This window comes from Salvelinus fontinalis, chromosome 17, assembly GCF_029448725.1.
Source record: "Salvelinus fontinalis isolate EN_2023a chromosome 17, ASM2944872v1, whole genome shotgun sequence".
Classification (NCBI taxonomy): Eukaryota; Metazoa; Chordata; class Actinopteri; order Salmoniformes; family Salmonidae; genus Salvelinus; species Salvelinus fontinalis.
In genome coordinates this window covers 35,568,205-35,620,936 of record NC_074681.1, presented here as the reverse complement: position 1 = coordinate 35,620,936, position 52,732 = coordinate 35,568,205, and the positions used below count along the sequence as shown (strand labels likewise).

At 42.4% G+C, this 52,732-nt stretch overlaps 2 protein-coding genes across 4 annotated transcripts; both read left to right on the top strand.

The window, feature by feature from the left end:
- The first annotated feature begins 9,910 nt into the window (after positions 1-9,910).
- LOC129814234 (xenotropic and polytropic retrovirus receptor 1 homolog) lies at positions 9,911-37,293 on the top strand. Of its 2 annotated transcripts, XM_055867221.1 has the most exons (14): positions 9,912-10,407; positions 17,754-17,805; positions 29,493-29,594; positions 29,952-30,172; positions 31,386-31,535; positions 31,700-31,865; positions 31,983-32,170; positions 32,557-32,736; positions 32,989-33,151; positions 33,794-33,988; positions 34,319-34,485; positions 36,386-36,522; positions 36,771-36,992; positions 37,148-37,293. In XM_055867221.1, the coding sequence occupies exons 1-14, from the start codon at positions 10,339-10,341 to the stop codon at positions 37,200-37,202; spliced, it is 2,067 nt and encodes a 688-aa protein (XP_055723196.1). In that variant the 5' UTR covers positions 9,912-10,338; the 3' UTR covers positions 37,203-37,293. The 2 variants fall into 2 exon arrangements, with proteins under 2 accessions (XP_055723197.1, XP_055723196.1); XM_055867222.1 differs by lacking the exons at positions 36,771-36,992; positions 37,148-37,293 and adding an exon at positions 36,629-36,754 and having other exon boundaries at positions 9,911-10,407.
- Positions 37,294-44,180: 6,887 nt separating this feature from the next.
- On the top strand, positions 44,181-49,764 carry LOC129814233 (alpha-tocopherol transfer protein-like). Of its 2 annotated transcripts, XM_055867218.1 has the most exons (5): positions 44,182-44,506; positions 45,917-46,070; positions 48,029-48,222; positions 48,624-48,734; positions 48,976-49,764. In XM_055867218.1, exons 1-5 carry the CDS (start codon positions 44,288-44,290, stop codon positions 49,216-49,218), a joined length of 921 nt encoding a protein of 306 aa, XP_055723193.1. In that variant the 5' UTR covers positions 44,182-44,287; the 3' UTR covers positions 49,219-49,764. The 2 variants fall into 2 exon arrangements, with proteins under 2 accessions (XP_055723195.1, XP_055723193.1); XM_055867220.1 differs by lacking the exon at positions 48,624-48,734 and having other exon boundaries at positions 44,181-44,506.
- The last annotated feature ends 2,968 nt before the right edge of the window (positions 49,765-52,732 follow it).

Below are 52,732 nucleotides of genomic sequence, written 5' to 3'. Positions count from 1 at the left end.
GTAGATCAATGGAGTTAAGCTCTTAGTAACCTTTCATGCGTGTTCTGCCTCCTTTCCGATCCGAGCGACTATTCCTCGACCTCAAACCTATGCCCCATACACATCGTGACGTATTTCATTACGCCGAAGATACCACTGTAGCTAGCAACCTCCACCTAATAATTATCATCAAAAACAAACATCATTACCATCACAATAAACTTAAATGGGAGGCAACAGTCATAATATAGTTGGCTTAACAGACAATGTGTATTATTTAACATTACTGTTAAAATAGTACTCAATTGTTTACAAGTTGCTAGCTATCCCATAATGCCATCACCGAAAACCACATATTTTTATCTTCACTTCCTGTTCTTCGATGGACCCTGGCTGGACTGAAAACGACGGAAAGTTTGAGAAAATTCAAAGTATGTAGCGTAAGTCTTGCAACGGAACCTTCAACCACAAGGGGGTGTTGCGATTTCACTCCATTGTGGGCTTCCCCATTGAAATGAATGACATCCGGCGCATACTTTTAAAATGTATTACCTATTATGTGTGGCATAAACACAACCAGTCACAATGTTTTCATCTGATTATGCTATTTCAAAAGTCTCCCGTAGGCTACCTGTGCATGTTCATCCACTCCGATATAATTCCAGCATCCAAACTGTGCACCGGTCATTCGATGAATGGGAAGAGACATCTGTTAGAAAACAAAACACCAAAAAGTTTAATGACAATCTGAGTTTGTCAAGCCAAGCCTTCGATACTGAGTAGGAAGGGATGTATTTTGTGTTTGTTCGAGAATGACATACTCTATTTAATTTTGGTGTTGAAAACGCAAACCATGATGAAGCACTCGAAGTCGGTAATCGGTATGCAGTTATACATTGCTTTTGGGTTGTATATGGTGCATTGACACAGAAACCTGTTGGTGGAAAATTTGTTACATATATTTTATATAATTATAAATATAGCCAGTGGCAACCCGTCATTCAGGACAGGTGGGTTTGAGCCCCACATGTTATTTTGGCATTAATACATGTCATATATCAGTTTGAAAACAATGTAAAAAAATAAATCATTGAGTTGATAAAGCCACATACAAACATGGTCTCTTTTTTAATTTCTTGAGGAAGGCAGCTCCAAAATGCAGGTTTTTCAGCCTAGCTCAGTGCTTTCTGTGGTGGTGGGGCAGCCAGCGGAAAATACAGAGCATAGGTGTTGGTAATGTTCTCCAGATGCGCCATGATTAGCTCAGTGTTCTGTCACTCATGGGGACACTACGTCACCGCCAAGTCTAAGGGTATACCTCCAAAGTTCAAGCCTCTTGGGTGGTGCCATAGAGTTACATTAGAAGTGCTCATCCACGAAGGCTCAAGGTCATTGGCCACAGATAAAATTATGTCAAATCACGTTATATCTACAGTAGCTTTATTTGGACTGATCAACATCATACTTTCAAAATCTTAGCTAGCAGTCATCATGAATCAAGTCAACAATCTACTGGCAAATCCTTTTTAATCCTTGTCATATGAAGAGAAATAATGAAGAGAAATTATAGACAAAATGTATCGGTGCTCATCAGCCATTGGACATAAACATTACACAACAAGTTGGAAATCGCAAATTCAACAATGAGTGGTTTAGAAGGAATCAGTGACAGTGGCTAACTGTAAGCACTGCAAAGAAATCACTAGCCTGCTATTCAGTGGAGTGGCTGTGTGGTGCCAAATCTGGGATTAAGTGTCTCTTTTTCAAGTTTAAAATTATAAACATTCAACATTGGCAATGCTGTCAATGAAGCATGATTTGTGCCGCGCTCAAAACAACTGTTAACTCTGAACTGTGAAACCTTGACTTCAGTGAGTTCAAGACAACTTGGAATTCTGGGAAAAAATAGTACCAACTGGGAAATACGCTTTGAACGGTCATCCAACTTGGAATTGTAAATTGGGAACTCTGGCCTCTTTCTAGAGTTACGACCTGAAGATCAATGACATCATCGTGATTCAACCTTGTTTTTTTCCGAGTTCCCAGTTGTCTTGAAAGGACCATAAATCCAGAGAATGCCAGACTTTGATGACAACATTTGCCCACGAAGGATCGCCGTGCCACCTTCCTGTTCAAGTGAGCACAGCACAACAAGGTGAGTCCAAAAATGTCTTGTATGCTGCTGCATAAATTATGTAATATGCCAGGGAGATATTATTACTTTCTTAGCTACAGTATAGATAAGTGTATGTTGTGTAGTAAGCTGTTAGTAGCCCATGTGCCTCAACCTAATAATTTGCTCTATTTACTCCTCTTAATGTTGCCTACTGTTCTGACTTGGTGGTGCACATGTAGCCTATAACCTGTTTTAGAGAAATGTAATCATCAAATTTTGTAAGAGCTTTCATTGTCTGCTTATACGCCCCCTTTATTTATCCTCCGGTTCTGACTTGGTATACAGGGAGAACACTGTAAGAACGGCCCATTGTCTGAATTCTGTCGCTGTACATTTCAAAAGTGCTAAACAAATAATTATATTGACTACATCCATCCTAGTTCACTCATTAATATCTTAATCTAAATTACGGATTGCCTCTTATCCACTTGTCGTCCCCTTATGCCATAGTTTGTGCATCTCAATTGTCATTAGAAACCACATTTGTTTAAGCAATTGATCCATATCAGCTATGTTTTTTTTAAAGGCAGTAAATGAGGATGAATTAACTGTTTCGCTGCCAGACAAGGCTCCGCTGATAGCCAGGTGTAGCAGTGGTAAAATGTTGGAACTGCTGTTGGGAAAGCTTTATGTAGGCCCTAACAGTTTGTGGGCACCGTTTGTCACCGTTACAGTGCAATTAATGTATTGTTTAGTGTTGTGTAGTGGCTTTGTGGGCATGCATCCCACTTTTTGTAATTCTTTTGCCACACCAAGATGCACATGCTAAAAATCGCCATTAGCATCAAAATGTTGATAATCTGATTTCCCCCTAGCTGATCATTGTCTGCATCCGGCTCTGATCATAGTGTAATGAGATGAAACCGGCAGGGAGAATGAGCTCCTCAGTGGTGGTCAGCGAACACTTAAACTTCTGGCCCATAGCCCTGCATTGCATCAACTGTGCCACAAAACAATGCTGAAGTGGTCAAATCGATATTCACGTGTATAAATATAGGTTTGCTACAGGCATTGTTTTTTGTATAAACCCTAATGTAGCTAGAACTAGCGGTGTCTCAAAGCAGCCTCATAAAAGTTCAGTCATACAGTCACGCTTGCTATTCAGAATTGAAATATCTAGCCAACATTTTAAGTTGAATAACTTTGCTTGGGAACTTTAGAGCTGTAACAATTTGACGCTTTGGTTTAAGGCAAGTACAAACGTATACTAGTAGTAGCCTAGTCATCGCTCCTGCTCGAGTCATTATGGGTGATGCGAAACAACGTCATCTCACTGGCTTCTTCTCTGGTGATCTAGCTCTCATTGGCTATTGCTGATCACCGTCCTCAAAACTTGTTGTTGCACATCTCACACTAGACAAGCATTGCATATTTTGTACCGAGAAAATCCAACATGTTTGAACAAATTGTAAGCAAGGCAGTTAGTTAGTGCCTCCTAAACACATGATTGACATCAGGAAAATATGGTGGGCTATCAGATGAACAGTGAAAATATCGGTACTTCTGGGACTGCTCAAAGGCACTTTCAGTAAAAGTAATTCGGTTTAGCTAACTAGCAGATTTTTCCTACATCAACATCAATGTTCATCTGATAGCCCACCATATTTTCCTGGTGTCAATCATGTGTTTAGGAGGCACTAACTAACTGCCTTGCTTACAATTTGTGATGAGAGAGGGTGTTGTTGCAGAAATAGGACTATGCAACAACATCAACAATAGTTAATTTTTTCAAGCAGGGTGCCTTTTTTTAAAATTTTGAGCACCTGATCCCTGAAAGGTATGTTCTGTACATGGCCCTGATCCAAGATGACTGTAATTTACACAGCGAGACTGAGATGATTTGCCCTACAGTCTTAATATGCTGAGGTCTAAATCTAAAAGTAGACTTGTGCAACATGCCCTGGAGTGTACTGGTTACCCTAAACTTCCCCTATATCATGCCTGACATGTAGACGGTTCCATCTATTCTTATCTCCGAACCATCTGTCCTAATTAACCAATTAGGCGAGAGCTTAGACAGGGTCATGGAAACATGGCCCAGCGCACACAGTCATGGATACTAATCCCATGGCCGGTGGGAACTAGGTGAGATGAGACACTACTCAGTAGGTAAAGCTAGGACCTTCAGGTATTGCACATCTCACTATCAGGAATTGGTTGCCTGGTTTCATCCCTGGACACCTCAGCACACTGACTGAGGCTTTATAATTTTCCTTCCATTTTATTCCATCCTTTCCTTCACTAACACTGATCTGAAAGCACTGATCACTTGAGAGCAATATGGTGGACACCTATCCAGTTATTGTATGTATCAGTGGTCATATAGGAGTAGGTAGTTGCCCCCAACCACCAGTGCAGAGTCAGATGTTAGAATTGCAGGTATGCAAAGAAATCTGATCCTAGATCTGTGTGTAAGGGCAACTTCTGCCTCAAGCAGTCATAAAGGACAAGACGGAGGCCCATTAACAGCACTGAGATCTGGATCTGTTTTAATCTCTTGAAAGGGATGAGCATACTGTTCTGCTACTGTTAAGAAAAAAGGGGCTAGGTCATAATGCTCATGTATTCGGGAAAACAAGATTACTGTAATGTTAAGTAGTAAACAAAAAAATAATGCCAGAAACTGTGTCTGTACAGTTAACAGCTGATAAAGCTATTCAAGATTTAACTAGTGTAAAAACTAAGGTGTGTGACTGCATGCAACCTGGGATTTCACCTTCATCCAATATCAGCCCTTCCCCAATATCAAGGGTTAAAGCAAGTGGAGTATGTTTTGTAAGCCAAAGCATTCATCCTTTGTTCATTTCCTTTTTCATTGGTAAAATCACAAGGCCACTGCCCAGCTAGATAAAGTGGATGTGGTATAGCCTGCTGCTCCACAAAGAGTCACATGGTTTGATGCCGGCTTAAAAGGCAGAACAGATGTGGTTCCATCATAGGGAACTAATGACTGAAAGTGCAAACTAGGAAGAGAGGAAAAGGTTAAGCAGAATGTCATGGGAATGTCTTTCTCTGTCCATAGCATTTCTGTTCAACTATGTTATATGGCGAGATGTTCTGATGAACAGAGTGCACAATGTGCCGAATATGGTGACAGGTTTATAATGGAATGACCTACTGAATCTGAAGAATAGAGCCATTGAATCATGTGTTTAGACTGGACACATGCACATCCATGGCTGGCCAGAGGCATCTGTAAACTGAGCTCCTCAGTCCTGACTAATCAATACAAATCTAACCTTCTTTTTCAGTGTGACTGAATTCATTTGAACTTTGCATCAAGGTGCTTGTGTGGCTTTACTGCTCTCTAGTGGCAAACTCAGACCGGTATGTCCATCGCTGAATTATGCAGTTATTTGGATGGCTCCTATATCTTGTAAATCTTGATATAGTTTGTTAATATTCTGATAGGCCTGTTGCTAAAAGACCCAAAGTGTGTGCTGCATGAGTATCTGACAAGAGTAGGCCAATTAGAATTAGGCTTATACATAATTGACTCATTAGTTTATTCACATGTCATCATGCACAGTTATGTGCAAGCCAAGCCTATACACAAATGTTCACACTCGGCATATGAAAATATTGCTGACTTGTGGAAAAAATATAGATGGACGTTTTTGCAAATAGCTATTTGAGAAAAGGAAGGTAAAATTGCAAGCGCAGCAACAGTCTCAAGGGCATTGGATGAGGATGAGAGGGATTTTGGAGCATCTGTCTGCATGGTGACGTCTCTGACCCTGCTCGTAATCCTCTCGCGCTGAAAGGATGCTAAATTGCTATCGTCTGGAACGACATATAATAGTACAATTCTCACCGAAGAAGAATGCCGAACGAGGATGTATGCTATTAGATTAGATTTGAAACGATTTTTTCCCGGCATCGAATCAAAATCCCTCGAATTCTGGAGACGAACTCAGACGTGATAAGAAGTGCTATGTGACTGGGGATCATTCCTGAGGAAAGAATGCGTCATGGACCAGAATAGCCTATATGCAGTTAAAACCTGTGTCGTTTTATTTATGTGGGTTGTATTTAAATAAGATTATGTTATTTCTCTTTAGATAATAGACAACCTGTGCGCACGGTTGGTATTTGGCAGCATTTTTATATGATTTTATTTACCCTAATCATTGTTGCCCTTCAACCAGACACGGGCTAAAAGTGTCATCCTTTAGGTGATTTCTGTATTTTGTATTTTTCTTCTTTGCGTTTTTCAGTGAATTAGGGCGTTGCAGAATTGTTAAATGTTTGCATTCGATGTCGGATTAGTGGTGTTGCAGGCTATGGTGTTTGTTGTTTGGCCTAGATTATCTCCCCTCCATCTCTGAATGAATGTTTGAGGAATAACGGCCTTTGTATTTTTATAGGATTATTCTAGTCATACTACTTTGGTAAATAACATGTTTGTTTATGCTGCATGACAGGCGCGTAAGAACATCAAATGTGCCACCGCTTTTCACCTTAAGGCGTTTTCATTGTGATAGCCTACCACCTCCAAACTCAGAGCAATGCATACCCTTTCCTGCAAGGACTAAAATGCACGGCCGTCCCTAACCAATTTGATTTTCTTATAATGGCTGCCGTGGATTATCTCGTAGGCGTATTGGTGATCTCCTTGTGAATAGCCGAGGTTGAGTCAACGAAATTTCAGGGGCCAAACATTATCCAAATTCGAGACGCAGGTTTTAGGGATAGACAATTGAGTTGTTGACCGCCTCAATTGGCTGCAACACCTTATATGGAAATTAGGCTACACTATATGGAATGCACCCCCATCCGAAGGGACAAGGACCGGTTTTATTTTTTGGTGAGAATATGGATAGGCTTGCCTAAAATGGAGACCGGTGACGCCTTTTTCTCTCCATCCATGATTTGGACTCCGGCTCTCCGTGTTCACAGCGGACCTTGATTTAAAGTCATTCAATTAAGGCACGCGGTGAATGCCAAGAGCCGAGCCCTCGGCCTACAGCACTAAATGGACGCGACATTATTTTGCGCGACGCTGTTTTTTATTTATTTAACTAGGTAAGTCAGTTAAGAACAAATTCATATTTATAATGACGGCCTACCCCGGCCAAACCTGGACGACGCTGGGCCAATTGTGCCCCGCCCTATGGGACTCCCAGTCACGACCGGTTGTGATACATCCTGGAATCGAACCAGGGTCTGTAGTGACGTCTCTAGCACTGAGATTCAGTGCCTTAGAACGCTGCGCCACTCGGGGGCTTACTTAAAAGCATTGCATCTGTAGCCTAATCAATAACGCTTAAATTAGTGATTCTACCACTAAATATAATTTCCTATACAGATGTCACTTCGTTATCGTTGCAGGGAGACATGCATGTTTGCCATTTCAAGCAAGCATTATGTGGTGTGGTGCGGCACAGAGGCGCTGTCCACGATACATGGTGCTGAATTTGACCAGAGGCCGATGGGGCCAGTGTCATCATGCTGTTAGTCTGCCGTCAAAACAAAGCAAACTCAACTCTTATGTAATTAAAAGGCAAGAGTAATCCATCTCAAATGCTGTCCTCCATTGTGCATGGTGTGTTAGGCCCACTGTTCTTTTTTGAAAATCACTGTTTTTTAACTTCATGCCTAATAAAGATTTATTGAGAAAAAAGAGTTGTGTTTAGGTATTTATGATCTCTCCCTCTCTCACACACACACACAAACTCACACACACGCGCACACACACTCAAGCACACACGCATGCACGCACACACTCAAGCACTAAATAGTTATATAACAGAACTAGTTTCACACTACAGAGGTGGAGCTGACTTTGCAGCATATTCACACAATCAAAAATCATCACACATGCACCGAAGCTCATTTCCTGAGTTAAATTCCAGTAATTCAACTTTCATTCATATTCATTGCCAAGAGGATTTAACTTTGTGGGGTCTTGTCACTCTTTAATATAGGGTTAACTTAGCATGTAAACAACCCTCTTTTGGGGTGAGTACTAGCTGTCCTTTTCACAACAGTATTTTGATTTCTTACTAGAAAAACTAAACATTTACACAAAAATTATGATTTGTGAGAATTACAGAGTAAAATCCCTGTCCGCAAAGAATATATATTTTTTTAATTTATTTGAGATATTCATCTTCTTTACAAGCAGCCAGAGGAATCCAGGGAGATCCCGATTGTGGCGATGCTTTACATTGCCTGAAAAGCATAGCCACGCACATTTACATTAAAAAAACGAAACGTCCTTTGTCTGTCACAAATGTTGAATGCAATAATGTTTGAACTTACTCTGCCAATTGCCCAATGGGGTAGGTCTCTCAGCTGGTCAACATTTGAGACAACATATCCACAGGAAATAAACCCACTTCAAAAGGCGGGTCTCTGTGTGTGGCAATCAATATCTGTTTGCTTATGACTTAAGGCATGTGCACAAGACGGAAGTACATGCACGAGATGAATGCATACTAACTGAAGTCTTGCAGACGTTTACATGGTTTTGCGCATGTGCCAATTAATATACATTTCAAAGGCAGTACTGGACCTCTAAAAAGTTGGGTAAACAATACTTTCCTCTGGATATTCAAAAAAAAGCCAAAAATGTTGATCAGATGAAGGACCAAACGCACAGACAATTAAACATTAAACATTTTCTGCTGTGTTTCGTTTCAGATTGTATACCAAGAATTGGTATCACAGTCTGATTTATTAGGCAATATGAGGGGTAGCTGTACCAGAGACTTTCATATAGGCCTACAGTCAATTAACTAATTAGACTAGCTGCTATCGCTTTGGTGCCTTTGGGAGAGCCACCCCTTAAGTAGACCAGAACTGTGAACATTTGTTCTATGGTAAACGGCCTTTAAGGGATATCTTCATTTACCTACCAATGTTGGCGGTACCTATGGGCACTGCTTGGTGACATTATGCTCTAGGCATATCTGATAGTGACACTTGAGGGCGCTGTTGTCAAAAGAAACTCACGTGCCGCGTTTTGAGAGAGCGGGAATAGTGGAGACTGTGAGCATAGCCAACTCTGTACCAAGAAGTCTGGACCTTATAGGTAGTTGTGCATTTGCCCTGGAAGTGCAGGATTGCTGGTTCAAGTCCTACTCTGACTCTTTCCCTCAATCTCTACATTTATCCTTATTATTGCATTGCCATCTAGTGACTACGTCATGATGTGTCTTATTCTGTTGGTTGCATACCAAGGAACAGTCTGAGCTCTGTTCATAACGCCTTGGTGCCAGACCTACTTGGGGCCAATCAATCTCCGACTCATAGTCTGTTGATAAATATAGCACTGCTCTGGGAGACACTGATGTTCACAACGCAAATGTATGATGCCTGACCATCTGGCAAGGGTTTGGACCTCACAGCAAAATCAGTGGTTTAGACTATAAATTGTGGGAAAGGCAAAGTGGCAATTTGCACATGTTCTTAACGTATTCCAAATGTAGGGAGCGGTGAGAGTTTGGAGAAAACAATCCACCTGTGGTGTATTCATTACGTCTCGCAAATGAAACCGTTGACCGTTATAGAACCAAACGGAAGCAAACAGAGCAGAACAGAAACGGGGACGGACCTACCTGAATTTAGCCAATATAAACTCTCGTTTTCGTTGCAAAACGTTTTCCGTTTGTAGTAGACGGTTTCTGTTGCAAAAAAAATATCTTTGGAGTAAATGGTTTCTGTTGCAATACGTTTTACAACAGACGAAACGTTTTGCAACAGAATCGGCGTAATGAATACACGCATGATTTTGTGCGTTCTATGAGCGGTGACGACACAAGTACGTCACTTTCTACCCAATGATGGCGACTGAACGATTTTACAGCACAAGAGGCTAGACCCGTGTTACCACAAAAACAATATTGTCAAAGTAACAACTAAAGGCGAAATAACAGTGTATTATAGTGACAACATAGTTAAGATAAAGGAGGAGAGGAGCATCATCTTGCAGTTATGTTTCGGGGTTGTCCCGCCAACGTTCTCCGACCATAATGTGAGACGGAGAAAAAGGGGATCTTGGACCGAGCAGCACAGTCATAATCTGGATGACAAACATTGCTCAGTGGTGATTCTGTCACATCATCCATGCTGGCTTTATTAAAAAAGCTAGCTGTATGATATCCATTCACCACAAAGAAAGTCATCTGACAGCTAGTATTTCATCGTCGAAACCCCGGGAGGGGAACCGCTGAGGAAGGATGAAATTCACGGAGCACCTTTCGGCGCACATCACTCCTGAATGGAGAAAACAATACATCCAGTATGAGGTAAATAGCTAGCTAGCTAACGTTAGCGGTCTTGCTTTTTGGCTTGCGCAGCTAGCTAAATTATGCTAGGTACGGTAGGTGCCAAAAAGGGGGTTTTCTTAAACGGAGCTTCGTTTTTTTTATAGCCAACCCAACTAGTAATATCGGGTTAGCTTGCTAAATTATCTCGCTAACCACCTCGCCAGTATCACAAATAGTTTCGGCTGAACCCTTGCCGACTAAACTCAACTCCACGATTTACGAAAAACGACCGATTTCAGCACCCAATGAATAGCCTGCAATTACACAGAACAATGTCAATTGTAATTGCAGGCTATTTGGGTGCTGAAATCAGCAGTTTTGGATAAAAACTTAATTTAATGAGACATCGAAGCTCCAGTCCGCCCACACTAAATTCGCCGCCGCTCAACTCCATCGTAAATCGTGGAGTTGAGTTTAATCGGCTAGGATTAGAGACTTCAGACGTTCAGGTTTCTGCACAGACGCTATGGATGCTTTAGTCTAGACTAGAGTGACCGGTTAAATTGTGTTTGAGAGCATTTTTAAACCCTCTAAATGGTTAAGAAATAGATGTCATTGTTGCAATAGTTAGTGAGTGGGCAACATGTACTATAATCTTAAAGCTGCAATATGTAATTTTTTGGGCAACCGACGAAATTCACAGAAATGTGAATTATAAATGGCATTCTTATTGAAAGCAAATCTAAGAAGCGGTAGATGTGCGCTATTTCTATGCTTCCCTTCTTAAATGTAGTTTTAGCATCTTTTACTTTCGGTTTTGTACACCAGCTTCAAACAGCGGAAATTACAACATATTTCACAGGGTTTAGATCAGGGATCATCAACTAGAATCAGCCGTGGGCCAATTTGTTATTCAGCGGATGGTAGGGGGGCCAGAAAATAATCATTATTTTTTGTTGTTGACTAAAACATAATTGTTTCAAACCTTGATTACATTTGGTGACATTGACCTGCATAGGGTGCAGTCTTTCGGATGGGATATTAAAACGGGTGTCCTGACTCTGTGGTCATTCAAAATCCCATGGTGCTTATTGTAAGAGTAGGGTGTTCACTGCTGTGTCATGGATAAATTCCCAACCTGGTCACATTCTGTCACGGCCACCTAATCATCCCCCTCATTCCTAATTGGCATATATCACTCCTCACCTCTCCACCTGGTAGCTGATGTGTGGTGGGAGTTCTGGTACAAAAATGCTCGCTGTGCATCACTGAGGTGGGTGCTACACATTGATGGTGGATGAGATGAGTACGTAAAGCGCTTTGAGGACCGTCAGTTAGTAGCAAAGTGCTATATAAATCCAATCTATTATTTGTATACAATCACCAATGTCTCTTATGCATGGGAATACTTGGGAACAGTTTTCTCAAATTAAAATAGCTGATTTCCTGATGTTTTTACAGTTCATGTCCAACAATAAAAAATTAAGAAGAAAAAAATGTTGGAAGGCCGAATCAAAATGTATTTGTCACACTGAACACATGTTTAGCAGATGTTATTGCGGGTGTAGCGAACTCGTGGCTTGGGGAACCCTGGTTTAGATTGCTTGTTTTGTCACATAAACTGAAATTAGGCGAACTATTAGAATTTTAACAACCAGGGAATGGCAGATTGATTTCTGCATATTGCACCTTTTAAATTGACAAGTTGAATTACTTTGCCATATTAAATTACTGTATGTTGCATTAACTTCCCTAATGTGGACAGTTTGTGTTACTACCTTACACAAGCTTGCGTTTTCACCCCATAAAATTGATTTGAATTACACATCCTTTTTTTTAACCTCCGATTGGTGTAAAAGTTAGTTATCACAATGACATGATTGATTGCTTAAAACAGATCAATATCTTTGGTTTTATATCATTGATTTTGTCACACGCTGGGATGCACAGAACTTAGATTGAGGAATTAACCTCTGAAATGTAACTATATGTAATTGAAAATATAATCTACGTAATCCCCCAAGTTATTATTTATCATGAGTGCAATAAACAATAACTAGTAATGCTGCATACTGCAAGAAAGGTTCAAATCTAACCTTTCTGGTTAAAACTGATAAATTGCTGAGGTGTAGTCACTTTTGAGGATACAAGCTTAAGTACACAGTACAAATATTTTATGTATTTCCTATTCAACAAAACTGTATGAATAAGGCTTAAAAATAATTATATTTTTTCTAAATAAGTATAATCAATTTATAAAACGATTTACTAAGATTTCGGAAAGTATTCAGACCCCTTGACTTTTTCCACATTTTGTTACGTTCTAGCTGAACCCTACATCACAGCTACTAACAAACTCAGTGCCTCTGTTCAATGGGGATGATTGAAAAGACCTGCAATCTATGGAACTGGTGTGGAATGCAGCAACATACTGTAGCTCTGCAATGAGCACCTGCATTTGGAGGTGACGACAGCTGCAGTCCTCAGTCAGACTGAGCCACAGCTGCTTCCAGTTCTAATCTATGCATTGCTGCTTCTTGCACTGATTTTTTTTAAAAAATAAAACATCTCTGTAAAGGGTCAGCTTGCTCTCCCTCTCCCACAGTCTGCTGGGCAGTGTGTGAACAAAATGGGGCCAGACCAGTGGTCCCTTAAGCATTTCTTTGTTATGAAATAAGCATACACACCAAATAGATTTATGGCATATTGATCAATGCGTGTCTGCAGGCCGTCATTCTTAAAAATGTATGAAATGTGGTGTAGTTATGTGTCCACCACACACAGCCCCCCCTTTTTTCTCCCTCAGAAAATGGCACTCTCCATCTTCAGTACATATAATTTAATCATCAAACATCAGTGCTGCGAGGTTTCCTTCGTGGGATTAGCCTACCGATTAGAGATTGGCAGGGCTGGAACAGACACTGAATGATGGCTCTTTGGCTCTTGTGGGGGTCAGTTCTTTACACAATGATGACACAATTTGTCTTTCCAGACTCCCGGCTGTTGGCTAGAGTTGCACAACACACAGGGACAAATTATCACGTGTGTAGTGGTTTTCAGAAGTGTATTCTGAGAATCTGCCTATTTATGAGAACCTGTTTGTTAGATTCTGCCTAGCTGTGTGGTTTGTTTGAGTGTGCATGTGTGTGAGTGCATGCATGTGCAGCTCTGAGAATATAGGTGTTGTATTTGTTCACTGATCTCTCTCTCTTAGGGCAAGAGGGAAGCTGGCCTCTGCTTCACCATTCTGTATGAGCAGAGCACTGTACTGCCTCTGAATTAGATTCAGCAGGGAAACGGGCTGAGGCTTAAAGCCGATTTATACCTGAAATGTGGTCGGAGGCCCTGTATGAAGAATGTGATGCAATTGCGGAGCCTCCGGTAGCACAGTCCAAATGGAGCTCTGTACCGCATCGCCGTGCGCCGCCCAAATTTTGTAACAACGCGGAGGGTTACATATAAAGCTCCGCATTGACATGATTGGTTGATGGTAGGTGAGGGCGGGAGGTCCAGTATAAACTAACTCACTTCCTTGACAACAGCTCTGCGCTGCTCGGCGAAGCGCAAGAAGTATGAACGCCCGGACTTCTGCAGAGGCCGTGTCACCATAGGATGCTGCACGGCCAATGCAGACGTCAGATTGACCCTGTGTGACTGTGTGCGCATTCATGTGTTTGCGTGCCATATTCATGTCTCTCTGTATTCATGTGTGTGTGACTGTGGTTACGATTGTCATTGAGAATAACAACAAGTGCCAGTCTTAGTACTGTCTGTGTGACCTCTGTTGTTGTCTACACTGCTGTTTCTTTCGCTCTTGTGGAACGCTGGTGTCAGCCGATTTTCTGGCTGCTGGCTGTCACCTGATGCGAGTTACACCGAACCATTAAAGTCACAGTTTATGATTATCGCTGTTGTCATTGCAGAAAGCAAGGGTGGGTCGTATTCATTAGGGCAAAACGGTTTGCAACGGAAAACAAAAACAAGTTTCTTATTGGACCCGTTCAGGTAGTCCCTTCCTTTTTCAGTCATTTTTTTTCTTCTGTTTGATGAATATGACCCTGATTATGGTTTACAAGCTCACATTGGAGATGCAGTGGCTAACTCACTAGTAGTTAATAGTTTATAGACAACCTACGCCTGTGTCTTGGCTTGTGCGTCATAGAATAGATGTAATCCTATTATAAGCGTGACACCCAAATATATATATATATCAGTTTTCTTTTAGCTTAGTAGCATATTAGGCAGACTAATGCAGTGAGATTGCAGACAGAGTGAGCGGTCAGTTGTAGTCAGAAGTCACTCAACTTGACTGTTCATTCTAACCAGGCTCTGTCTCCTAGACTCCTCCTGGTGTAGCCAAATACACACACACACTTCCACAGTCCACTCTGCTTTGATTTTTGCTGGCCTTGTGTTGTTGTTTGGCCTGTATTACGGTCTATGCTGTGTGAGTACAGCCATATGCAAAGATACCACAGACCTGTGAATGGCCAACAGGAGTACAGCGTCAGAGAAGAGGGAGGATGGAGGGAGGTTGGGCTAAAGGGATAATCGCCTGCCTGTAGTGTTCTGCTTTCTTTAGGAAACTTACGCTTTAGCACCCGCTGATACACTTACTGCACAGACACAGGCTCAAGCAGGGGCAGTTGCCCTCTTTGTCACGTACACACCCACACACCGTGGGTAGTGTGGGAAAGCGTGGGCTTTCGCTACACAAGTAGCACGGCGCCCTGTCTTGTAAGGCTATATGCTGAGTGTCGCATGACAGTTGGGGAGCTTTGTAAGCAGACCACGTCATGCCATCGCTGCCTCTGTTGCTGTTATCATCCCTACCATCTGTGCCACAAACAATTTGCTGCTCAGTCAAAATCTATCTGTTCCTCACAGTCACCATTTTAAAACCGAACAACCCTAGGGAAACACTGGACTGCTAGTTTGAAAGTAGTACAAAACAAGGGTAGAAAACGTCATGTGAAAAAGAGGAAGACACGTTTCTCACGGTTAAGCCTAGGAGCTAAATGTTCCCGTGGTTTTACTTACTAGCAATGATTTTACCACAAAGGGGTCTTCTTCAGGCCTTCCCGTGTGGTCAAAATGAATGTTTCTAATAAAACTACTGGAGCGTTCAACGGTGGACTGTTCCATTTTATATTAGCCCTCGCTCTCACAGGGAGAGTCCTATGACCGTCTTCGTGGGGTGCAGAGCAGGGACCAGGCTCACGGCGGGGTCATATCACTGTCCTCAACTGGCTCAGCTACAGGGCAAAGTAAGAAAGACACTGGTCGCGTTCCAGCCCGCCGCACTGTGCAAAATGATCAGATTTCACAATGCCTTGAAGTGTTTTACATCTTTGGAACCACATTAATATGATATAGGCTAGCAGTCTGATGATATGTACGGTCCGACTGTGTGGAGATGAGCTGGAACACAACCAACCCCTCACAGAAGACCACAGCTAAGATGGAAGAATACACAGATGGGCCCCTAGTATGTTGATTCTCACGCTGTCTCGCTATTGACTGTTTCTGAGATCCTATCTGATCTAGCCAAGTTCTAAGAGAATAGGTATAAACTAGTACAAGTCATTTTATCCTCCATCTAGGTAGGATAGACTTACCCCCCCCCCCCCCCCCCCCCCCCCGAATCTCTTGTCGAGGCTCTTAAGGAAAGTATTTCTAATAGTGTCTAAAGGCTTGGCTTAAGGCAGCGAAAGCTGACCCCAGGCTATTTGCCTAGGAGTAACATTTATCTGGACACTTTTTAAAAGGCATCTCTTGGACTGAGGAACTGAGGATGCTTGCTATTGTAGCCTGATGGTGAAGCTGTTGTTCCAAGGAGTCACATGATGAGAGAAAAAAAACAAGCATGTGAGAATGGATCTGCCTACATCATTGTTGTTGGGAACAGTGGGGGTTGGCAGTGTTGGACACACACACACACAAGTTGGATAAGGTGACAGTATGGAACCCTGATAAAGACCCAGCAAACACTGAATGATTGGGAATGATTGATTTGCGATTCCCACTGTAAGATAATACACACACACACACACACACACACACACACACACACACACACACACAGAAACTCCAAACACTCCCACACAACACAAGTATGCCAACGAACCCAAAGCGCAGTGACTGATCCCAGGTCATGCACAGACAGCACCACATGCTCATTATCCACCATGGGCAGAAATAAAACAGGCACGACTTTGAAACTCCTGTTTGCACTTGTCCATGTCGGTACAACAACCAATAGGTTGTCTTCCAGTGAACTAGACTTCTTTCCCAATCATTTGTCCATTCATTCTCTTCATTTGTTGCTCTTGTTTGTAGATCTACTGAATCCACTCATTCAGCAGAGCCTGAGTGACCTTGACCATGCGGCTCTATTGGCACCGAGGACTTGTATTGTCGTCTGTCTCACAGGCTTCTCCACAATAACGAGGGGCTTCTTGTTCTCTGCACTCCGGGACACACACACAGAGATGTAGAAAGACTGCAGTAGCTATCTGCTGCTGACTGTCTATTCTGAACCCATTGTCTGGACTCTGGCTAGGGGGCTAGGGCTTCGAAAAAGCACGTTCTGTTCTGTGTGATTGGTTCCGTGATGCACCAGAATAACCTTGACTGTTTCCTTTGTCATCCTGATGCCAAGGAAAGCTGGGACAGAACACTTCCCCTTTTTCACCTTTCTTCTCTATTGTTAGATTTGCATGACCCGTTTTTATCACGCAGCTCGGCTGCTTCCGCTGGCTGGCTGGCTGGTTGTACTGTCTCTGGTCTCTCTCTCTGGTCTCTGTCTGTCTACCTCTGTGCCTGCCTGCCTGCCTGCCTGCTTGCTCCTGGGCAGAAATTCTCTGGCTGTTTTAGCTAGTCAGCGGTGGAATAATCTGGTTGCCCACATGTTAAGGAGCGGCAGCGTCATGAGTCATACACCACAGCACATCACAGGGCTCTACGCTGAGCTTTTTTTACAAGGAGGACGTGTGTGTCTAAGTAACAAAACAAAAAAATGTAGGGGGACACACAGACATTGAGGAGAATGAAAAATATGAGGTAATAATCCTTCATATTTCTAGGCGCACTGGTGCTCCTAAATAAATATTCTGGGTCGCACAGCAAACCATTTAGGCGCATATGCGAGTAAAATAGTCGCACTGTATCATGTGCTGTTATAACACATTGTGCTGTAGGCTTACATGTGTGCACCTAAAGTGCATCATTTAAAGTGTTTACAGGTTGAAACGTAAATAATGTCGCCTCAAACAAAATGTCTGCAGTGCATTAGGCCTTTTTATGTGTCATCCGATTAGTTAGGTTAGTGATTTTTATTATAATTTTATTTACCCCTTTCTTGTTTTTCTATTTCTGCTCTGCAGGCTTTCAAGGATATGCTGTATTCTGCCCAGGACCAGGCACCCTCTATCGAAGGTAAAATAAGCTCTGTGTGTGTATGTGTGTGTGTGTGTGTGTGTGTGTACGTGCACATGCACATGCAGTGTACGTGCATATTGAACACTATTAGGGCCCAACCCTGACCCCCACGTCCCCCCCAACACACCACTATTAGGTAACCCATGGCCTTTCAGTATCAAACTGCTGAAGATATCAATGCAAGAACAAAGTCAATCACCTGCATTAGATAGACCAGGAGAGAAAAGCGCTGGGCAAAGTGGAAAATGGAGAGAAGGAAAGACAGCAGAGGAAGAGCGTTGAGCCAGGGAGAGGAAGAAAAGTGCACAATAAGCAAACTTCATCCCTCAAATACCCCTCTTTCCTTTAAACGATGCTTCTGTCCATCAGTCTTTGGTCTAACAGCAAGGAGAATGACAGAATGCTTTGCTCCAGACTTTTTCTATTGTCGCTGGCGTCATCATAGCTGTCCTCAGTTTATTGGACGGCTAATCCATTTCTACAGCGCGATTCTCAGTGCAACGTGTCATGGTCCTTTGTTAAGAGTTCCCTGTGGTGTCTGCGTGGCATTGTGAGCTTGAAGACTTAATCCAGCTTGTTACGTTTGACCAGGCCACAGAGGCTACTTTGTTCCACTCGCCTGTCAACACCTTTTTGTAGGAGCCTGAGGTCTGGAACACAGTCAAAGCTGGAGGGAACTGCAGTACACACATGCAGGTGGAGGATTGTATAGTGTAGCTGATTAGGGTGAAAAGAGTTGGTATCTGTCAACCCTGAGATGTGCCTGAAGTTAGAGGCGTTAGGCGAGTCAAAGCTTGAGGGGACCCGAGAAGGCTTGTAGGTTGAGTATTGTACAGTGTAGCTTCTTTCAAGGGATAGAAATGGTTTTCTATCAAACGTGTGCATGTCTGTGTGTTAGACCTGGGTTCAAATACTATTTGAAATCATTTCAAATACTTTAGCCACTCACCGTGGGATTAAAATTGATTTAATTGTATTTTTTTTAATCAATGATCTACACAAAATACTCTGTCTACGTGGAATAAAAAATAACTCCTATAGGTCTAAGCCCTTGGTTTGCGATATCTACTAAGCTAACATATATTTTCAAATGGTCATACCATGGATCATTTAGCTATTTGATTTTGAATTTTAGGAACCCTGTAGGTATATTTAAGCAATAGGGCCCGAGGAGGTGTGGTACATGGCCAATATACCACTGTTAAGGGCTGTTCTTATGTACGACGCAACGCCGAGTGCCTGGACACAGCCCTTAGCCGTGGTATATTGGCCATATACCGCATAACAACCAGGGCCACAGTCTGGTTGTTACACCAGAAGTTATTGGTTATGAATATGGTGGAGTCAATTAAGGTTGGATATGAGCCAGGGGCTTGGAATGTTACTGTGTGAGGGAAAGGCAATCACATGCTTGCGGTCACTGATAGGGTGGAGAGCTGTGGATTAGTGAGGAATGGGGGTATGAGGTCAGGTCAGGTCACATGACGGGAGAAAGAAGGAACAGTTTATTAGCCACATCACTTAGCTTCCTGCCTAGCAATAAATATGTAATGTTTAGAGGGAAGGAGGAGAGTTCACCTAAATTGGGGTATATACACTTGTGCTGGTGGGAACATGTCTTTGTCTGTTCAGCTGTCTGGGCCAGTGGGTGAATACACTTTTGGTTTGAGCTTTTATAGTTGTCCGTCAGGTTCTAAATAACAGGGTAAAAACGAATACCACTTAAAGAAACTATGTCTCTAGCATAAAACACACAGATTGCTATTCAATATTCAAAGTCACGTCAAATTACTCTAGGGGTGTTTTAACGGGTATGTCTCTTAAAAACTTTGCGCACGGGGAGTGTACGGGGAGTGAGTTGCCATTATTCTTTTTAAAGCTCTTCAAGCTCTGTCAAATTGGTTGTTTATCATTGCTAGACAGCCATTTTCAAGTCTTGCCATAGATTTTCAAGTTGATTTAAGTCAAAACTGTAACTAGGCCACTCAGGAACATTCAATGTCGTCTTGGTAACTCCAGTGTAGATTTTGCCTGTTGTTTTAGGTTATTGTCCTGCTGTCTCCAAGTGTCTGTTGGAAAGCAGACTGAATCAGGTTGTCCTCTAGGATTGGCTCTATTCAGTTTATTTTATCCTGAAAAACTCCTCAGTCCTTATCGATGACAAGCATACCTATAACATGATGCAGCCATCACCATGCTTGAAAATATGAAGTATTTGGAATGTGATGTGTTGGATTTGCCCCAAACGTAACGCTTTCTATTCAGGACAAAGCTGCAGTTTTACTTTAGTGCCTTATTGCAAACAGGATGCATGTTTTGGAATATTTTAGGTTAGTACTATTGTGGAGTAACTACAATGTTGTTGATCCATCCACAGTTTTCTCCCATCACAGCTATTATTTTTTATTTAACTAGGCAAGTCAGTAAGAACAAATTCTTATTTTCAATGACTGCCTTGTTCAGGGGCAGAACGACAGTTTTTTTTACCTTGTCAGCTCGGGGATTCTATCTTGCAACCTTTCGGTTACTAGTCCAATGCTCTAACCACTAGGCTACCTGCCGCCCCAGGTAAACTCTGTAACTGATTTAAAATCACCATTGGCATCATGGTGAAATCCCTGAGCGGTTTCCTTCCTCTCCAGCAACTGAGTTAGGAAGACGTCTGTATCTTTGTAGTGACTGGGTGTATTGATACACCATCCAAAGCGTAATTAATAACTTCACCATGCTCAAAGGGATGTATAAAAAGATAGGTGGTGCCATTAGGTAGGTGCCCTTTTTTGCACGGAATTGGAAAACCTCCTTGGTCTTTGTGGTTGGATATGCGCTTAAAAGTCACTACTCGACTGAGGGACCTTACAATTATCTGTATGTGTGGGGTCTAGAGATGGGTTAGTCATTAAAAAAAATAATGTTAACCACTAATATTGCACACGGAGTCCATCCTACCTATTTTGTGACTTGTTAAGCATTTTTACTCCTGAACTTTGTTATGGCAAGCCTAAAGGGGTTGAATACTTATTGACTCAAGACATTTCAGCTTTTAATGTTTGATTAATATGTGAACATTTCTTAAAAACATAATTCCACTTTGACATCATGGGGTATTGTGTAGATCAGTGACACAATCTCATTTCAGGCTGTAACACAACAACATGTGGAAAACGTCAAGGGGGTTGAACACGTTCTGAAGACACTGTATATCCCTGGGTTTCTTCGGCGCAAAAACAAACACAGATTCCTGTGTTCATCTGAGGTCATAGTTCAACATCACTGCCACTGATAGGATTGGAGCGAGCCGATCTCTGGGTCTGTAGGTGCCGTTGCTATGGCTGGACAGTGGACACATGGCCTGGAGTGTTGCCCAAGTTGAAACTCGACTCATCAGTGCGTCGGCAAAAAAGTATTGGGACACTGTTATGCTCTCAGTGTGTTTACTGTAATAGCAATGTAGTAACCAACCGGTGTTATATAACCAAGAAGACACCGCAGTCCGCACACTGTGAAACTCCCAACCAAGTGTTTTTGATTTTTGTTAATACCCTTAGCTCTTTGTTCAGTAGGCCTACCCTTTCCAAACTCTCAACTGCAGACTGCAGTCGTCTTTGTTTTCATCACTATGATACACCGTAGATGCGTTCACTACATGAATTAGGCCGAAAGGCATCGTTTTTTTCCCTTCTTCTTCCAATCAACAGATGACAATAGAACTATGAGTGAATTGATTGTTGTGATCGCTGCAGCTGTTTGTCCGTGTGTTGTGTGAGTGTGTCAGAGAGAACGGGAGCGAGGATGCGAACTACCCACGTGTGGTAAATGACAGTTATGAATGGCTGTTGCTTATGAATATGTGTGTGGGTGTGTGTTGATTATCTCGGCTGCTGTTTTTGTGCCATTACGTGTGTGTGCCAGAACTGGGTGTAAATGGCTGTTATTTGCCATGGCAGACTAACGATAATCACAGGCCCATTTTAGGCTAAATTGAATGTAATTGAAAAGTTAATGATGGTCCTTGGAAACAGCTGAGGTTTGCAGACTTGTGAGGTTGGTTTCGCCCGTTAATTTTCACACACAGACATCATGATGTCACTTCACCAGCACGCCCACAAGTCTGACTTCACTGCCACCACCATCTTACCCACCGTGTCAAAATTGTTTTAAGGGTCTTTCTTCAACCAAATAGGCCAACAATGTGTGCCTACTACTCAGGCGCTCCTGTGATTTGGCAGTGTGTCACCCAGCTGTGTATAGATTGGTTGGTGTGTATCTCCAATCTTGTCAGCCCTCCTCAGGGCCCAGACGGCCTCAGTGACCCAGTTCTGTAGAGGTATATAGAGTTACCCAAACCAGTTATACAGGTGCTGGCTACCAGTACTACAGTGGCTGTTGGCATGCCCTGGGGCAGTTACCATGCCCTGGGGCAGTTACCATGCTCTGAGCCCTGGGGCAGTTACCATGCCCTGGGGCAGTTGATAACCGTAATCAACCCAGGAGTTCAACTTCTTACACTATACACTGAGTGTTCAAAACAATATGAACACCATGTTCTTTCCATGACAGACTGACCAGGTGAAAGTTATGATCCCTTATTGATGTCACTTGTTAAATCCACTTCAATCAGTGTAGATGAAGGGGGGAGACAGGTTAAATAAGGGTTTTTAAGCCTTGAGACATTGATTGTTTATGTTTGCCATTCAGAGGGTGAATGGGCAAGACAAAAGATTTAAGTGCCTTTAAGCGGGGTATGGTAGTAGGTGCCAGACGCACCGGTTTGTGTCAAGAACTGCAATGCTGCTGGGTTTTTCCACACTTTACAGTTTCCCCGTGTGTATCAAGAATGGTCCACCACCCAAAGGACATCGAGACAACTTGACAACTGTGGGAAGCATTGGAGTCAACATGAGCCAGCGTCCCTTTGGAACGCGTTCAACACCTTGTAGAGTCCATGCCCCGACTGAATCGAGGCTGTTCTGAGGGCAAAGGGAGGGGGGCGGGGGCGGACACAATATTAGGAAGGTGTTCTTAATGTTTTGTACACTTTGTGTACATTGAACTTGATAAACAACATCACACCAGAGAAGGGTTTTATTGGGTGATATATAGCAGAGGCAGCACATAGCCTATTGAGCGGTTCATAGCAATTCAATAATATTAAGATCCCATTGGTATTCAAGCAATATCTTCTGCCCCTTTGTCCAGTTGCGATATAGATATATAGATCTATATATAGATATATCTATATAGATCTATCTATCTATATATATGGCCAAAGACAAAGGAAAAACAAGAAAAGGGACATTGAGGAAAAACTGTCAATTTAGTCCATGATTCAGCCACAGTCGATGCCTGTCTGAGATAAAATAGCATATCTTTTAATAAAATGAGCTCTATTTAATCTGCAGACTCACAACAACCCCTCTTGGATAGTCCCCACTCAGATTTGGTCATCATGTGTCACTGTGTATTGAAACTGGAGTCAGGAAACTGGAGTCATAACACATACATTTATGTGAAGAAAGAAATTAAAATCTTGTCATTACCCATCTATGTAAAATGTATTTCTCCCTCAAAACTTTTAACTTGTTTTTGTCATCCGCTAGATTTAGCGAACTGAGACATCACCGAAGCTTAGAGGACAGTAGGGGAAAGCACTGTGAAGATCCTTTGTATAAATTTTAAAAATCTCTCCAAATGTTTACATTTCGACCTATTAAATTTCTCTACGACCTTTTGACTGAAGACACGTGCAAAACAGAGAGAGCCTGAAAGGCCAGTAAAAGGGATATTTGGAGACTTTCCCGCCAACGGCACTACCACAGACTAACATCCTGTTCAGCATACAGTTCTACAGGGAGTGTTCTGAGTTGTATCTTTTAGCTATTATATTCATTCACTCATCCATCATTCTCCCCATCCTCTCTTCCTCCAGTGGTATTCAGACTCTAACGATGACCTCGCTCTCTCGCTCTCTCTCTCTCTCATAGCATTTTGTTGTTGTTGCAGACCAGTGCAGGGATTTTTCTGCATTGAAAATCCTTGGACGGGCTCCCTACATGTTTTTTTTTCGGGCTACCTAAGTCCAATTCAGGAGTATTGATCTTGTTATTATGTTTGAGCATTAGAACACTGCATTAGCCATGGCAAAGTGCATGAAATTGGCATTGAAACGGCAACCTTTTCTCTCAGCTCCATGGTAACGTGTAGAATTGCAGGAAGTTAGCTTTAAAACTGAAAAAAATAAAACACTACACCGCCAAGATGGGGGGCCTCAATTGTTGTTGCCCAGGGACCGGCCAGAATTCAGCTGCTCTGACTGGCTGACCACACCCTTTGTCTAAGCCCCATTTTGATCCAGAAAAAACCCTTCCAGTGATTTATCTTTTGCTGCAAATATCTGAATGCATGTGTCCTTGCGTGTGTAATGTATTCATGATAGACTCGTTCTGCAGAAAGCGGAAGGATGAGCGTTTTGTTATGAATCAGCGTTTATCATCTAAGGCAAAAGGCGATTAGGGCGATGAATCCTTTCCTCTCAGATCCTCCCAGCCTATCACATTTCTAGTTCATTTCAGCATCTTTGGACCTACAAAATACATGAGATTATGTACCATAGTTTAAAAATCGATTTCAGGAATCCAAGTCATCGAGGACGTAATACAGGGGTCGCCATTTTCCTTAACTCCAGTGGGGGGCCACAGTATGTGCCAGTTTCTAATCTATCCAAGCACAAATGCACCTGATAAAAACGTACATGGAACCCTACATGAGCACGTAGACTCCTTGAAATATCCCTGACACCCACCCAGTCTTTTCCAGACCACAGTCTGGTTGTTCTGACTCACAGATAGTGCTCAGACACTGAGTCAGAGGCACCTGTCTGGACTACCCATAGCTCTACTGTAAGTGAACCTAATATTGTAACACTGGGAATTACTCGGAACCAACCTGCTGCCCTCTCGCCAACGGCTCCTTCTGCTGGCCTTCTGAGGTATTACAGGAGTGGGGCAGCACTGTATCGAGGCACATAACTGAACTTTCTTTAAATGACTTTAGACCAGGGACCCCCCTCTGTCAAACCGGCGGCCCAGGGAGCCCCATCATACATTAGCAAAAAATACAGATTAACATGTCGTATCATCAGGTGAATGAAAAATGGCAAGGAGAAGGAATTTTCATTTTAAAAATGGATAGCTTTGGTAGATTGTTTTTCATGAGTTTGACCTCCCCACAATGTAATTGAAGTAGAAGTGTAAACTCTAACATAGCCTATTAGCTAGAAGGGTAACTCTAAAACACATTTTGGATAAGAGCAGCTGTTTAGCTGGTTAAACAGAGGTTAGTCATGTGTTGGCAAATATTAATGTCCAAGTCAAGAAAGTTTACCAGCAGCAATATCACAATAGTAGTCTGTTCGCTTTTTCAGATACTCCAGATAGTGAAATTGGATCGTTCCGTGAATTCGGTGCCTTTTGAGATGTGTGACAGTGAAAAATTTGCTTGCATTTTGTTTGCATTCAAATGTTTACATTCTGTCATAAAGAGCACATGTTCAACTTTAATAAAATACGTGTTCCCATCGAGGTGAAATACAATAAGTACCAAATAAAGTAAGAGGGTTAAAGATTTAACCTTACATCTGTCACGCCCTGACCTTAGAGACCCTTTTTATTCTCTATTTTGGTTAGGTCAGAGTGTGACTAGGGTGGGTAGTCTAGTTTTTTTCATTTCTATGTTGGCCTGGTATGGTTCCCAATCAGAGTCAGCTGTCTATCGTTGTCTCTGATTGGGGATCATATTTAGGCAGCCATTTCCCACTGGGTTTTTGTGGGATCTTGTTTTTGTGTAGCTGCCTGTGAGCAGCCCAGAACATCACGTTTCGTTTTCTTCTGTTTTGTTTTTGGTGAGTTTCATACTTATTAAACATCTGGAACTCTAAGTACGCTGCGCCTTGGTCTATTAATTCAACCAACGATCGTGACAACATCAGCCATAAATCCCCTTGTGACAGGGAAAATGGAAGCTTGTGTGCAACAGAGAGGGGCAGTTGAATGCAAGCTAAAAAAAAAAAAAAAAATCTAGTCTGTTTGCCTATAGGTCAAATCAAATTTTATTTGTCACATACACATACATGGTTAGCAGATTTTAATGCGAGTGTAGCGAAATGCTTGTGCTTCTAGTTCCGGCCATGCAGTAATATCTAACAAGTAATCTAACCTAACAATTTCACAACAACTACCTTATACACCCAAGTGTAAAGGAATGAATAAGAATGTGTACATAAAAATATATGAATGAGTGTTGGCCGAACGGCATAGGCAAGATGCAGTAGATGGTATAGAGTACAGTATTTACATATGAGATGAGTAATGTATAAACATTATATCAAGTGGCATTGTTTAAAGTGGCTAGTGATACATTTATTACATCAATTTTTCCATTATTAAAGTGGCTAGAGTTGAGTCAGTATGTTGGCAGCAGCCACTCAATGTTAGTGATGGCTGTTTAACAGTCTGATGGCCTTGAGATAGAAGCTGTTTTTCAGTCTCTCGGTCCCCGCTTTGATGCACCTGTACTGACCTCGCCTTCTGGATGATAGCGGGGTGAACAGGCAATGGCTCGGGTGGTTGTTGTCCTTGATGATCTTTTTGGCCTTCCTGTGACATCGGGTGGTGTAGGTGTCCTGGAGGGCAGGTAGTTTGTCCCCGGTGATGCGTTGTTTAGACCTCACTACCCTCTACGGTTATGGGCGGAGCAGTTGCCGTACCAGGCAGTGATACAGCCCGACAAGATGCTCTCGATTGTGCATCTGTAGAAGTTTGTGTTTTTGGTGACAAGCCGAATTTCCTTAGCCACGCTGTCTGTGTGGGTGGACCATTTCTGTGTGTCCGTGATGTGTACGCCGAGGAACTTAAAACTTTCCACCCTCCACTACTGTCCCGTCGATGTGGATAGGGGGCTGCTCCCTCAAGTCCACGATCATCTTTCTTTTGTTGACATTGAGTGTGAGGTTATTTTCCTGACACCACACTTTAAGGTAACAGGGTTGACCTTGAAATGAGGTACAGATTTTGAATCACAAGTAAATAATAATCTTCAGAAATGACTGTCAAAGCAACAAAATAACTAGGTCTTCACAGTGATGGTGAAAACTTGGAGAAATGTTGGTTAAAGTCTTCCTACAAGTCAGAGGTTGCACGGAGGGCATGTCAAAATGCAGAATTTTGACAATTTAGTAAATCTTTATTCATATACAGAAAAAAAATCTGATTTATTGAATTCTCCATGTGGTCTATATTAAAGGGCACTTCATGGAATATAACAGGCTTTTAAAATTCAATATTGTTGCACAATTTATACTTAAAATATCAAAGGGATGCAAAAGACACTCATTTCGTTGAACCACCCAATTTGCTCAATATTAGGAGTTGAGAAATAAAGTTGACGTCATTCGAAATAAGATATTCTCCTGTTTTCTACTGTAGGTATGTCATTCAATACCTCCAGACCCCCGGTTGAATACCCCTGCTTTAGACCAGTGTTCCTAAAAAGCTGAAATGTGTACAGGCTTCAGTCTCAAGTGTAACACTCTTTTAAACACCTGATTCAACTAATCCACAATGTGAAATCGGGTGTTTTAGTGCTAAGCTGGGACAAAAGCCTGCTCACACTGCAGGGCCTCCAAGAGGACCAGGAGCAAAGAACACAATGTACATGTCCATCATATTTCCTTCCCGTACAAATTGGAACCGTTTCAGCTTCTCGCAGCAGTCTAGAGTTCTACCACTGCTGTGTTCTCTGCATGAAAATATTAGCCTTCTATGAAACATTAGCTCTCTTCCTTCAAACATTGCAAAACTGCTTTTCACCTCTATCAAAACATTCTCACCCTCTACTGTGTGTGAACTCTCAAACATGGCTAGCTGTTCTACATTCTAGAAGAGCTCTCAGCATTATGAACGTACTAGAACTGCTGTCTATTGTCATAACACTGTCAGTGTCATCTCCACCATGTCAGGCCACCTGAATGTGCTGAATAAGCTAACTTCGAGAGGTTAAGTAATGACAGTGTGTAATGTATGTACAGAAACCTTGCTCTCTACGGAGTCTCACAATAACCTACCGTACCATCTCTTAGGACATCCTCTGTCAATGCAGACTTAGGGGTAGGCAAGACACTAATATCATCAAAATCAATATATCATAACATGTTTTTGGGCTAGTTCATTAGTTCTGACCTGATTAAGTAGAATCCTGAAAAAGAATGTAAAAGGTACAGTTTATATTACTAAATCATAAGTTGAAAATTATACTGTTGCTGCTTCCTGTTGTCATGGATTTGTAATTATAGCCGTGTCAAAACACTGTTTTTAAATGTAATATAATAATCAATATGCTGCAATATGTTGTGATATGTTGAAGACGAAGACAAAAATTACACACGTTACACTTGTGTTCAGATTACTCTATTTTGCAAAATTAGTAACTTTTTAAAAACTGCTCACGCACCAATATTTACCAATCGGTCACTCTAGACTGAAATTGATTAGCTCGTTCTACTGTAATCAATAGAGCGTGCAAATGAGTCACTCGCATCGATATTGTATTGAAATCAATGGAACTGGGACAGGTATAGTTTGTTGTGGTTTTTCTTTGAAAAGAGCGCAAACTTGGGTATACAACATGTAACTGTCGATAGATGAGAACCTGTAGTAGGCTTTTATCAACTAATTTCCATGTAGGAAAATGTTTATGGTAGATATGAATATGAAATAGGAAACGCAAAAACCTTTTGACTGGATAATTTCAACGAATCGTCTCGCCACATGTAGTTCTAAATAGTGACGGGTTGCTTTCGTTTCAGTGATGACTGTCAAATCCGTGTATTAGTTTGTGGCCAGCGACTTTTATACAGAGAGCGCCCCGAATTGTCTGTGCTATTTTAAGTTTGAAAATGACAATGGCGTTAAGTCCGGCGACGGACAGACGCGTATGACAAAACCAACAGTACCTAACCAAATATATTCATCTGATTCAAGCAATCCATTTAGTGTTGGCGTGATAACTATACACTTTTTTATAATAACATCTCCAATCTGACGTAAAACGGATGTTTAATTCCACTAAATGTTGTGGTGAAAATGCAAGCTTGTGTCATTCGAAATAAGGGGTAACCTTTCGGTTACAAGTCCAATGCTCTAACCACTAGGCTACCCTGCCGCTCCAATATATGATGTTAGTAAATGTAGCATACTCACACACGTTTACAATAATGACATCCATTTCTTTCTACTTTAACCATGGAGAGAGTTTAGAAATGCTCCTAAGCACAATTTTAACAAGGCGCTCTAGACTAGAGCGTCCATAGGGACTGTGCAGCAGGATGAACGTTTGACGTCCACTTAAGACTCCAGTCGTTTTCACATGTTTTGATGTATTCCCTTCTAAACAAGCTTTCTAAGTTGACTAGATAGTTAAATATGGTCTGCTAGTGTTTAAATGCATGAAATATGTGAAATGACTGGGTTTAGGCTATCTTTGGCGAAAGGATCACTGCTCAATATCACACGTGGCAAAAATAGCAAGGTCTCAAAGACATTTGCAAACATCAGCTTGTCTGGAAAAGAGAGAAGATGAATAACACCTAGTTTTTTCCTTGTGCTTCAAATCTTCTCCTGTCTTTCCAGTCACCGACGAGGACACAGTCAAGAGGTACTACGCCAAGTTTGAGGAGAAGTTCTTTCAGACGTGCGAAAAGGAGCTGGCCAAAATCAACACATTCTACTCTGGTAACTGTGCATGTTGCTCGATTTCATGCACCTGATATAACCAAACCACAGTTTGTTTCTCTACTTAGCTAGCCTATTTCTATGATTGTACCAAAAAACCAACAGCACATTCACATTGCATTACTAGCAAACAGTCACATTCTCCTCCACAGGTCTAGGCCACTAATGGCCCATCTGGTCAGAAGACAAACATGAATCCCTTAGGTACTGAATCTTCCTGCCAAAGACCAATAGTTAGGCAACAGAGACCGAATCAGACTGCCTCCCTCTTACACAATCTCCCTCACTCTCCCCTTCTTCCCATGACCCTGCCTCTCCCTCTCTTCTTTCCTCCCCCCTCTCCCTCTCTCTCTCCAGAAAAGCTAGCCGAGGCCCAGCGCCGTTTCGCCACGCTGCAGAATGAGCTGCAGTCTTCACTGGATGCCCAGCGGGAGAGCAGCATGCAGGGCCTCCGTCGCCGCCGCAAGGCCGTCTTCCACCTGTCCCAGCAGGAGCGCTGCAAACACCGCAACATCAAAGACCTGCAACTGGCCTTCTCAGAGTTCTACCTCAGCCTCATCCTGCTGCAGAACTACCAGGTTAGTAGACACTTGCCCCTTAGACACTTGCCCCTTAGACACTTGCCCCTTAGACACTTGCCCCTTAGACACTTGCCCCTTAGACACTTGCCCCTTAGACACTTGCCCCTTAGACACTTGCCCCTTAGACACTTGCCCCTTAGACACTTGCCCCTTAGACACTGCCTCATCCTGCTGCACAACTACAAATTTAGACACTTGGGCGGTATCCGATTTTTCATATTGTAAAACCGTGCCTCACTCATCCCGGGATTTACGGTATTACTGGCATAGCCTACAAGGGGGTGCTAAAAACACAAGAAAAGCCCATTGGTCCTCTATTACCAGAATACTAACAAAAGTAGCACAAACTAATAGTGAAATCACATAGACGCTGTTAGCTAAATGCTAACGTGCGAAAACGAACAAACTAATTGCAAAGACAGGAAAATCCAGCCCATAAAGCTATACAAGCATAGCTAGTAGCAACCAAATGTAATTTCCGGTGAGTGTGGACATTTACAAGCGAATGTGAACGAGAGAAATTGGGAGAAAGGGAAAAAATGGCAGCTGTACAGAACTCATCCAGAGCTCTTTGACTTCTGGCAGAAAGACATTATAAGATATCTGATGGCAAACATTTAGTAGTGAATTGAATTGTAACTTCATCACCTCATGTGCGCTGCACAACAGAGACTCGTCGATAGATAGACTGCTATGGACTCACCAGCTCTCGCTTTCTCCCATTGTGCTATTTACAAACAAACTGTTCTGGGGAACCACAGTAAGCTTCATAATGTAAGATCATGTGAAACGAAGAACGCAATCTGCTTTATCTCCTAACGTATTGCACATGTTGACTGCAGGTATTAAAAGGTAGCTACAAATATTCCAACATATTGAAAAACGTCAAAGAAATTGTTTTGACGGTATCGAAAAACATTCCTGTGGTTTTTTAAAATACCCCGGTATACGGTATACCAACCAATCCTAGTAGACACCACCCCTAGATACTACCCCCCTATACACTATTTCTGGATACTACCTCAGCCTCATCCTGCTGCAGAACTACCAAATTAGGTACCAGCTCCTAATCACCAAACCCAAGACACTACCGCTAACCCTAACCTTGTTGTCCTGTGTCACCTTCTGATCCATTGCAACAAGTTTTACGTCCTAAACATTCTCCGGGAGACTCCTATTATAATCCTTCAACTGTTTCTCCTCTCCCCAGAATCTGAACTTCACAGGTTTCCGTAAGATCTTGAAGAAGCATGATAAGATCCTGGAGACGTCGCGGGGAGCCGACTGGCGCGTGGCCCACGTGGAGGTGGCCCCCTTCTACACCTGCAAGAAGATCACCCAGCTCATCTCTGAGACGGAGGTACTGGACTGGACAGCCATTTTGTTTCCCCCTCTTATCAATGAAAAGCATTGGCTAGTAGTAATGTACTATAATCATTTCAGTTTTATTCGCTTATCATCTTGTCTTAACTTTTAGCTGTGACAATCTCTTCCTTTCTCGCTGTGTCTCCACCGTTCTCTCAGGCCCTGGTAACACAAGAGTTGGAGGGAGGAGACAGACAGAGAGCCATGAAGAGACTACGAGTGCCCCCACTGGGTGCTGCACAGCCTGCTCCGGCGTGGACCACCTTTAGGGTCGGCTTGTACTGTGGCGTCTTCCTCGTCCTCATGGTCACCGTCGTCATCACAGGTACGTCCGTCATCCCTCCCTCCCCATTTCTAAGTGCTCTAGTTCAGGATTTAACATCTCAGTTGTTGACGGAACGCTGACGTTAATTAATGGGTTATTAATCGTCCTACCCTCTAGCTGTGGTTGTGATAGAGAATGCCAACGTGTGGCCATTGGTGAGGATCTACCGCGGCGGCTTCCTGCTGATCGAGTTCCTCTTCCTGCTGGGCATCAACACGTACGGCTGGCGCCAGGCGGGGGTCAACCATGTGCTCATCTTCGAGCTCAACCCCCGCAACAACCTCTCCCACCAGCACCTCTTTGAGGTAAGAGTTTGGTCCCGTGTGGCTCAGTTGGGAGAGCATGGCGCTTGCAACGTCAGGATTTTGGGTTCGATTCCCGGGGCCACTCGTACGTAAAATGTATGCGCGCATAACTAAGTCACTTTGGATAAAAGCGTCTTATGAATGGCGCATATATTAGTCTGGTCCCAGAAGTTTGTTGTTGGATACTGGTTGAGTTTTAGTCATATCGTTCATATTACCTATGTGGCTTTTTATGGTCACATTTAGTGTAGTGTTACTGAATCTAGCCTTATTGGCATGAAAGGAGCAAATCAGCTGTTGCCTAAGCAGTAGAACACTAATAGATTGCGTTTTCAATCAAATTACAACACCAGTTAACCTGCCTCTCCCTCCTCTCCTCCACATAGATTGCTGGTTTCCTGGGGGTGCTGTGGTGTGTGAGCATCCTGTCCTGTCTGTTCTCCAAGTCCATCCTGGTGCCCATGCAGGCCAACCCGCTGGTCCTCTACGGCTTCTTCTTCCTCTTCCTCATCAACCCCTTCAAGACCCTCTACTACAAGTCACGCTTCTGGCTCCTCAAACTGCTGGTGAGACGCTCAGAATGCCGAAGAAGTGCACTGTCAAATGTTATATGGCCGCTGAACATGTCTGAACATGTGCCTGTCATCATGATGGGGGAAAGGGCACCATTTTATGTTGCCAAATGCTCTGTCTTTGTTGTCCTATGCATCCTTAGTCAGTAATATATATATATATATATATCCCTCTCACAATCTCTCTCTTCCCTCTCTCCATTCCCCACCTCTCTACCTTTCTCCCTATCCCTCCCTCTCCTCCAGTTCCGTGTGGTGACAGCCCCGTTCCACAGGGTAGAGTTTGCAGACTTCTGGCTGGCCGACCAGCTCAACTCTCTAGGGGTGGTTCTGATGGACCTGGAGTACCTCATCTGTTTCTACAGCTTTGAGCTCGACTGGAAGCAACAAGACGGGCTACTGCGCGACAGTAAGCAACAGACACACACACACAATAACACACTCCAAGCTCTATGGAAAATAAGCTAGTTTGACTTTCAATCACTCAGCTCAACAATCAGAGCTTTTCTCATTTCTGGTGGCTACTTTCATTTCTCTCTTCCTCTCCTTTATCCCCGTCTCCTCTCTCTGTATCTCTCTCTTTCGCACTCTCACTCATCACAACAGGCAGCCTTACCCTAACATACAAATCTCAGTCAAAACAAGCCCACACTAAACATACCCTCAAGACTTTTGTCCAAACAAAGTGAACTCGAGTCCAAACAAACATAACCTAGTCCACAGACAGCTCACTCCAAACACTATCCAGTCCAAATAAACATACATACCACCAACTAGCCTTGTTCAAGCACATTTTATCCCGTTGATGTTATTATTTGCATGGGTGTTAAGTGTTGGAGTCAACTCCATCTTAAACTCATGAGTATATTGAATTCCTATAAATAAATTCAATGTCTGATCCAACAGACAGGAATTTAAATGGAACATATTTGGCAGATTTTATTGGTTGACTGATAATGTGCTTTGTGATAAGTGCTGGTGTTTGTCACTAACTTGTATAACGTGTGCTGAATTTTATTGGTTAATTCCTAATCGATGTGTATTCTGATAGGTGGAGGCGTGTGTCACTCGTACTCGTACGGCGTGCGGGCAGTGATCCAGTGTCTGCCGGCCTGGTTCCGCTTTGTGCAGTGCCTGCGGCGTTACCGCGACTCCAAACGGGCCTTCCCACACCTGGTCAACGCCGGGAAATACTCCACCACCTTTTTCGTGGTCACCTTCGCTGCCCTCTACAGCACCCACAAAGGTATGGAGAGAATGTTTAGAGTCATCTTAGACTGGGATCTAAATGACATATCGTTAGTACAGAACTGTTTTGGGCCACTGTGCCGGTTGACATGCATATACCAATGATTCTCATAAGAGGAGAGAGGATCCACAAACAATGGAACAACTAACAAGGAGAGATTAGGACAGTAATGGTATTTGCAATATAATGTTTGTAGTTTATACGTATGCACTACGTTGATTGATTGACCAAATGCTTGAATCATTGATTGAGCGGTTGCTTTGTTGATTGATCAGTGATTTGGGTGATTGAATATGACCCTTGACCCCTATATCTCTCCCCTCCTAGCTGTGCGTCATGAGGACACCCAGATCTTCTTCTACCTGCTGATTGGCTGTTCATTAGTCAGTTCCTGTTACACCCTGGTGTGGGACCTGAAGATGGACTGGGGCCTGTTTGACCGCAATGCAGGAGATAACACCATACTCAGAGAGGAGATCGTCTACCCCCAGAAAGTTAGTGTACACCTCTTAGCCATAATGACCAAAATGACGAATATAAGTTGGGTAGAGGTAATCGTCTATATACAGAAATACACACACACACACACACTGTTCGGGAAAAACATATGCCTCAAAGAGGAACAGAGAGGATGTAGGGCTGGTCGATATGTAACTCATTTGAATGTATGTTTCTGCGCAATATTCCAAATGCCTGTATCGCAAGAATCAAGTTTTTTCGTTTTCATGAGCGTTTATGTCCGTTGTTCTCATGTTGTCTTTTTGGTCTCGTCTCCTTCGTTCCTTCTCTGCTGTGTGCACCTTTCCATTTACACCAGCGATCGGAGTATAATGACAAGATGCTCATGTCTCCGCCCTAACAATTGGAGTTGTCCCAAAGGCGCGAAGGCAGTCAACAAGCTTAGGTCCGAAATAAGCCCATAGAAAAGCATTTGGCTTGTTTGTGAAACCTCTCGTTTTCGCCTCTTCCTCTGTTTACACACAGACACACACACACACACACACATCAAGCCCCTCCCCCTGACACTCACACAACAAAGATGAGAGATCACTTCTTCCTCTCTGACAAGCAGTTTCAACTTGCTGTTTGCATTTGATGTTTGGTCCAACAGAATGGGTCATATGGACACAAACACATTGAGACATTATTTTACTGTAACAGAGGACAAGTTAACTTTTCTAACCATACCCTCAACTGCTCAAAGTTCACACAGAGCAGACAGTACTAAAACAGGAGTATCAATGAACGTTGATTCTGGAAAATTAATTCTCAGTGTCGCGCACGGCATTGCAGTACCGCTAGCAGCATTTTAGCCACAGACTGTTATACTAGTTGTCTAATTAAGCAATAAGGCATGAGGAGGTGTGGTATATGGCCAATATACCATGGCTAAGGGCTGTTCTTATGCACGATGCATCGCGGAGTGCCTGGACACAACCCTTAGCCGTGGTATATTGGCCATATACCACAAACCCCAGAGGTGCCTTTTTTGCTATTATAAACTGGTTACCAATGTAATTAGAGCAGTAAAAATACACGTTTTTTCATACCCGTGGTATACGGTCTGATATACCACGGCTGTCAGCCAGTCAGCATTTAGGGCTCGAACCACCCAGTTTATAATCTGTGTTTTATAAATGTGCAATAAAACATAACTCAATTTATATAAGGAATTGGCAACTCCTTCTCATTCTGAGAAATAAGGTCGGCCACTTGATTTCAACATCTGAACAAAGTGGACAGGCTAGCATGCTGTTAAACAGTTGTAGACGGACAGATGGGTGTGTTCATAACAATTCAACTGTTCTGCCTTGTTAACTAGCAAATAGATCCTTGAAACTTGAAATCTAAAGATTAGCTGGCTACTCACTAGCTCGTGGGCTTGTGCTAGAGAGATTATGAGACCTGTTTTATAATGCCTGCTACAAGAGGTTAGTCATTATTAGTGAATGTGCTTTATACATGGTTCTGGTTAAATTTGTAACAAAATATTTTCGTAGACAAACCTGAAAGCCAGATCAGTGATTATTGCAAAAAAACAGGTTAAACTATTTTGATAAAATTAAATTATTAGTTGGTTTAATGGTTGTGGAAGGCCTAGGTGTAATTTCACAAGCCCTGAATTCATTAGATTACTGTTGACTGTTGGAAATGCAGTGTATTTGACCTTTAATTGTACAACAAAGCTTATTTAGAAACGTATTTCGTAAATAGTCCAGAAGTTAGAAAAAAAATGGAGATGTGATTTTTAGGCCATATCGCCCAGCCATAAGAGGATGTCTGCTAATGTAATAAATCATTGTTCAAATATTTTCAGGCCTACTATTTTTATGTAATGTCAGAAGATGTGTATGTGATGATAATACACGTGTGTGTGTGTGTGGGTTTGTTCAGGCCTACTACTACTGTGCCATACTGGAGGATGTGCTGCTGCGCTTTGCCTGGACAATACCCCTCTCCCTGAGCACCGCCAGTACACCGTCAGCTGCAGACATTGTGGCTACCATCCTAGCCCCTCTGGAGGTCTTCAGGTGAGATTACATTATTTTATTCTCTCTCCTATATTTTCTTTGCATTCTCTTCCTTTCTCATTGAATTAACATTTCAGTCTATGTCTACTATTGTGGTAACCTCTAGGTAGAGCCCTTCTCCTGAAGATTTCAACAGGCAACCATTTAACCACTAAATACCTCCCTCAACGGCATTTCATACATGAAATTCAGGTGAAACACCTCAACAACATTTCACTTGATTCTCCTCCTCCCCCTCTCCACTGCAGACGTTTTGTGTGGAACTTCTTCCGTCTGGAGAACGAGCACCTGAATAACTGTGGTGAGTTCCGAGCGGTGAGGGACATCTCAGTGGCTCCGCTGAACGCTGACGACCAAACTCTGCTGGAGCAGATGATGGACCAGGAGGACGGAGTCCGGAACCGCCTGGGCAAGAAGAACTGGAAACGCTCCTACAGCATGTCCCTGAGACGGCCACGCCTCGCTTCCCAGTACGGTTATACAATAGCTCCACACACACATATATTGGCATGCCTGCATACACACACAAAGCTACAGCATGTCCCTGAGACAACCGCGCCTCGCTTCCCAGTATGGTAATAACGTATGGCTGTGTTCCCCTCTACTAAACTCTCTCTCTCCTCAGGACCAAGACCCGGGACACCAAAGTTCTCATGGAGGACACAGACGATGACACCTGACATCAGGCCAGACCCATTGCATCCATAGCATGGGTTCAGAACCTCTTTAAAGGACCACGTCCCTCCTAGGGGCATATACCCCCCCCCCCCCCCCCCCCCCATCAATCAGTCGATCGATCATTTGATGACCCGCCTCCTCATCAGTCCATCACAGAGCTGCCTATCTGCATCAACACACAGAGTACAAAGACATGAATATAGGCGTATACAGAGGATAACAATTGGAGACAAATATCTCACACACACACACACACACACACACACACCTTGGAACAGCTACTTTTAAGCCACTTTGTTTTTTTACATTCATGGACCATTTAGTGCTGAGTTGACGTCACCCGTTATTTTTTATATTTCATGGGGCATAGACGAAACACCAAGACTGTGTAAATGTTGATGTAAATATCAGGAAGAACAAACGGGGAACGGACTGTTGATTTCAAGATGGCTAATCAGAAATTATGTAATATAAAAAAGACTGAGAGCGTTGGACTCTGAACAGTGATCAGACACTCCTCTGCAATCAGTCTGGTCCAAGACTTTCTTATGACCTTTTTTGATGAACATGATGATGAAGATTACTGTATTGACGTGGCTGTCCTTTCCATGTGTGATAAGTTCTTCCACGAATACCTTGGTTTTTATTTTATTTTGTTTAATTAAATTGTTATTTATGTGAGGGGAGAGATGCCTAAAACATTTGGTAGTGAAATGGGGGAGGTTCTGATTTGAAATGGCTGCTAAAGTGTCTGCCTAATGTTGCCCATAAGAACTGTTCCAAGAACTTGTTGGTAAGGGGGAGAGGAGTTTGTTCTAATGGTTCAGTATGGGTCGGTCTGAATATAAGGCTGATCAGAGACCAGTGCTTCAGGGCATCTCATCCTTTAAAATGACATTGTATGTTCAAAAACCCTCAGGAGGCTCTGATTGGACAATTCTCTCAAAACAAGCCCACCCCTTCCCGGTCTTCAGAACCTTTATAGGGAGGGGGCCTCCCATCATTGTGGAACATCCCCCCCATGTCTATTTCTATGGGCACAAGCACATTCCATGACAAAAACTCTTGTTGGCGGAGAGGATTTTTCAGGTTTAAAGCTTATTTCCTGTAATTCTACACATTCTGCCATGGGGTGAAGATGTTTTTGGCCATTTTAAAGCTAATTTCCTGCAGTTCTACATATTTTGCGTGTTCATGTGATATCTGAGTGACTCAAACATTACAACAAAATCAATGGGCTAAAAGACCTAGCTAAGAAATGTTAGCTGACATGGACTAGTTGATAAATAGCTCTCTAAAGGTCTGCAATGACTGACATAACAAGAGGAAAACTGATGAATCACTACCCAATTTCAAAATTGCACCTTGCGCATTCAAGAGTCATTTGAAAGCTAGACAGTCCCCCCCCGCCGACCCCTTTAGTTTGGGAACGCTGGTTTTAGATACAATTTTAGATACATTTTCATTTACTCTATAAAGTCTAAGAATGTTCTTAACTGAAATCATATCATTTGACAATCCTGTTTGTAAGCTTTCAAATGATATCACACTCAACCGTTTATTTTTCCCCAGTGATGTGGACGTCTCATGGAAGGTTGGGGTATGCAAAATGGGTCAGCTTTGAGCACCTCCATCTCCTGAATACTTTGACATTCAGGTCCAAAAATTCCCTTTCCGACCACTTCCACCATGGGCAAACATGAATGAAAGGTTTTGTTCAAATCAAAAGGGGTGCAGTCAGAAAGTGATTGAAATCACATGGAACGACCCCTATACCAATATGGTTTAACTGTAGCATTGTTCACTTTCATGCCAAATCTTGGATGTCTTTTTATTTACTAGTGTGAGCTAACACAGTCTTTTTCAGTAAGCCGTGGTAGGTGTGAGAATGACAGAATTTACGACTATTGCTCTTAGAGCTAGCTAAATATCTGAAACATTCCATTGAGAGCTGGACTGTGCTTCCAAAGCGTAACGCTTCACTAAAAGCCCATTTATGTTTGATCCGAAAATGTGATCAGAGGCTCCGTAGGGAGGGTGTGATGCAATTGCGGAGCCTCCGGAGACACGCAGAGGCCAAATTGAGCTCTATACCGCGTCACCGTGAGCCTCCCAAATTTTGTAACAATGCGGAGGGCTCCGTATAGCTACATACACACAAACTCACTTCCTTCACAACAGCTCTGCGCTGCTCCGCAAGAAGTATGAACGCCCGGACTTCTTCAGAGGCCGTGTCACCGTAGGATGCTGCACGGCCAATGCAGATGTCAGATTGATCCTGCAGCACCTTTTCCTGATAATGCACAGCAGATAGAAATTAAATCCATAGAAAAGATATTTCACTATTAGGGCCCTTACTTTTTCTTGGCCATGTGACATTAGTTTTTTCTAGAAAAAATCACATCCTACGGTGCCACCAGCCACCTGTGATACCTACGTCTGTTCTAGGCATCCTAGTTCTATATGCGATGTTGTGCTGCTTTGCGTCCACTAAGCACCACAGCCCAGGTCTCTTCTGAAAGCCCAGCTCTCTTCCATCAGTAGGGTCAGTTTCCCCTGACTCTGTTATAATTGGGGCCCAGCGTTTTTCCTGCTCAGGTGTCAGTTTGGAAAACTCCTGGTCCTTGCCATCCCATTAGATCGCAGGGCTGAACACCCAATGCCAGTTAGGAGTGAGGCGTCACGTGTATCTGGGGATTTGCAGGGGTTGGCCTCTTCACCTGCCCTTAATATTAGTAGTTGTTGAATTCTGCTGTAAAACAGCATATTTCTCTGTAGCAGAAATCTAAGTCATTCCATCCAGACAGTTTTTTATTTTTAAGTTTTATTCCTAGCCTTGGATGTGTTCTTAGCTCGGACACTTCTCACTTTGGGGGATTTGTTGAATGTATCATTCTGTTAGTAACTCCAGCCAAGAAATGCAATGTGTATGCTCTCACATAAAGACTCCAAAGAGAAGGGTCTGCATTGGCTCACCTAAGGAGACTTGAATATTAGAATGCATCTAATGCGTTTCACAGTTCTAATGAAGGCAAAAGCTTTAAGCGTTCTGCTCTTACTGAGTAAGAACCATTTCCCAGAATCCCTCCCTTCCTAAAAGCCACCTGAGGGTTTTAACCCCACTCTGTATAACCAGGTAGATTTACTAACACTGTAAAGATATAAGCAATCGTATAGGGCGGAATCCTAACTTGAAATGCCCAGATAACTCATCTCCCATTGATATCAATGCACGATGTTCAAAGGTTTGAGTTAACCCAAGTATATCTCAGGTTAGGATTTGGCCCATACTTCTCAAGCTGCATTTCGTAGTTCATAGGTCAACTGTAATGGTGATTGTGGAAAGCCTGATGGAGCTTAAATGTGGTCTGGGGGAACTAGTCTTAAATAATGTGGTGAAGGAGAGAACCAAGAGAAGACAACATGGAGATCTATTAGTGTCACCGTTCCAAGTAACACCTTATTGCTGATATAGTGCACAAGAAGTAGCATGCTATATTGGACTATATAGGGAATAGGGTGTCATTTGAGATATGCCCCGTCTTTTTATGGTTGAGCTCTCCTGTCGGCCTTGCCCAGCTCAGATGGGATTCTCCACATAGACTTGAATGGAGCTGGTGAGCAATAACGGCCATGCGTAATCCCTGTAATAAGTCTTAATAAGTGTCAAGCAATGTTTGTACCCGAAGGAGGAGGGGACCCCAGTGTCTCAGGGCAAACTGTTGATTTTCATTGGGCCTCAGTGCTTTGTAGATCAATGAGTCAATATTTAACTAGATTCCACCTCATCCGATTGTTCAATTTCTGACAAAAATAAAGGATTTTCCATAAATGTGTACCTACTTGTGCACTTTAGCTGCTATAAGAACCATTATAGACATCGAAGAAGCGAGCGATTCATTTGTTTTTTTTCCTGACAAACGCAAAAGATTGGGCACAACTAGTAACGAGTCAACACCCTGTGCGACCTTGGGTCCCCCGCCCATTGTTAAGATGGCGATGGCCATCTGTTGTTACATTTTCAGATATTGTGGTCTCTACAGGTCTGAAGACTACACCTCTCTAGGTCAACCAATGGACCAGGTGGGGGAATAAGCAAATATTTATCCTTTTGTTACATTCCTAAAGTAATGTCACACCCTTGAGAGAGTGATATGGAGGGCCCACACACAAAGATATTGTAAATATACACACACTCTGAAGTGCTTACACACACCCTGCTTACAAGCATACCCTGTACATACACTCACCTTGCTTGGAGTATAATCCAGCTGATCTAAGAATGCTAAGGGTAGAGTTGCACTGGACCCATTCCCCTGTCGCTTCTCATTGGATCACTGAATCTCTCAGAGCTGTCACTCAAATGGATCCTCCTATGGAAGAAGAGTGGAATCTACTGTAGCAAAAGCCTGGACCAAAACAAAGCTCTTTAGAATGTTTTATGAAACGTAAACCATGTTTCCCTTATGCCTAGAACGTTATAAAGACTTAATAAAGACCCTGTATGGATTACATGAAACGGACGACACTTACATGTCCCATGTGTCCCGCGAGCGTTTTATGTTCCAGTTTTTGGACATGCTCGCCCTATGTACTGTCATCGTACCCTGTACTTCTGGTCACTAACTACAACCTTAAAGGAGTACTCGTCATGAGTACTCGTTGGCATTCTCTGCTAACTTAGGCGCCTGGATCGTCTCCCTGAACCTGTTATTCTGTTTTTGAGTTTCAAAAAAAGATCAAACAAAAAATGACTGGACTCGTAGTTCTTTATTTCCATCCTTCTGTACTTCTTTATTTCCTCTATTCATTCTCTTCCGTAATTTCTTTGTCCAGCAGGTGCTGCTGTTTCTATGACCTCGTGAGGGCATTCTATAATGTAGACTGTTGTGAATATTTTCCTGTACATTTTGGTTTCTTTTGCATAGGGAGGTGTCAATGAAATGTCTTCTTATAGCTACTCAAAGTAGTAGCTGAAACCTCCCATGCTTCTCCTATAAATGGAAAATGTATTGTATAGGCCAAGGTCAGCCACAGATTTGACACCAGAAAACATGCCCATGCCTATTTGGGATGTCCGCTACAGCAAATGTGGATCAACACGACACAGCCCTCATGTGTGGAATGCCAAAGGATACAATTATATGACAGATTGTAGAGACAAAGTAACGTTTTATGGACACTTTTGTAACGGTACACTCTGCCTTTTCATTCTCTGGAAGTATTTAATTCAGTTTGGGGAATGATCCATAACCAAATAGATACACTATATATACACAAAAGTATGTGGACACCCCTTCAAATTTGTGGATTCGGCTATTTCAGCCGCACCCATTGCCGATCGGTGTATAAAATTGAGCACACAGCCATGCAATCTCCATAAACAAACATTGGCAGTAGAATGACCTTACTGAAGCCCTCAGTGACTTTCAACGTGGCACCGTCATAGGACGCCATCTTTCCAACAAGTCAGTTCGTCAAGAGCTGCAAGTACTGTTATTGTGAAGTGGAAACGTCTAGGAGCAACAACGGCTCAGCTGCAAAGTGGTAGGCCACACAGGCTAACAGAACAGGACCGCCGAGTGCTGATTCGTGTAGCACGTAAAAATCGTCTGTCCTCGGTTGCAACACTCACTACCGAGTTCTAAACTGCCTCGAAGCAACATCCACACAATAACTTTGTCAAGAGCTTCACGAAATGGGTTTCCATGGCCAAGCAGCCACACACAAGCCTAAGATCACCATGCGCAATGCCAAGCATTGGCTGGAGTGGTGTAAAGCTTGCCGCCATTGGACTCTGGAGCAGTGGAAACGCATTCTCTGGAGTGAGGAATCACGCTTCACCATCTGGGTTTGGCAGATGCCAGGAGAATGCTACCTGCCCCAATGCATAGTGCCAACTGAAATTTGGTGGAGGAGGAATAATGTTCTGGGGCTGTTGTTTATGGTTCGGGCTAGGCCCCTTAGTTCCAGTGAAGGGAAATCTTAATGCTACAGCACAATGACATTCTAGACGATTCTGTGCTTCCAACTTTGTGGCAACAGTTTGGGGAAGGCCCTTTCCTGTTTCAGCAGGACAATGCCCCCCGTGCACAAAGTGGGGTTCATATAGAAATAGTTTGTTGATATCGGTGTGGAAGAACTTGACTGGCCTGCACAGAGCCCTGACTCAACCCCATTGAACACCTTTGAGATGAATTGGAACGACGACTGTGAGCCAGGCCTAATCGTCCAACATCAGTGCCCGACCCCACTAATGCTCGTGGCTGAATGGAAGCAAGTCCCCACAGCAATGTTCCAACATCTAGTGGAAAGCCTTCCCAGAAGAGTGGAGGCATATAGCAGGAAAGGGGGACCAACTCCATGTTAATGCCCAAGATTTTGGAATGAGATGGTCAACGAGCAGTTGTCCACATACTTTTGTATTGTGTATTATAAATTGGGTGGTTCGAGTCCTGAATGCTGATCAGACAATATACCACGGGTATGACTAAACATTTTATTTTATGTTGGTAACCAGTTCATAAGACTGGGTTTGTGGTATATGGCCAATATATAACGGCTAAGGGCTGTATCCAGGCACTCTGTGTTGCATCGTGGCTTAGAACAGCCCTTAACGGTGGTATAAATGGCAATATATATTGGCAATATACCACACCCCCTCGGTCCTTATTGCTTAATTAGCCCGAGTTATTAAGTGTTTGAATTGTAGCATAACAGAACAATTTATTTATAAGAATAACAGCTCGTTGGCCTATTACACAAGTCACTGCTCACGTTTTCCACTGTCTTGCCTTGCTACAACGTATCATGGAAGTAGACTTTAGGTCGAGAAGTACTTGAAAACAAAGGTTTACCCCTCACCACCAATAGGCTGTACAGTTGCATTGATGTCATCATCTTTGTTGACACGTGCTTCGGTTATTTGCTTAGTTGCACAGCGGTGAGTAGGGCCTAGCCTAGGTGAGCCACATGCGGGTTAAAGAGCAGAAATGATTTCAGTTGCATTCTGACTGCATGAACGGAAGTTTCTCTATTCTCCTTGACGTAAATAGAGTAGCCTACTTTTGTGTGTGGTGGGCGGGAAATGTCATACAGTTCCGACATGTCTGTAAAGGAGAATTATTATGAAGGAGACCTAAATAGTTTACCCGACGACTCCAATGTTGTCCAACGTTATTTATTACAGCTGAGACAGAGGGCGCAGAAAGACATCATCGACCCGCAGGACACGTTGAATTGGTCGGACAGTTTTCTAATAAAGTTTCTGAGAGCGAGAAACTTTGATGTTGAGCTGTCACTGAAGGTTGGTATCCGCGGTGGGTTAACTATTGTAAAATTAAACTATTTAGGACATGTTTTCAATGTATTTAGCAGTTGTTTAGAACTTGGAATCAAAACTGTCAGTGAAGGAAAGTTGGGTCGATGCCCCCAAGAACAATGTCCAATTGCTTACACAAAAAAACTGTTTGGTAAATATGAGGTATGTGGTCACACTTAGTTTGTTTGTCTGAAGGGAAATAAGTGACCGCAGTTAACACTTTTTAAGTTAACGTTATTTAATTAAAATGTTTAGAAAAGAGGCGTTTTTCCCAAGTACTGGGGTAACTACTGGGGTGTCTTTTACTGGGGAGTGGCATCTGTCTGGCATACAACCATAAAGGCCTGATTGGTGGAGTGCTGCAGAGATGGTCGTCCTTCTGGAAGGTTCTCCCATCTCCACAGAGGAACTCTAGAGCTCTGTCAGTGACCATCGGGTTCTTGGTCACCTCCCTGACCAAGGCCTTTCTCCCCCAAATGCTCAGTTTGGCCAGGCGGACAGCTCTAGGAAGTCGTGGTGGTTCCAAACTTATTCCATTTAAGAATGATGGTGACCTTCAATGCTGATGGGGACCTTCAATGCAACACACATGTTTTAGTACCCTTCCCCAGATCTGGCTCTCAACACAATCCTGTCTCGGAAGCTCACGGACAATTCCTTTGACCTCATGGCCTGGTTTTTGCTCTGACATTCACTGTCAACTGTGGGACCTTGTATAGACAGGTGTGCCTTTCCAAATCATGTCCAATCAATTTAACTTACCACAGGTGGACTTCATTCAAGTTGTAGAAACATCTCAAGCATGATCAATGGAAACAGGATGCACCTGAGCTCAATTGAGTCGCATAGCAAAGGGCCTGTATACTTATGTAAATAATGTATCTTTTTTTTTATTTTTATACATTTGCAAACATTTCTAAAAAACCTTATGGGGTATTGTGTGTAGATTGCTAAGGATTTTTTTATGTTTATTTAATAAATTTTAGAATAAGTATATAACGTAACAATATGTGGATAAAGTCAAGGGGTCTGAATACTTAACAAAGGCACTGTGTGTGTGTATGTATGTATATATTATTTTTTTCTCTTCTAAATGACAAAATATTATATTAACTCACCTCCGAATCGTTGTTAGTGACTTTTAAAAAATGTAGATGAGACGGATACATTTTGTTTTTTATTCTTTATTTTGATTTCAATCTCTCAAAAAAAGTAAAAGGTGTAGATCGTTCTCCATCCTCCCGTTTCAGAATGTAATTTTCATTGTCATGCTTGGTTCAATAGCCTGACATGATTTGACAGGCTGACCGCTGGCTGTTTTTCTGTTGCAATCTAAAATATGTTTTCTTTCCCATCTTTTTTTCTCTCGCTTCCTCTTTCCCTCCATCCTTATAGCTACTAATTAATTACCAGCGTTGGAGGAGAGAGTGCCCAGAGATCAGTGCCAACCTGCACCCGTCCTCTGTCCTGGGACTCCTCCAGAATAACTACCATGGAGTGCTGAGGGACCGGGACCTCAACGGCAGCAGAGTGCTCATCTATAGGATCGGTTAGTCCTCATCTATATGGTCTGATATGGTGTGGTGTCAGGCAAGGCAAATGGCACCACTGCATAAAACCACCTAAAATAGTATTTAGTACTTGTAGTATTTTATTAGGATATCCATTAGCTACTGCTAAAGCAGCAGCCACTCATCCTGGGTTCCACTCAAACCATAACATAATAAATAACATTAATAGACAATTACAGCTGAAGGACAGAACTACAGTGGGGAGAACAAGTATTTGATACACTGCTGATTTTGCAGGCAAAATCAATCAGTGTATCAAATACTTGTTCTCCCCACTGTACATACATTTAAAATAAGAATACACACTTTCATACATGTATGCCTTAGCATTCCATGCATCATGTACTCATAACGGCAATACTGCAGTCATTCATTTTCTCATATTGCAATCCTTTGCTCTACTACTGTTACAATTGCTCTGTTTAAGCAGGTCGAAATCCTAATATCACAGCATCCTTGAATCCTGATATCCTAATATCACAGCACCAGTTCTGTAAAGAGCGAATTTCACAACATCAGGAACAATCTGTGTCATTGGTTCATAATCATGTGACTCAGATGCTACTGAACACAAGTGTAAAACACGAAAATGCAATAATCATGTGGAGTTTCACCAAAGTCGTTAACTCCTGCTCATCTCCCCTGGCGTGAACAGAGCCACATATCATTTCGTATAGTGTTGCACGTAAGTTCACCCCTTCTGTGTTCTCCTGATGTGAATGCAGCAACCTTGAATTGTATGGAGTTGCAGTCTGCACTTCACTAAATTCCCATGACATGAATAAAGCAACCTTAATTCACAAAATTCTCCTGACGTGAATAAAGATACCTTGTCATCTACAGTTACCGCCACAATGGGTATCCTGGGGTAACATAATCTCTTGAATCGTATGGAATTGCACCGAAGTTTCACTCCTGCTATGTTCCCCTAATGTCAACGCAGCAACCTTGAAATGTACTTTGAACATTATGTAACGCTCGTCTTCCTCCTCGTCTGAGGAGGAGCAAGGATCGGACCAAAATGCAGCGTATTGTGAAGACATAATCTCGTTTATTTAAACGAAGACGAAAAACACTTGAACAAACTACAAAATAACAAACGACGTGAACAGACCTGTACTTGAGAACAAAACACTTGAACGCACGAACAGGAAGGAACACACGAACGAACGAAACAGTCCCGTGTGGCACTGACACAGGAACAATCACCCACAAACAAACAGTGAGAACAGCCTACCTTAATATGGTTCTCAATCAAAGGAAACGTAAAACACCTGCCCCTGATTGAGAACCATATCAGGCTAATAGAAAATGAACCCAACATAGAAACACATAACATAGAATGCCCACCCAGCTCACGTCCTGACCAACTAAACACATACTAAACAAAGGAAATAAGGTCAGGAACGTGACACATTATTCATTTTGATACATCAGCCCATGGCACAGGGCTGTGTAAAATATTATCTGAGGTGGCATACCTACTGTATTTGGCTTAATATAATATACTCTATAGTAGGTGTATTCAAATCTTACCCTACGAGATCCAGAGCACTGCTAGTTTTCTGTTCTACCTGATCATTAATTGCACCCATCTGGTGTTTCAGGTCTAAATCAGTCCCTGAATAGAAGGGAAGAATTTATAAAAAGCAGTTGAACTGGCTTCGATGTCAAGATTAGAATTGATGTACTCTACAGCAGGGCTCTCCAACCCTGTTCCTGGAGAGCTACCCTCCTGTAGGTGTTTGCTCCAACCCCAGTTGTAACTAACCTTATTCAGTTTATCAACCAGCTAATTGTTAGAATCAAGTGTGCTAGATTAGGGTTGGAGTGAAAACTTACAGGACGGTAGCTCTCCAAGAACAGGGTTGAAAGACCCGGCATTTGAGAAGTTGTCATTTTGAGATGTCATTTGCAATGTTGGTGTTCTCCTCAGGCCAGTGGAATCCTAAAGACTTCACAGCTTACGAGGTGTTCCGTGTCAGTCTGATTACATCTGAGCTGATCGTCCAGGAGATAGAGACCCAGAGGAATGGACTGAAGGCCATCTTCGACATGCAGGGATGGTGCTTCGCTCATGCCCTACAGATCAACTCCTCCCTGGCAAAGAGGATGTCCTCTGTGCTCACGGTAGGCTATCAGTTGAACTTGGTATCAGTTGAACTTGGTTGTGTTCATTAGGACACCCAATGAAAAATGTTTTTTAAAGTTTTGCAACTGAAAACAAAAATTTCTTATTGAATCATTACAGGTAGTCCCTCCCTGTTTCAGTCCGTTTTCTTTAGTTTGGTGCCTAATGAACAGAACCCAGTACTGCTGTTTTTAAAGGGCCCCTCCGCTGTTTTCAGAAATAATCTTAGAATGATCAATACTTTTGAAGGTTAGGGTTAGGTCTGGATCCAGAGTTGTCTGTATTGCAGACATCTCATGTTACTCTTACAGAATATAGCTACATACACAATAGCTATACTATGAATAAGCCTGTAATAATAATACTGTAATAAGCCTCTGTGTAAATGTGATCTTGTCAGGACTCGTTTCCTCTGAAGGTGCGAGGGATCCATCTGATCAATGAGCCCACATTATTCAAACACATCTTCACCATGATCCGTCCATTCCTGACTGATAAGATCAAACAGCGGGTCAGTCACCATTCACATATTCTTGCACTATGACTTTTGCTTCACCTGGATACATCTCTTTCATACATTGTCAACAGGAGTGATGGAGATGATGATAGTGACCTCAGATGTTGTTTAGAGCAGGTGCTTATAACCCATTATGATAATGCTGCCTCTGATGATAATAATGACAACAATGACAATGTTGATCATGACAACAGTGATACTAATTCATGTCAATTCCCTTCTGTCTTACTCCTAGATCCACATGCACGGCAGCAACTTCGAAGAGACTCTGAGTGGCTTCTTCTCCAAAGACATTCTCCCCCAGGAGTACGGGGGCAGCGGCCCCTCCATGGAGGAGGTGTGTCAGGAGTGGACCTCCCACATCCTGCAGTCTGAGGAACACCTCACCCAGCTCTCCATCTGCCCTGCAGGAGATGAGGTCACCCCAGACCCCGAGACAGAACCTGACCCTGACAGCCAGTCTGCCTACAGCTCCTGACTCCAAATGAACTACACATCCCAGAGTGCATCTCAATGACCAACCAACAACCACACAACTCGTAGCATCCTTCTGAAGTGGATGGGGTGCACAACTTCAGCCCTTGAGGTCTAAGATTATATGCAAGTTTACTACCAGTTTCCTGGTTATTACGTTTGTCAGTTGATGATGGTAGGACCAAGTGCTCAAAAGAGTTGAGTACATTGTGTTTGGAATTAGACCTAGACTACTTTTCTCTATCTCCTGTTTTATGGGTTTTAAAGTATATTAGCAGTATACAGCCAACTGTCTGTTACCATAATGTGTTATAACTAAGACCAAGGTTAAAGATGTATGTTTTAGCTATTTGTTCAATTTTGTGAATGTCTACTGTATTATAGACTTGTATGATTATACTATAATTGGTGTTTTAATTACGAAGATTAAAGGTCAATTCCACCACTTTTCAACCTCATTTACATTATCTTCAGCACAATGCCTACATGTGAAAAAACGGCACATTTCTACATTTTGTAGAAAGAAAATATAAAGTTCTAGCCGATGACATCAAAGAAATGTAAGTGATTTTTCAAAAACTGTGGGTAGAAATATGTTACAAGTTTTGAAAACTACTTTTTACTCTACCCTGTGATGTCACAAGCTAGGTTTCCATCCAATTTGCAAGAGATGTTCATGCAAATATTATAAAATCTACATTAAACAAATATGCACATTTTCCAAAGGTTTTTTCCCATCAAAACAGATTTGTTGCAGAAAAAAAGCTGTACGTGATGACGTAGTGCACATAAACACTTTTGCGCTAAAGATCTCATGTATCAGATAAAAAAACAAATTCAATGTATTTGCATTACATTTTCCACTCTATGCATGGTTTTGTTTTGTCACAAACTTGTTATGAATGCCAATCTGGTTTAAGCGCATGCTCTCTAGTTTGCTGATAAAGTGGATGGGTGTCAGGGGAACTCAAGTACTATTTGAGCAGGTCCGGTCACACACATTTCCTAGGTGGCAAAGGTCTGGATGGATGTAATTTATCAGCATAGTAAAAAAAAAAAAATGTGAAACACCTCCCAACCCATGCGACCCTAAACTGTTCACACCCCTCTTGTTGGCGGAAATAAATGTTTCTGTTTTAAAGCTAATTTCTTGCACTTGTACACATTTCTTCCATGTCTTGTGTGTGTATATGATACCACTTACAAGGGGTTGAAACCCGACAGAGGAAAAAATATATACTGTATATATACAGTACCAGTCAACACACCTACTCATTACAGGGTTTTTCTTTATTTTTACTATTTTCTACATTGTAGAATAATAGTGAATACATCAAAACTATGAAATACACGTGGAATCACTGAGTAACCAAAACAGTGTTACACAAATTAAAATATATTTTATATTTGAGATTCTTCAAAGTAGCCACCCTTTGCCTTGATGACAGCTTTGCACACTCATTAGAGTTAACTACCTCAGATTGCAGCCCAAATAAATGCTTCACAGAGTTCATGTAACAGACACATCTCAACATCAACTGTTCAGAGGAGACTACGTGAATCAGGCCTTCGTGGTCAAATTGCTGCAAAGAAACCACTACTAAAGGACACCAATAAGAAGAGACTTGGGCCAAGAATCACGAGCAATGGACCTTAGACCGGTGGAAATCTGTTCTTTGGTCTGATGAATCCAAATTGGAGATTTTTGGTTCCAACCGCCGTGTCTTTGTGAGACGCAGAGTAGGTGAACGTATGATCTCTGCATGTGTGGTTCCCACCCTGAAGCATGGAGGAGGTGTGGGGGTGCTTTGCTGGTGACACGGTTAGTGATTAATTTAGAATTCAAGGCACACTTAACCAGCATGGCTACCACAGCATTCTGCAGCGATACGCCATCCCATCTGGTTTGCGCTTAGTGGAACAATTATTTGTTTTTCAACAGGACAATGACCCAAAACCCACCTTCACGCTGTGTAAGGGCTAATTGACCAAGAAGGAGAGTGATGGTAATGCATCAGATGACCTGGCCTCCACAATCACCCGACCTCAACCCAATTGAGACGGTTAGGGAGGAGTTGGACCGCAGAGTGAAGGAAAAGCAGCCTATGAGTGCTCAGCATATGTGGGAACTCTTTCAAGACGGTTGGAAAAGCATCCCTCATTAAGCTTGTTGAGAGAATGCAAAGAGTGTGCAAAGCTGTCAAGGCAACGGGTGGCTACTTTGAAGAATCTCTGTTTAACACTTTTTTGGCGACTACATGATTCCATATGTGTTATTTCATAGTTTTGATGTCTTCACTATTATTCTACAATGTAGAAAATAGTACAAATAAAGAAAAACCCTTGGATGAGTAGGTGTTCTAAAACTTCCGACCGGTAGTTTGTATGCATACATGCATACATGCATGCATACATACATTGATGCACGGACCGGGTTGGGTTTTTACTTTACCTTCTATAACGGTTTTTCAATGTTTGGTTTGTTAAATGTGATACACACAGCGTAACATAAAATGTTTTAATAGTTTACTTTGCTACTGGAGTCATCTATCTCCGCTCTCAGACATAGCCCCACGTCACTCAAGGAGCACATTTGTTGTTCCTCGACCATGAGACACTTGCCTTCAGTCTACATGGTCAATGCAGCACATGCAACGTGCTTGTTAATATAAATCCACTAGCATTCTATAATTACACCATTAGTTTGTGTTTCTTACATCTGTAAACAGCTAGTTTGTCTTTTCTTAGCGAGTTGAGCCCAACTCTTGTTAGCTGCTAATGCTAATCGCAAGTTAGCTGGCTAATGAGTAGGTGTGTCCAAACTGTTGACTGTGTGTGTGTGTGTGTGTGTTTATTTATCCGGATCGCAGTCCCCCAGTTGAGTATGGGGTTAGGTTATATGATGAGATGAGAAAGAGCAAGATCATTCTTATTTGCTCATTTGCAGCTAAGCACCGATCATCATGTCACTATTATACAAATTAAGACCCTCAATATTTATTGGAAAGGAGCATCAAGCTCATCACCATGCACTTACCATCCTGTGAAAATCATAATTTATTTAATCTGTAGCTTAATAAAATGTGCATGCTTTTTTAAAGTCGTAGTGGGAGGACCATACAACATAGAATCACGTAACTGCACATTTACCTGAACATGATGGTTATTCTATCAACAATTGCACAATAAGTAATTTCCATCACAATTTATTTTACTGACATAAAAAGATCCCATCACATTTCTTGTTCCCATCATAGTCGTTGTGATTTTCTTTCAATGGTATGACTTTACTTGAACAAACATTGGTTGGAAACGTGGTTACACCCTTACAAAGAAGTCCTACAGGAATCCTGCAGGATTTGTTTGTGCAGGATTCCTGTAGGACTTCTTTTTAAGGGAAGTCTTGCAGGATATCCCACAAGGTTTTCGGGACAACTTTCCTGTAAGACAATTCCTGTATGTAGGATCCTGTAGGAATTATGCAGGTAGCCCTTCACAAAAACAATCCAGCAGGAATC

What these genes read in the sequence shown, in the direction of transcription:
- LOC129814234 (XM_055867221.1), top strand. Translation starts at nt 10,339, where the DNA reads ATGAAATTCACGGAGCACCTTTCGGCGCACATCACTCCTGAATGGAGA. An exon ending in AGCTCATCTCTGAGACGGAG is followed by an intron (nt 31,536 to 31,699) that starts GTACTGGACTGG and finishes CCGTTCTCTCAG; the next exon opens with GCCCTGGTAACACAAGAGTT. An exon ending in CCTCTACAGCACCCACAAAG is followed by an intron (nt 33,989 to 34,318) that starts GTATGGAGAGAA and finishes CTCCCCTCCTAG; the next exon opens with CTGTGCGTCATGAGGACACC.
- LOC129814233 (XM_055867218.1), top strand. Translation starts at nt 44,288, where the DNA reads ATGTCATACAGTTCCGACATGTCTGTAAAGGAGAATTATTATGAAGGA. An exon ending in AGTGCTCATCTATAGGATCG is followed by an intron (nt 46,071 to 48,028) that starts GTTAGTCCTCAT and finishes TGTTCTCCTCAG; the next exon opens with GCCAGTGGAATCCTAAAGAC. An exon ending in GGATGTCCTCTGTGCTCACG is followed by an intron (nt 48,223 to 48,623) that starts GTAGGCTATCAG and finishes TGATCTTGTCAG; the next exon opens with GACTCGTTTCCTCTGAAGGT.